Here is a 72,089-nt window from a genome sequence, read left to right on the forward strand (position 1 = left end):
GATGACAGACCCAGAGCCTTGAGTATCTGGGGATGGGGTGGGAGAGTAGCCAAGGAAGGAGCTACAAAGGAAGATGGGTTGAGTAGGGAAAGGAAATTCGAGGGAGAAGAGATGCAGTGGGAACAAAGGGATGGTAGCAGGAAGAGGGATCAGAGACAGATGAGGTTAGGAAGCCAGACTTGGTTTGGGTAGGAGCTGATCTTATGGGACTGATCACGATGTCACAGCATAATATTTATTCAGTCATTGTTTCCCCTCTTGTATATACAAACTGATGTAGTCTGAGTTCCACCCAGAATTCTCTCTGTTCACAAGGAAGTAGCAGTATTGGAAGATAACACACATTCATATCCAATAGTTGATAGGAAATTGATTAGTAACATAGCCATCCCCATCTCTTTTCTCAGTCCCAAATGACAAGCAACATTCCCAAAAGGGGACAATGCCAGTCTGGCTTAGGTGTACCTTGTGTTCTCTTTAATCCATTTGACAAAGCTGGAGACCTTCGTATAGATGCCATACTTGCCTTTGACAGCACATCTTTCTCCCCAGCTGATGATGCCAGTAAGGAAGTTGGTGCCCTCCACTTCTATGGTATGGGGCCCCCCACTGTCTCCCTGGCAGGAATCTTTTCCACCCTGGGGATAGCCGGCACAGAACATGTTGTTTTCGATGGTGACTGTGGTAGAGCGCAAGCACGTGGCTCTGTCCACGAAGGGAACTGTCAGGAACTGGAGGATCGAGGCTGACCGACCTTTGTGGAAGACCTTGCCCCAGCCACTCACAGTGCCCTTTCCAAACTTGAGGAATAAGTTGGTGTACTTTCTATCGGCAATGCAGATCGGGGTCACATACTCGTTCAGCTTCAAGGGCTCCTCGAGCTCCAGAAGGGCGATATCATTGCTGTACATGCTTTTGGAGGCATTGTAGGTGTGGTGAGGAATGACTCTTATTACACGGCGCATCTGCTCGGTACCTTCTATGGTTTCCGTGTCATGCTCACCTGGGAGAAGAAAACATGGCACCCTTTAGCACTTAGGATTTCACCTCATCATTTACATTTCTCAGAGTCCTGAATCTTCCACAACATCTTCCCACAATGACCCTATGAAGGAATGGGGAAAATAGTTATTCTCCTTTTGCAGGTGAAGAAATTGAGACTCAGGGCACATGAGTTATCTAAGGCCACCTACATCATAAGGGCTCAGAATTAAGGTCTCTCAACATACAGGCTCAAGATTTAAAGCTGAAAGGGCCCTCAGAGTCCATATAGTCCAATTCCCCCTCTCCTCTTATTTTATGGATGCAGAACTGAGATTGAAGAAGTCAAGACTTTCCCAAGATCATGTGGGCAGAAAATTAGACTCCAGGTTCTCTCTGACTTTAAAACCAGTATTTCTTCCTTGGTACCACTCCAGCACTCCTCCATATCAGGGCTTCGGAAACTTTCTCTCTCTATTTGCGACCCCTTTCCATCTGAGAAATTTTTATGTAACCCTGGGTATACAGATATATAAAATAGGTATGCAAATCAAACATTTACTGATAAAAAAAATCACAATTTCATGACCCACACATTGTTATGCAGTATATGGGGTGACCCACAGTTCAAGAAGCTTTGCTTGATATCACCTTCTCACTTAAAGAAACAATTCTTCCCCTCTGCTATCCTGTCTCCTAAAGAAAGAGCTCCCCTATCTCCTACAGAGCACCCAGTGCCATGCACCTCGTTATGGTCTCCAAAGATTCATATCCTATACCAATTGATCCCACAGGAAGAACAACCAGGAGCCAAGTCACATGATCTCCAAAGGACCTTCCAGCCCTAGCTATCTACAAGTTCTTAAGTTTCTTCTGCTGCAACTCTATGTTTCCATCTAATTGGCAAGTGGTGGGAGGAGTGGTCCCTATTTTTCAGGCTAAATGCTAATTTGAAGGTAGTGCTTCTTTCTCATTGAAGTCTTGGTGCTCTCACAGAGGAACAGCCCCTCTATGGTCATCTCAGTCCTTCTACAGCCATCTCAGTCCCTCTATGATGTCCTGACTGTGAGACCATTTAGCTTTCACTTGAATATATTCAGTGATGGCAAGGTTAATCCCTGTGGAAATAGCTTATTCACCTTTGGGACAACCATAAAATGCCACGTGATATTTTCCATAATCCCTTCTGTGAATATCAACATCTCTCTCAGTGGGTAATGGTTCAAAGCTCTATTTTGCTTACCTGCAACGACAGTGATTTCATTATCAGGTTCAATGCAATGGGCTGCAGTTATGACCCATTTCTCATTGATGATGGAGCCACCACAGAACCCTTTAACCTTTCCATTCAAAATGACCTGTGGAAGGAAAAGTACCAGGGTTTTCTGATGTCATTCTGCACTGAGGACAAGCTGGAAAACAGGAACAAAATTCAATTTTTCTCGGCTCCATTGAGAATTAAAGGGACAGTTTCCAGACAAAATGGAAAAGGATTTGGAGGTAAGGAGACAGGTGAAGGGCTGAATACCAGCCATGGTGAAGCAGAAAGATTGACATCCTTGATTGTTTGGGACCTTTTTCCTTAGGGAGTCTGAGTTGGTTGGGTCCTGAATCGTTCCATGGGGATAATGAGGCAGACAGTGGGAGAAACGATTTAAAAATCCTAGTCCAGCATCAAGCACGTTGGTTTAACAGACATTGGCATCTTCTTTGCTGGAAGAAAACACTGGGGAGCTCTATTCCTGTCTAGGAGGGCCCCTGGAGTCTCCTTTAACCTAGAGTGAATCAGAATAGTCTCAAAAGCTTAACCTAAGCAAGTCTTCTTTAGACCTGACCAGGCCGTGCCTCCAGGAAGCAACACAGGCCCTGGAGTTCCCCATGGAATGATGTGTCTTGACTTCAAGCTTACTCAAGCCAAGTAAGGTTCATGCTAAAAGGAAAGAGACACCTTGTCCCAGTTTGGCCCAGGAATCAAGCAGAAAAATCATCAAAGCCCTGGAGTGGGGTGAGGCGGGGGGCCTGAAACTTTCTTGTCTCCTCGACATCTCTGGCTGTCTAGTGAAGTTTAGGCACTGCTTCTCGAGAATAATGTTCTAAAATGTAGAAAAATAAGATATACTGACTTCCAGAGGAAACCAATGCTATTGAAATCCATTTATCAAAATGTTAAAAAAACAACAAGAAAAAGGGACAAGGTTGCAGACGCCGTGTTTAGAATCCCTGATCTGAAGTTTTTGGAAGGGAAGAGCCCTTCTGTGGAACAAGTGAGCGAGTCCACCACTTTGTAGAAATGGTGGATTTCTTTGGGGGGAGGTAAGAAGGGAAAATTTGCTTCTCTCCATTTTCTCGCGCAATTTCCCGCATTTCATCTATTTCACAAAGTGCCTCCCAACCAGGAGAGAAGTGGGAAGCTCTGAGCGCTAGAGGGCGCAATAAACATTTGTTTAAACAGACCCATGGATGCAAACACAGACTCACAGGAATCGGTAAGGTTTTGCTTTTTGCTTAAAGTAAAGATTTGCGGGTAACTGAAAAAGAATAGCCCATGATCTTTTTGGGTGGGTGGTCAGCAAAAGAGACAATGAGTATTTTCAATAAGAAAAGTACAGGTCCTCTTTTTTTCTGAATCATTGCCTCTTCTCTTTCCCTGGAGGAACCTTGCCTTTCCTAGGGAATCAAAGGGGCTAGAGCTGGCTGCAGGTAGAAAAGGGTGGCTCTCATTCTAGTCTCTTGCCCTTTCTGGGCAGAGGTCCCCAAAGGAGGATGGGGCTTGTGCTCGTTTAAGCTGTTTCCTTTACCTTCTGGGGCCCTGGATCTGCCCCGGCTGCCCCCAGAACCTTTTTCTTTGGATTGATGGTCACCAGTCATCCCCAGGGATCCGCCACCATTGGATCAGCTGTGAATGGTGAGCTTTCCCAGCTGCGTTATCAATTCCTCCTTTCCTCTTTCATGAGGCAAGCTCTGGCCCTTGTTTCCATTTTTTCACCCTTTGGCCTGACCTAAGTTTCTTCCAGGTACCTCAAGGTCATCCCTCCCAGAGAGATACTTACTAAGACCGTGGCCCTGGAGTAGAAAGCCAAGTTGCTAAACTGGATCCTGAGCCAGGAACTGGAGATCAAAAGGCCGGCTGTGCTGCAAGGTAGCTGGGGGCTCTAAGCTGAGTCCTTTTGTCCCTCAGCCATCAAACAAGGGGCTTGTGGGGATGTCATGGAAAGAGCACCAGATGGAAAATCACAGAACACAAGGCCAGGTCTCAAGGGTGTGATCTTGGGCAGGACCCTTCCCTGGATTTCCCTTTCCTCTCCTGGAAAGTGAGGGGCTTGGACCAGGTGATCCCCAAGGTCCTCCCAGCTGTAGGTCTATAATAGTGGGAGTATGTGCAGCAGCTTTTCGGCTGCTGTTGGGGGAAGAATTCTGGCGAGCTGGGCTTTGAGGGGACCCCCCCCCAAACGAGAACGGGCCTATTTCTGGAAAGGCATTTTGATTCATTTCTCCTTGAGACTATGACACTAGTTCAGAGATGCAATTCTTTGCTCAAAACATGGGCCTGATGAGCCAGAGAAAAGCAGTTTCTGCTTTTTCCTCCAGACCTTTTTTACCTTATACCGTTGCATAGCATTAGCATTTCAGGCAGACTTCTCCTGACCCAGGCAATCCCTTTGTTCTTTAAAGAAACACTTTTGGAAGGGAAGACTTTCTCTCTCTCTCTCTCTCTCTCTCTCTCTCTCTCTCTCTCTCTCTCTCTCTCTCTCTCTCTCTCTCTCTCTCTCTCTCTCCCTCTCTGTCTCTCTCCTCTCTCTCTCTCTCTCTCTCTCTCTCTGTCTCTGTCTGCCTCTCTCTCTCTCTGTCTCTCTGTCTCTGTCTCTGTCTCTCTCTCTCTCTCTCCCCCTCTCCCTCTCCCTCTCCCTCCCTCCCTCCCTTCTTCTTTCCCCCTCCTTTTTTTCCTTTTCCTCTCCAACAAGACTAAAATATCTCAGCATGATAGGCTGAAGGAAACTTGTTCCACACCTCCAGGTATTCACCACCTATTCATGGACCATGGATCATTTTCAGGGGCTTCTGGGGGAAATGCCAATATTTCAGGCTGTGTTATTCATTGTTCAGCTTGAACAATCACCAAAGGATATTTCATCAAACAGAAACAACTCTAAAAATAGGGACAAATATTCTTGTAAAAAATAACAGTGAAAGACATGAGAGTGGGGGGGAGATTGTAAGTACAGTATTTTCATTTCAAATAAAGGTGACCCATTTTCATCTGAGATAGGGAGTATAAGAACAATTATTCACATTTATGCAGGCCTTTATGGTTACAAAGCACTTTGCATACATTATCTCCTTGATCCTCCCAGGTCCTGGTGGGGGTAGGACTCAGAGACACAGCAGAGGCCTTATAGTCCAACCTATTCCTATGTGAACAGATATCCTGGCTAAAACTTACCTGATAAGTGGCTAGGCAGACCCTAAGGAAGGAGGACCCAGCACATCTCACAGCCAACTATTTTATCTGAAGACCACTTTCAACGTTTAAGAGTGGGGAAGAGCTCAGGCCCTCTCTTCTTTCATGACCTAATTTTTGAAAGAGTCATTAACATTTGATTACTGTCCTTCCAGAAATGTGTTGCTCAGAACTGAAGCCATCCCTGCAGATCTGGTCTAACCAGGGCAGGGGACAGTAACACCATCACCTCCCTCATTCTGGATGCTCAGTCTCTGTCATTATGCTAGGAGATTTCTGAGGCCTGAGGCAGCTCGGAACCTCTATTACACATAGTTTTTTTTTTTTTTTTTAAGTGTACAATACTTTGCAAACTTTATTAGTAATGGGTCTTCAACTAACTGCCTCTGAGGCTGAAGAGTAGAAGTAGATGTTAGAATTCTAGAAAATCTCATTCTGGGGAAAAGGTATTTTTTCTCCCTCCCCAGAACACAATTCTAAAATAATTTGTCATTCAGTCAACAAGTATTTATTAAGTACCTATTCTGTGACAGAGCACAAATACAATGAACAGTTCCTGTTTCATAAGGTGCCTAGCTGTGTGATCCTGAGCAAGCCACTTGACCTCTATTTGCTTTATTCTACATAAGAAGGAAATGACAAACTACCTCAAGGGGTTTGACAGGAAAACCCTGTGGGCAGTATGGTCTACAGGGTCACTAAGAATCGGATGTGACTGGATAACAACAATAAAATCTTTCAAAGAAATTTCCTCCTTAAATTATGAATTGACAAATCACCAAAGATGAACATGTTATCAATATATTACAAAAAAAGGATCTCCTCCAAAGCTGTGAAGCTTGGTTATGTATGTTTTTTTTAATGTTTATCTGGAATTTAACACTGTAGTAGCCAAACTGCCCTGCTTGTCTGTATCCCCAAGGAACTTCCTTCTGTTTAACAGTTTGACTTCCCCATTCTTTGTCACTGATGTCCCTCCAAGGTCACTGATGACCTCCTGACTTCTTAATCTAGTGATCTTTCCCCCCTCTCATGCTCCTCTATCACTGGGTAGCATTTGACATGGGTAAGATCACCTTCCTTTGGGATACATTGTCCTACCTTGGCTTCAGAACTACTCCACTTATCTGATCCTCCTCTCTCTCTAACCATTCCTTCTCTGCTTCCTTAACTGATTCATTGTTCTGTTCTTGACTCCCTAAAAGGAACCTTCCCTATGGATCTGCCCTCATCCCTTTCTCTTCTCTCTCCATACGCTCCTTTAGCAAGTTAATTCACTCCCATGACTTGAAGTCCCACCTCTGTGCCTTAACCTCTGTTTGGAGCCTTAGAAGCAGCTTCAGTTGTCTACATACAGGACACTTTTCCATCCCAGAGTTGGAAAAACTTTTGGAATGAGATTCTGAATACATTAATGAGGAATCAGGGTTAGCTGCTAATGACACATTCAAAAAAAGGAGAAAAGAAGGAAGAGCATCATTGAATGTTTAACAAATACATGGAAAGGACCACTTGACTTTGAGAAGAATCTTTGTCAGAAATTCTCCTTCAATTAGCTCTGAAAAATTTTTAATAAAAAGTTTAACAAACTCAAATAGGTCAGATGATTAAGGAAATCCAATGAAGTTAGTTTCTCAGGGATATGGACAAATGGGACAATTTTATTACTACTGTGTTAAGTTTCAATAGACTTAAAAAAACCCTGTGTAATTGAGCTTCATGGCTTTGTAGGAGATCCTCTTTTTTGTTATCTATTGATAACATGTTGATGTTTGGTGATTTGTGAATTCCTAATTAAATGTGACATTTCTTTTAGAGATTTTGTTGTTGTTATCCAGTCATGTCCAACTCTGGGGGACCCCATGGATCACAGTGCCCATTGGGTTTTCTTGAGAAAGATACTGGAATAGTTTGCCATTTCCTTTTCCAGTGGATTAAGGCAAACAGGGTGAAGTGACTTGCCCAGGGTAGCGTAGCTAGTAAGTGTCTGAAGTCAAATCTGAATTCAGATTTTCTTGACTTCAGGCCTGGTAGTCTATCCACAACAGTGCCACCTAGCTGTCCAAAGAGAAGCAAATACAATGAGGAGGAAATGGGGGAAGGGGGTCTTTAGAATGATGGCTCACTCACTTATCAACTCACATTTTTAAAAAGACATGCTTTGGAGGTGAGAGCAAGGGCAGGTCCTGGATGAGTGTAGATGAATATCATGATCCTATAAGAATTGTGACAGGAGTGCTCAAGATGGGTAGAAAATGAAGCTGGAGAGGAAAGCTGAGAACAACAGATAAGGATCTTTAAGTTTTATAAGGAAAACAAAAAGAATCCTACATCTAGTACTGGAAGGAAATTGGAGAGAAAATGGAGGCCCAGAGGAGGAAGTGATTTGACCAAAGTCATAGAGTCAGATTTTGAACTCAGGTCTCCCAATTCCAAAGCCAATGCTTTTTCAGCTGTACTGGATGCCTCTTTAGAGAAAAGATAGAGCCATTGCTCAAGGTGAATGACATGAAGGAATCTGGCAAGTAGATCTGCTACATTCTTCTTTTATTTAGCTTTTCTCTGACAAGAAGAATAGTATTTAGACTGAAAAAGACAGATTCAAAATGGCCAAGAGGGAGTAGATATCCATTGTAAGTAGAGAGATAGAACTATTCTTGCCAAAGTCCAGTCACCTGGCCCAAAAATTACATCCTGGAATATGAAAAGAAAAAATCAACCATTGTAAGATGATCATCTGTGAATGACATCACTATTCTCAGCAATACAATAATCCAAGATTACTCTGAAGGATTCAGGATGAAAAATGCTATCCATACCCAGAGAAAGAACTGATTGCCTTTCAGTACAGATTGAAGCAGGCTTTCTTTATTTTTCTTGAGAATTTTTTTTAGTATGTGTTTTCTTTCACAATATGACTATTATGGAAATGTTTCACATGACTCCACATGTATAACCTATATTGAATTGCTTGCATTCTCAATGGTGGTCAGGTGGGGAGGGAGGAAGGGAGAGAATCTAGAACTTGAAGCTTTAAAAATGAATATAAAATTATTTTTACATGTAACAGGGGGAAATGAAATACCAAATAAAGATAGAGATAAAAAGAAATGTAAAGGATAGGGGAAGTCACAAGTAGATAGCATTTAGTCTGAAAAATATTTTGAGTTTTTAGTAGGCTACAGTCTCATTATGAGTCAATTATTATTGTGAAGATCAAATGAGATAACATGTAAAGTGCTTTGCAAACCGTAAAGCATTCCATACATGCTAGTTATTCTTGTTATTAATCCTTATATGGCAGACAAAAATGGTAATGCCACCTTTAGACCAGATTGAGAACCACCAACTGTCACCTCCCTAGTTCGGGTCTAGGGAGATGATAAACAGATAGACCACGGAATAGTACTCTGTCCTATTCAAACAATGTCTGTAATATGTCTAGTTCTGATCGCCACATTTTAGGAACAATATTGGCAAGTTATAGCACATCCAAAGGAGGACAACCATATCGGTGGAAGGCACTGAGTCCTTAAGGACCAGTTAAAGGTATTGGGAGTATTTATACTAGAATATTACACTAGAAAGACTCAAGGGGAACATGATACCTGCCTTCAACTATCTAATGGAGGAAGAATTAGGCTTACTCTGCTAGGAACTAGAAGAGTGGATAGGAATTGCAGAGAGCAGATTGTGGTTTGATTTCTTGTCAACTAGAAACATCCACACCCGGAGGGGACTGCCTCGAGAGGTGATGGGTACCTCACTCGAGGTCTTCAAGGAAAGGCGTGATGGTCCTGATTGTCCATACTTAAGAGCAGATTGCTGTTCAGGTATGGGTTGGACTTGACAGGCCCCTTCAGACTCTGAATCACGATGCTTGGATCTCTTGAGAACATCTCACTCTCACCATATTTCAAGTCATAATTTCACGTGGATGCCCACATTCATGTCCTTACTGTTCTCCTTACTGACTCCATGCTTCTATAAACCCATTACGCTAGGAACAATCTCTTAGGAAGCACCTGCTGCATATCATGCCCTTTCCTAAGTCCTGGGGACACAAAAGCAAAAATGAAACAATCCCTGTCCTCTAGGGACTTTTCAGGGGAAATCATTTTTATATATTAAGTCAAAAATACATATGCAGGTGAATACAAAATAATTTTGTTGGGGCTGGAACAAGTAAGTCCTAACAATTGGAAAATCCAGGAAGTGCAGTGCCTCACCAGTAGGCACTTACTGTCAGCCTCTTAGATAAAGGCATCGAAAGTACCATTATTATATTTGCAGATGACACAGAGTAGGGAGGGCTCACCACTACGTTGAATGATGGACTCAACATTCCATGGGATTTGGATGGATTGGCCTGAAGGGTCAAAGTCCCATTTTGACAGATGTATAGCCTAGCACTTAGATTTAAAAAAAGAAAGAAAGCAATTCAACAGCACAAGTCTAGGATCTGAACGGTCCAGCTTAACAGAAGCCATTCGTAGGAGAAAAGATTTAGGGGTGTTAGCAGACTGCAGGCTCTGTGTGAGTCAACATTATGATGTGCTTGCCAAAAATGCTAATGAAATATTGGGCTGCAGTAGGAAGGGAAGAGCTTTGAGACTGAGGGAGATAATAGTCCCACTGGAGCCCTTTAGATGGATTGTGTTCGGCTCTGGGTCGGGCCACACCAGGGACAACCAGTAGGTTTCTGGCTCGGCTTCTGATACATTCTCTGGTAATCCTTTCTTTTTTAAAAATAATATTTTATTTCCCCGAATACATGCAAAGATAGTTCTCAACATTCACCTTTGCAAAACCCTGTATTCCATTTTTTCTCCCTCTTTCTCCAAGACAGCAAACAATATGATATAGGTTAAACATGTGCATTTCTTCTAAATATATTTCCACAATTATCATTGGCACAAGAAAAATCAGATCAAAAGGGGAACAAATGAGAAAGGAAAAAATAAGCAAGCACAAACAAAAAAGGTGAAAATCCTATGCTGTGATCCACATTCAATTCCCACAGTCCTCTCTCTGAGTGCAGAAGGCTCTCTCCATCCCAAGTCTATTGGAATTGCCTTGAATCACTTCATTTCTGAGAAGAGCCAGGTCCATCACAGTTGATGATCACATAATCTTGCGTTACTATATATAGTGTTCTCCTGGTTCTACTTACTTCATTTAGCATCAGTTCATGTACATCTTTCCAGACTTTTTCTCTCTGGTTTTTCTACTTGTTCTCTACCTATTCCCTTCTCTCTCTCCCTTCTTTTTCTTTCTTCTTCCTCTTTTTTTTCTTTTTTCCCCAACTAGGAGGCAAAGGAAAGGATGATAACTTCTTCTAAAAGTACTTTAAGGTTTGCCAACCACTCTCTCTCTCAGGAGCCTTATGATGTACAGTAGGCAATGCAAATATGATTATCTTAGTTTCCATAGTTGAGGAAACTGAGGCTCCAAGAGGGAAGCGGCTTGCTCAGTTTTACAACTAGTGTTACAGTGTAGAGTGTCAGATTTAGGATTGAAACCCCGGTCCTCTTGGCCCAAACCCTCTTTGTATTGTATCCTGATGTACCTCTAGAAGTGAGCTTGAGTGTACTTTGGACAGTTCCACTTTCTTCCTTCCCCATCTTCTTCCATGTCTGTCTGCCTGTCAGCAGGGAGGGATGGGAAACAATCTTTGGCTAGTAGCAGCAGTAGTGGTGAAGTCAGAATGTTTTGTCAAGGTTATTGAGGTTCCAGAGCAAAAGTGGGAAAGCATGGTGGTCAGGAGGAAGAAGAATTGTAGCTAGAATAAAATCCTGCTTTGGTTAAACTCAAAGCTGACCTCTGAGCAGTGTTAGCAGCCCAGGCTGTCTGCCCCTTGTAGGAAGGACAGGTTCTTGGCCAAGAGATCCACTGCTTTCTCAAGACATGAGAACGCCATCCTGGAAAAGTGTTTGGGAAAGAATTAGCTCCAGCCAGGTCTGAGTTACTCTGGGGCTCAGAACCACTGAGTTTAAGTCCTTTTGAGCCAGCAAATGGGAGCTACATTTCCTGGGCTGCTTGGTGCATACAGCAATGTAATTTTTTTTTCAAACTGAAGCCTAATAATCTTGCAGTGGGATTGGTTGGCCTCCTTCCCCCCTCTTCCTTTCTTTCCTTCTTTTCTCTTCTTCCCTGGCTTTTTTTTTTCTGGTGATGAATGAAACCCTACAAATCTCTAATGAGGTCCTACTATGTGTCAGGCTCTTCACTATATACCAGTATACAGAACCAAAATCGAAACAGTCCCTGATCTCAGAGAGCTTACATTCTACTGGGGGAAGCAGCAGGCATCCAAAGGATTAGACCATAAGCTGCTTGAGGCCAAAGACTGTCTCTAGCCTTTCTTTATATCCTCAGTGTTTAGCACTGTACCTGGCACATAGTAAGTGCTTCATAAATATTTCTCAACTGCCTGATGTAACAGCCAAGTAAAGTCAGTAGGAAGAGATGCCCTACTATAGCACAACTGGAAAGATTTTCTTTGAGGACCATCAAATGGTTGTTACCAGAAGAAAGGAGATATGCTCTACTCTTCCCTCTCTGTCAACCTCCATATCCAATGGATGACTACAATTTGTCAATAGGTGCAGTCAATAGAATAATGACTCAGAGTCAGGGAGATCTGAATTCTAATCTATCACAGATGCTTATAAGTTCTATGACACTGGGCAAGTCCCTTAACTTCTCTGGGGCTCAGTTTCATCATTTGGTAAATAAAGAAGTTAGACTCAATAACCTGTAATGTCTGTTCCTGCTCTCAAACTTTGTTCTCTGACTCAGGTTGGAAGAATAGCAAGGGCAGAGGCTAAGAAACGGGAAAATTTTCTTGGTAGCACAAAGAATAAACCTGGACCTGGTGGCACATGAAGGCATTCAGGAATGGGATCCTACCCCCGGAAAGCCTTGTGGATCTGTTCTTGGCTTCTCAAAGAATCCAAATGGGTGAGGACTTGCTGCTGGAAATGGTAAGAATCCTTCCAACTTTGCCCCTTTTCCTTTACTTGTAGAAGCACGCTTACCTCCCTTTACCTTCTTGATGTCCCTCTAACTCAACATGGACAGTAGCTGGCTCTACACATAGAAGATATGGAATAGTTATTTGGTGAATGAATGAATGAATTGTTGGATCAATGAATGAAAGATCTATTGGAGAATGTGAATACCCCTCCTGGTCAAAGGAGGTAATGGGAACAAACATATCTCAACTTGCTAAGGATTATTTTTCTAGATACAAGGCTGTATCCATGGTAAGACTGATATAAGAATCTAAAGGAAAAGGCCACTTTTTCCCCCTGGATAGCCAGTTAAGTCACAGAAAAGGAGAAAAAAGCAGATAGCAACACATGTACACTTCCATTTACCCTATGTACAGCATGATGTAGTGAAGAGCATTCTGTATTTGTAACCTGATCCTGAAGGGAAGATTAAAAGAAGGAAAAACCAAAGCCAAAGAATTAGAATCTTAGGTAACTGTCCTCAAGTGCCTCTTAGAAATTGGGGAAGGATTGAACAAATTGCAGCATATGAATGTGATAGAATATTAATATACCATAATATTTTATGGTATATTTTAATATTATTTGGTCAACCAAATAATAAATCCAAAGAATCCTGAACCTGAGTAAGAGAACGATTACCCAAGGACAACGACAAAGAAAAACAACTCTGAAACCCTTAAGATTTCTGCTCTCTAGAGGATCTTACTCACCTCCTGAAAGCCATCAACATCCAAAAGAACGGATTGTTTAAGATGGAACTCTGTACATCATTGGGGAAGATGTTTTGAAACAAGGAAACCATAAGTAACATCCCTCAAATTACCATCTCTTTCTAAGGTGTGTCCGCTAGGGTCTCTACTAGGGTCTCTTGTATTAGGTCAGACATACTTTGGGTACAGTACCTGCCAAGGAATCTGCCCCTTTCTGGCATCTTCTCCACCAACAACTCGAGTTTCTTTTTTATGGGAGGGAATGATTTGTGTGACTGCATCTGGAACCTCTTCCTCCTCAGTAGAGTTTGTAGTGTCCATATCCAGGAAGAAGTTTTCAGCACGGGTGAGTTTACTAACAGGAAGTGAAACTCTTCCACATGGATACGGTACTAGAAGAGGAAGAGATTGTCACTTTTGTGGTGTTTCTCTTTGGAAAACAGAAAGCAAACCATGAAAAAGTCCTGCTTGGCCTTCCAGGCACAAGGCAGCCTTAACAGCAGCTATGAACCAATGGGCAGATTTTAAAATTTAGCTAGCAGTTATGGGGGTTTTAAGATTTATAGAATTATTAACAAATCTTAACTCCTTTCATTGTCACAACCACCCTGGGAGGTAGATGCTATTATTATCCTCATTTTACAGATGAGGAAATTGAGGGGAACAGAGTTTGTTAAACGGCTTGCCCAAGGTCACACAGCTCCTAAGTATTTGAGTTCACATTTGAACTTGGGTTCTTCTGACTCCAGGCCTACAGTGCTTCCCAAGTAGATGAGAAGTCTGGTCAAACACTTGGTTTAAATGTCTTTATAAAACACCCTGAATGTTCTCTGAGGCTGGACAGCTATTTCCAATAGTTCCCTTGCTGAGGCAGGGAGAGAGAATGTCTTCCTGCTTTGAGACTGTACCATTATAAACCTGAACATCTCTGTCCCCTTACTGCCCAGGTGAGTCAGTGTCTCAGCTTCTGCACCTCCTAATCAGAGATACCAATGGCCAAGCAAAGATCAGACAATGAGTCACTTGAGTCAAATGTGTATTTTCACAGTGATTGAGTGAAGGCTTGGAAGCAGCTCCATCACGCGTAATTGTGGTTCAATTCACATCACTGAGTCATGGCTATAGAGCAAGAAGCAGCCTCATTTTACAGATGAGAAATTAGAAGTTTAGGGGAAGGCACACAGATAAAAGACCATCAGAATCAAGATGTCAATGCAGATCCACTGACTCTTGAGCCTGTGTCCTTTTTTTCATACTAGATATTCAATTTAATAAGCATTTGTTAAATACTGCATGTCTGGCACTGTTCTAGGAACAGACACAAAGCAGTCTTTATTTTCAAAGTTATGTTTTGCTGGGGGCAAAACATCATGTTCACAGTTGTGTAATTGAACTTGACCTGAGATGTTGCTGGTATAGGGAACTCCCCAGTGAGGAAATGCCTTTTACCAGTGCTGTTGGGCACCTTTTCTATAACATGGACTTTTAGGGAGTTGATGAGAGAAATGAGGTATTAAATGCCATGCTCAGGCTCAGGCTCACACAGCTAGAATGTGTCAGAGATGGTGCTGGAACTCAGGGCTTCCTGGCTTTGAGGCTAATTCTCTTTCTGTACCTCCACTACCTAACACTGCCCCTTGTTAATACAAAATGTCTATAAATTAATATACAGTAAATTCAAAGGCATTTACAATTAGGCAGAATCTAGTCAGACCTTTCATAAGAAGTGGCATCTAAGGTCGATACTGAAGGAAGCTCTGGAGACAAAATCTTCTAGTTACCAGGGACAGCCCATGGAAAGGTAGATAGAAAGAGATTGAATGTCACATACTGGGCGTACCAGGTACACCAGTATGGCAGAAGTTCAAAGTTTGTGAGCTGGAGTAATAGGCGACAGGAGGTCTAGAAAAGTCACTTGAGGTCAGGCTGGAAAAGGCTTGCATTAAGTCCCAGCTACAGAAGTTTTGATTTTATCCTCGACCGCTCAGGGGGCCTTTCTTGCACAAAGCAAATGAGCTCAGCTCAGTTCCTGGCACATAGTAGTTGTCTAATAAATATTTGTTCCCTTCTTCCTCCCCCAAGTAGAATGAATGGTAGATTAAGACTTAGAAAACCTGGTTGCCTTCCGGGTGTAACTCTTTTCCTTGGCTTTTGATCACCTGCGTTATAGGCCTCTTCCTCTGTCAAATCAATGGGTAGGATTCAATCATATCTAAGGATTCTGTAGGATTCTATTCTACATGATGTCAGTAGATCAACATTTTCCTCTACCTCCCATTCCAATAGCTACCAAACTTCCTGGGATAGAATCGGGCCACCTAGTTGTCCCACCATTATCCAATCGGTACGTCCAAACTGGAACATTGGAGCGGGTAATTTAGAAGTTGGAGAGGGGAATGTCTTGTCCTCAGTCACATGGTGATTTAGTGGCAGAGGCAAGGTAGAGCCCTATCTCTGCTACTCCGTACCTATGCAACATAAAGTAATCTTACCCTCTGTGCCTTGCTTTTCTGAGGTGTAAAATGAGCTTTGTAGTATACGAGGCAGTAAAGCAGGTATTTAATGTGGAGTCAGAGAGCCTTGTGAGCTTGGACAAATAAAGTAAACTCTTTGGACCTCAGTTTCCTTTTCTGTAAAATAAAGGAGTTCGACTATTCCTTGAAATTCATGAGTGAATCATCTTATGAGTCTGGGTCCTTTCTAGCATGATATCACTGCCTTAGATCAGGGATAGTCTTTCTCCTCTCTCCTATGCCCTCCCATCAGAATCAAATGTAAAAGCCTTGACCACCCTTTTCTTGGGGCTGGCTCAGTCCCCCAGCCTCAGTGAAAATCTAGAAATCCCCCCCCCCATCCACAGTCAGACTCAGTGGTCTCCAGATTCATTTCTGTCTCTTCCCAGGTGCCTGAATACAAAATGTCCCATTTTGCTTTTCTTCCTCTGCATCTTGTAACCGACATCTCTGTTAGCAACCAGCTGCAGTGAGGTAACAGCATGTGTTTGGCAAAACAGGAAATTAGGTTACAAAAGCTTCTGTATAAATATTAATCACTGGTAATAGCTAGGGAGAAGAGTAGAACGCTAGCGAATGATGGCTAAGCTTACTTCTCATTTAGTCTGTTTCATTTCCCCTCCAAAGCAAGGGAGGTTTAACGATTACTTGTTTAAAAGTTGGGGAATAGTTCTCATTTAGTCTTTTCTCACTTATGACACATGAGAATTTCCCCACTGCAGAGTTCCCACCCAGGCAGGCGATGGGTTTTCAGTCTTAAGCCATTAATCTGGGGAGGACTTGTTTTTCCTTCTCAAAGTTACCTGAGTTTTGGCAGAGGGAGAGTTAGAGCCTCCCACAGGTCCATGCAGGGAGGCATTTTGGACCAAGGGGATCTCAACCTGGGCAAGGCTTTTAGAAGCAATGGGGCTATGAAGGAAAGTTTTTCTCTGTTGTTTTTGGGGAGTGGGGAACAGCACTGAATTTGGAGCTGGAAACAACTGGGTTTAGATCTACTTTTTCCCCTTATTAGCTTAGTGACTCACTTTACTTCCTCTAGACTCAGTTTCTTCAGCTGTAAAATGGGTGTAATAATACATCCCTCACAGGACTGTCATAAAGGCTCAACTGGGAAGATATGTACAAAGCCCATTGCAAACTTGAAAGAACAATTGAACTCCCAATTATTATGTTTTTTATAATGCACTTCAAATAGAAAGTTCCCTAGGACAAATGCATACTGTCCTGCTATTTTTATTCTTCATCCTTCAATGAGCTTTTTCACAGATGGATGAAATGACATCTTTACAATTTATTATTTGGGCCAACACGATTGGCCAGCCCTGATGGCAGTGAGCACCGAACAGTTGTGGCTGGCTGCCGATTTCCAGTGAGGCAACACAGGACCCCCTGGGCCATCTTGGCTGTATCTTTGCCCTCATTTTGACTTCCCTAGGGCTCTTTAGCCTTTAAGGGTCACTTCAAAGTGCCATTTCCTCGGGGAAAGCCTTCCCTGACCCACCCAGCTGTCAATATTCACCCCTTGCTTCATAGAACTCCTACTCACTTATCTGTGTGCATCCTGTTTCCCTCCAGTAGAGTCTTTTGAGGGTGCAGGGAGTAGGATTTTTGTGTTCATATCCCTAGTTCCTAGGATATTCCTAACTAGAATTAAGTTTGAGGGAGTAGCTTAAGGTCACTCTGGATGAGTGACTTACCCAGGGTCTCATAGCTTCTAAGGATCAGAGGTGATATCTGAACACAGATCTTCCTGAAACCCATCCTCGGATTTGCCATTCACTCCCGCCTTTCTACCTTGCACATACATAGGAAGGCGGTAATATTTCTCAAGTTGAATCCAATTTACCTCCTGCTGAGACCGCTAGATATCAATGTAGAGGGAGAGCTAGGTTTCAAGGCAGGAGAGATCTGGATTCAAATCCTACTTCAAATACTTCTTAAGTAGGCAACCTAGGCTGGTCACAGCCTCTCTTGATCTGTTTGCTTCTTCCTTCCTCCCTCCTTTCTTTATTTTTTCTTTTCCTTCCTTCCTTCCTTCCTTCCTTCCTTCCTTCCTTCCTTCCTTCCTTCCTTCCTTCCGTCCGTCCGTCCTACAAAAGAAGGGGGTTGGACTTGAAGGCCTTAAAATCCCTCCCGGCTCTACATGTGTGGTTCTAGGATCTCTGATCCCATGATTCAACACAGAAAGGTCTGCAGGACTTGTTGGGCTGCCAAGTCAAGGACTACTTGTCCAGAAATGTTCAAGCAAAAGCGGCCAGCAGGCCTCACTCCTTGCTGCCCTGGCTCCATGTCTCTGTACCTATTTTTAGAAAAAGAGAGGAGGAGAATGGCTCCCTGGGGGGCCAAATAATCCCAAACAGCTATGGTGGGGTTAAAAACATCTAGCAGATGGCAAAGTTTGAAGGATCATTCACTTAAGTTGCTGCAGGGACACCTCCTGGTTCTTGGTAACATCTTCAATTTCCTCTGCTGAGATTTGTCTGGATGCTGAATAGGCGGCCCGCCTGAGTGTGCTGGTGAAGCTCAAATGGTGAACTACCAGACTAATAAGATTCTCCCCTTGAGACATCAAAAACAGCCCTCTCTGATACAAAATAGGCACAAAGGAGCCGCTCCTCAGAGGCAACTCCAGGACGCTTCCTTTGATTGATCACCAAGCACTTATTAGATGCCTACTGTGTACCAGATGCTGTGCTATGTGCCAAGGAGACAAAAACAAAACAGTCTCTGTCTTTGAGAAGCTGATGGCAGGGAGTGGGACTGGTGGGGGTGGAAACAAGTCTGCTTATACAAATAACACGTGTTTATAATATCGCATATAAAATAAACATAAGGCAGGTTTCTATGGAAGATGTTGGAACCTGGGGATATCAGGACAGGCTTCAGGTAGGAGATGGCACTTCAGCTAAGTCTGGAGTAAACCCAAGGGTTCTGAGAGGCAGAGGGTGAAGAACCATTCCAACCATGAAAGGACCACCTGGACAAAAACGTGGAGGTCAGAAGCTGTGTGTAAGGAATAGCCAGAAGGCCAGTTTGACCAATACCAAGGGAAGGAAAGGGAAGTCACATATGATGAGGTTAGAAAGGTAGGTTGGGACAAGGTCATGAGGTTATTTCTCTCTGACACAAGAGCTGACTTGATCTATTTGAGATTCCCCCCTACTTCATTTTCAAAGAAGAGGGCAATATGACCATATTTCTGCATGTAACAGCAGAACGGCTTTCCGACCTTTCTGAACACGAGTTGCCCAATCAACACAGGCCTACGGTGAAGAGGCACGGCCAGCAGAACTGTCTAGAAATGTTGGCCTAGAGAATCAACTCCCTGCTGCCCAGATGCATGGCACTGATCAATCTGACCAAAGGGTACAGCTGCAAGAGGGACTGAGAATGTGCCAGGTTCTTGGAACACAGCTTGAAACCCAGGGATTTTCAATGATCTCTGCAGTCTCCCAGTCAGGGGCTTACGGAATCATGCTTGGAACACTTGGTCTCTGAGTTTCTGGCTGTTACCACAGATTGAATTTGATTTACTAACTCACAAATATTTAAACTAGCCATGCCAAATGGTGTTGTCCCATGTCTCGAGAGTCTGAGAGAACACTACTAGGCTTTAAGAAGTTGTGGGAAATGGATAGATATGAAGACTTCAACTCTAAGAAAAGAAAGGAACAAAGAAAAAAGTAACAAAAGAAAAGAAAGAAGACAGGAAGAAAGGAGGAAGGAAGGAAGGAAGGAAGGAAGGAAGGAAGGAAGGAAGGAAGGAAGGAAGGAAGGAAGGAAGGAAGGAAGGAAGGAAGAAAAGGAAAAGAAAAAATAAAGAAAGGAGGGAGGAAGGAAGAGAGGGAGAGAGGGAGGAAGGAAGGAAGCAAGCAAACAAGGAAGGAAGGAAGGAAAGAAGAAAGAAAGAAAAAGAAAGAAAGAAAAGAAAGAAAGAAAGAAAGAAAGAAAGAAAGAAAGAAAGAAAGAAAGAAAGAAAGAAAGAAAGAAAGGAAGGAAGAAAGAAAGAAAGGAAGGAAGAAAGAAAGGAGGGAAGAAAGAAAGGAGGGAAAAAGGAAGAAAGGGAGGGAGGGAGGAAGGAAGCAAGGAACGAAGAAAAAAGAAAGGAATAAAGAAAGAAGAAAGAAGGAAGAAATAAAGGAAGGAAGGAAAAGACAGAGAGAGAGGAAGGAAGGGGAGGAAGGAAGGAAGGAGGAAGGAAGTTTAAGAGAGTTGAGAATTCCCACACTAGTAGAGTGAAGGTATTTGAGACCGAAGGGCATGGTTTGTCTTTTGTTTTGCTATGGTGTTCCAGTGCTCAATAAATAGTGCCCAGCATCCGCTAGGCACTTAATAAATGTTTTTTGTTTTTTGTTTTGGATTGAACTGTGGAATTAGGGAGGGACCATTAGAGATCTTCTAGTTTAGGGGTTCTTTCTCTTTTTGGTGTCCTAGGCCCTTTTACTGTCTAAAGAAGTCCATGTCCCTTTCTCAAAATAATACTTTAAAATATATCAAATAAAATACAGAAGATTACAAAGAATACCAATTTCCATGTAAATAAAGGTTCACAAACTCCAAGGCCTCTGGCTAGTCAAACATTGCTGAGAGGAAGGAATTTTATACTCCATTCTATGTCTGGGGTCCCACTTGCTACTATTCCCAGAACTCCCCATTCCATCTCAGGCTTTTGTCCCTTTGTACAAGCCACTCCTCATGCTTGGAGTGCTCTCCTTTCTCCATCTCTTAGGATCCCTGGTTTTCTTTAGGGTAAAACTCAGGTGCCACCTCCTGCAGAAAATCTTTATTTGATCCTCCCCACTTCTATTTGGTAGGATTCTCCTACCTCGAGAAATCCTGTGCAGACATAACCTGTATCCCCCAGTAAAATAGAAGTTTCTTGAGGTCAGGATTGATTTTTTTTGGTTTATGTGTGTATTGGGGGGGGGGGGCTAGCACTATGACTGGTACACAGTAGGTGCCTAATAAATTCTAGTTGAAACTTAATAAATCTTGGTGGTGAATTGATTTGGTATGGATTGGAAGGGAAACTAGACATTTTCAAATGATCAAGAATGTTGAAGGATTAATACAGGTTTGGTGAACTTATCTGTAGGACTTTAGAAAATATTTCAATTTGGACCTGCTGGTTCACAGGACTTCTGGTCTTCTGCCAGCTGATATCCCGAAACACAGGAACACACCACCTTGTTCAACTCATTCATCTTGCAGAATTGCTTACAGCCTCCATTTTTAATACTGCAGTCGGCATCTGGAAGGGAAGTCAGTTATTCAGTCAGTAAACATCTAATAAAGCATTTATCGTATAAAGATAAGCAAAAAGAAAGACAACTCCTGCCCTCAATGACTTATATTCTGAAGAGACAGCTGCAAAGCACAGGGGGAGTTGAGAGAAGAAAGTGTCTTCGATGGGCATGCCGGTTCTGTCTGGAGAAAGAAGCCCCTTCTTCCAAATAGAGCTCTGGGAAAGAAGTCACCAGCCAGAGACATGGAGATTCCTTTTGTTTATGGGATGGAGTAGATTATTGCTGAGACTCCCTTCTAATGATCATATTCTATGGTTCTGGTCCTAGTGAAGTTTTTTTGTTTTTTTTTTAACTGAAGTATAAGGACGTTCTATATTTCCCCACATTGCATTCAGTCTAGACGACAAATAGCTCCTCGGGGAAGACCTTGGAAGATTTAGTCTGGAGAAATCCGGGACTCAGAGGGGATAGCGTTAGATTATAGATTTGGAAATGGAATAGACCTTGGAGCTATCTAACCCAACATGATCATTTTACAGATCAGGAAACTGAGAGATGAACATAAGAACTGTCTTCAAGTATTTATGAAGGACCAGACTAGTTCTTCTTGGCTCCAGAGGGCAAAAAAAGCAGGAGGAATGGTGGAGGAAATAGAGAAAAGGAGATTTAGACTTCAAGACCACTCGGGCTCTCCCGAAGGGTTGTGGGCTGCCTTGGGAGGAAATGAATGAGCTCTTCTTCATTGGAGATCTTCAAGAGAGGGTGTTCTCGTTCACACATGGCTTCTGATAATCAAGAGCAGCCAGGGACTTTTGAGGCCATCTAGACAAATTCCTTCATTATTTTAGGGGAAAACTGAAGCCCAGAGATAATAAATGATTTGCCTGATGATATATGTCTAGTTAAGGGACAGAGCTGGGGTGTCAGACCCAGGTGTCCTGACTCCAAGTTCTGTGTTTTCCTCACTATGCAGCAGCACTGCTAAAAGGTAAATCAAAAAGTAAATCTTTTCTCAAGGGGGCACTACAGGGACTGAAACTACACCCAGTCTCAGAGATAATTCCCAAGAGGGATTGTAGCTGTTGTTAATGAATATGAATATGACTTTAGACTTCTCTTAAAAAAAAAAAAAAAGACCTTCCTCCCCCCTCCCCTCCCCACTCCAGTCCATGCTGATAACCTTGCCTATTTTCCCCTTCACTTGGTATCACTTTATTTCTACCCAGAAATGGGAAAGTGTACAGCCAAAGCAAACAAGCCCTGGAGAGAGTTTTCAGCCAATCTGCGGATGAGGAGAGAGGCTGACGATGGAAAGAGCCCTTTGGCCCTATCTGGGTCACCCCTCATCCCCCAGCTCGGTTTCTGTTATCATGTGACTGCTGTGGTCATTTCCCACCTTCATCCTTGCCCTGCACATTCAAGGGGGCCTGTGTTCAAAGTGAGTGATGGAGTCATGGGCAGAAAGGTCTAGGCTAGGAGCCAGAGTTGGGAAGGCATGTGCCCTTATGCCATAACTGCCTGTCTTCTCCAGAAAATGACAACATTGGTTGAATGTAGATCTAGATAGATCTGGAAGGGAACTCAGAGGTCATCTATTATTCCACCCCCCTCATTTGGCAGATAAAGAGACTGTAGGCCAAAGAGAGAGAAGGGATTTGCCACGTACACGATCATAGAGCTGGAAGGAATCATGGGTCAGTTAATATCTGCCTCCCCCAACCTCCTTCCCTTCTGCCATTTTACCTATAAATCGAAATCTAAAAAAGTCAAATGACTTGGCCAAGATCACACAGGCAGGAAGTAGCAGATCCAAGTTCCAAAGCCAGGTTAGAGCAACATATTGGATCTAGAAGGGTACTTTGAGACCAGCTTGTCCAACACATTTACATTACAAATGAGGAAACTGAGGTCTGGAAAGAGTCTTTAATTCCAATGGTAGGAGGCTTTCCGTGGGCCTCTGCTGTAGATTAGCTTTGGGTATGCTGTGGTATAAAATGGGAAGAAAGACACAATATTTGGTTCTGGAAGCACAAGACATCTGTTCTGATTCTCTTGTACCCCACCCTCCCCCCACACCTACCTCACAGGACAAACAGATGAGAGTCGCTAAGGCCCTGTGCTATTATCTCCTGTCTAGCAATGGTCCTTTGATGACCGTGAGCTTCACTGCTCCTCTAATGATTGCTAACTTCTCACCACCCTCTTCTCTCCCCATCTCTGTTTTAATCAGTTACTGGGCACACAGAAGTAACCAATACTACTCCTGGTTCCCATTCTCTCATCCCCAATCTCTGAAACACACCGTAGTGACATCCTACCCCAGCTCCAGCCCTTTCTCTGTATTCTCTGGAATGCCTTTTTCATGGTGGACAAAGTTCCCTTTGTCCTGGACCTCTTTCTCTCACCCTCCTTCCATCTCCTAGGCCTTATTGTGACCTGCCTCCCCTTTTGCCTATGACTCTCTACCACTGGGTAGACTTTGAGCCCACGGGCTCCAAACACTGGTCCTAGAAGGCAGGGTGTGGGTTGGGATATTATTCTCTTCCCAATTTCAACTCTAAACTCTCCCTTTCTCATCATCAATCAACAACATCTCCTCCTTTGAAGTTCAAAAAAACAAAACAAAACAAAACACTTCTTTCTACCCAGTTTCTGATGGCTGTATATGGGCTCCCAGATTATTCTCCTTCCTTTCTCATCCTGTACCTGGCTCACCATATTCCTTTCCTCATCTCTTGCCTGGAATTGCAATGGACTCCAACAAAGCTCCAAAGCTGTCCACACATGCTGCTTCACTTCCCCTCTTCTCCCTCATTCCTCAACCCTTTGTAATCTTCCCTGACATTGTACTCTCTTCAGTTACCAATGATCTCTTATATAGCAAATTTCCTGGTCTTTTTGGCAGGCCTCATCCTTCTTTGTTTATCCGACTGTAGCTTTTGGTCCTATTGCCCACTCTCTTCTAGTCTACTGTCTTTCTCCACTCTCATGATACTCCTTTCACCCATGTTTCATCACCCATGTGACACAACTGCACTGTGCAGCGTCTCCCAAGGTTCTGTCCCTAGACCCCAGTCCTTCTTTCTCTCCATCCTCTCTTTGGGTGATCTCCCTATCTTCTATCGGATGATTCCCAGATCTCTACATCCAGGTCTGGTCTCATTTTTTCCCTGGACTCCAGCTTCACATCAGCAATTACTTAGCAGATATTTCAAACTAGAGATCTCAGAGACTTCTTGAAGTCAACCTATCCACAACAGAGCTTGTTTCTCTCTTTCCCCTCAATCCATTCCTTTTCAGAACTTCTCTATTTCTCCTGAAGGTCCCATCACCTTTCTAGTCTTCTAGGTTCTTAACCTGTCTCTTCCTCAATTCTTCACTGACCCTTACCCCCTATATCCAATCTGTTACCAAACAACATTTCTACTCCCGAAACATTTCTGAAACCCTATCCTTGCTCTCCCAACATAGCTTTCCCCTTACTTCAAGCCCTCTGCAATTATTGTAACTCTTTTGTTTAGTCTCCCTGCTTCAAATCTTTCCCTACTCCAATCCATTCTCCATACTACTAACAAAGTGATTTTTAACTTTGGTATGGAACCAACTATATTACTCCCCTACTTATTCCCCTACTCTCTCAACTCCACTGCCTCCATATTGCCTCTAAAATCAACTGTACACTCCTCTAGCTTTTGAGTCCTTTCACTTCCTGAACTTCTACATTTACTCCTAGTCTCTTTGCATATTCCTCTGCTTCCCATAGCACTGTCCAATCTAGTGCCACTGGCCTTTCCATTCTTTGTTCCTAACCCTCCATCTTCCATTGTCATCCCCGGTCCGGGAATGCCCTCTCTCCTTTCCTCCATCTCACAGAATCCCTCTCTTCCTTCAAGACACAACCCCCAAATCACCTCCTGCATCAAGCCTTTCCTGATCTCTCCAGCTGCTACTCCCTTCTTTCCCAAACTACCATTAAAAACCTATGTTGTATTTAAATTTCTTTTGGATGATTAGAACACAAGCTCTTTGCAAGTAGACATTGTTTCTTTCACTGTAATTGTAGCCCCAGAATTTAGCACAGTGGCTGGCATATAGTAGATATTTATTCAATACTTTTTAGTTGGTTAATTGAGTTATATAACCTGGGGCCAGTCTCTTTATCAGCCCTAGATTTCCTTCTCTGTAAACTGAGGCACGTGGAGAGAAATTTGTGTCAGACCCTTATTCCTGACATTCTGTGATTCTTGAAGAGCTCTCCCTTTAAAATACTAACTCTCATGGAGCACCCTTCTCCTTTCCATCTCCCCCTTCCCTCCAAACACCCCATGTTAATACAAGATGCCTCTGCTCATTCCCAGTGACTTACAACCAACTTTATGATGGGAGAGTTTATGTTCCCAATTTCTCCTTTTCCTTTTATCTAGTCCTCTTTCCTCCCTGACAATAATAACAGACAGGCTTTCTGGGTAATGAGGTCACCTCAGAGTTCATTGCTGTTATCCATTTAGCAGAATTTGCCTAATTCCCAACTTTCATAGCAGCCAGCCCTAACACAGGGAAAAAGTAGCACTGTTTAGAAGAGTGGAAGTCTTCATATTTGAAGTAGAAATGCCAGAATACAGAAACTTGCCTGTTTTTTATGAATATCTCTCTCTCTCAGCTGGCGGAGGGATTATGAGCTCTGTACCCTTGAAAGGGTAGGCAGGTAGGTAGCACAGCAGAGAGAGCACCAGGCCTGGAGTCAGAAAGGCTCATCTTCCTGAGTTCCAATCTGGTCTCAGATCCTTACTATCTGTGTGACCCTAGGCAATCGCTTTACCATGTTTGCCTCAGTTTCCAAATCTGTAAAATGGGCTGGAGAAGGAAACAGCAAACCAGTCCGGTGCCTTTGCCAAAAAAAAAAAACAAAAAAAAAACAAAACCCAAATGGAGTCACCAAGAGTTGGACATATAATTGAGACGACTGAACAAATGGATATTTTTGAAAGGGAGGTGGCAGTAGGGGTGCAGGAAAAGCCATGTAACAGGAGCAGACACTAGACTGGTTGAATCCTGGCTCTGCTCCTGGCTAGCTGTGTAACCTTGGGGAGGTCCCTGAACTGAGTTGCATAATGAAGGGACTGGGCTAGAATCCACTCGTTAGGTGATTTCTAGGATCCCTTCCCAGCCTGAATCTATGACCCTCTGATGTGGGGGCAAGTCACTTCCCCACTAGAAGGACCTGAGAGCTGAGAAATCTGGATTTCCTCCATCAAGGGGTAAAAATAGTTTGTCTTATAGGTCCCTTCCAACTCTCAGTGATTGCTATTGAGTGGGTTTGCTGCCTAGGGCCATGGCAGTGATCTCAGTCCCTTCTCACATATTCTTCTGCAGAAGGGGAGAAGAGTCCCAAGGGGAAGGTGGGAAGGGGAACCTAAGGCAATTTTTTAAAAAAAAAAAAGGTCACTTTAGAATCATGTGTATCATCCATTGCCCTAGCCTAATCTCCTTTTTGTCTTAGTTAAGCGTGACAAAATATATATTTATTTCTATGCTTCTCTGATTCCAGGAGACATGTTTTTATTATTATTGTGTTAAAAGTACTATATAGACTGAGAAGATATTAGTGCTGGAAGAGGCCCTAGAGCCAACTTCTTCATTATACAGATGAGAAAATTGAGGCCCAAAGATAGTAAGTGATTTGCTCCTTTTTAGCTCCTTTATAAAACCTCCAATCAGAGGACTCAAGATGAAGAAAAAGATGGATGTTTTCAGATATGGCTGAAGTGGGAATTTGTTTTGCTTGACTGTTGTAAGAGTTCATTTATTTGTTTGTTTAGTTAAGATTGAGAATATGGGCTAGCCCCACCCTCTCCCTCTAGAAAGCAAAAGGAAAGCAGGTCATTAAAGCATTTTAAAAAATGCATAGAGGAGAACAGAAGGCCAGAGAGAATCCCAAACAAGTGGGACGGCTGTGGCTCTTGAAATTACATGTTGAATTTATTCTATATTAAAAAAAAAGCCAGCTGTATACCCCAGTGATTCATAGTTTCATGTACAATTCTCTTTTTTTCAGTTCAACTTTAGGTAAGAAAATAATTATATTTCACTTGCTATTTGCTAAAACTTCAGAACAAAAACATAACATTTCTAAGTAAAAAAAAAATGAAAATGAAAAAGAAAAACCTCCAGACTTGTAACTTACTGAGCTGAGAGGAACAGGCCCTTCCTCCATCCTGAGTCAACCTAGAGATCCATGTGCCACTGAGCCCAGACCAGCTACAGGCCCCAGGAGAGCCAGCAATTACACTGGTTTCCCTTGGGCCTCTAAAGTTTTTTTTTTTTGAGACAATAAAGTCATTTAGGAATATTTAATGCTAGGGACCAGTTTCAATTATGCTTTCTTTATTGAATGTGTAATTGGGTTATTCCCTCAGCTCCTAGGCTTTCATTATTTAAGCTGATAATAAGTAACTACTTCAAAGATTTCTTCTTCTTTCTACCTTAAGGGGAGCTGCATTAGGCTGGGCCATTCTAGAGCAGGGATGAGTGCATTTCAGGTGAATGCTGCTAGCTAGAACGGGAAATGATTGAGCACCCCCCTAAAAAAAAACACCAATAAATTAATAAATGAAAGACTAGAAGCTGTTTTCGACCACTGCAGAATCAGCAGCTCTTAATGCTGAAAGAATGGGCTCAAAGCTGGGATTCAGAGAATCATTCAGAGTCTGGCCTTCCTCCTTCCTCATCTCTTCTCCCTCCTTTTCCCTTTGTCTAATGTCTAATGTCTAATGTTGTCTAATGTAAAATGCCCTTTTAATGTGGGGCAAGGGAGGCCATGTTTTGAAGAGAGACAGTCTTCACATTATGCTTTTATCCCTGCATGGATTTCCTGGTACATTTATGGTTGACTGTGGCTCCTGGCTTGGTTCTGTTCTCCACACAAACAAGAGGCACCCATGTCTATGTCCCTTTGATTCTCTTCCTCTTTTTAGCTTGTGTGACTTCTCATGTTTGCTCATTGTATTCTTCTCTTGGAGGCATGAGATCTGTGAGCCCAAGTCCTCCCTCCTTGTCCTATCTGAGTTTTGGAGAAGAAAAAGAATCATTTATCATCACTGGATTCCTTCGCGAGTGGTTTCCCAGCTTCGTGTGCAGATGGTAAACATTGAGCTGAAGAAGTTACAGTTTTGCTTGGACTAGTCCATCACCCAGGCTCAGGAAGTAGCTTTTCAGCATGGAATTAACATTAGGTAGAGGGGTAGAAGGAAGTTGTTGATAATGGTCATAGGATTAAAGGATCTTGGGATCTAGCTATAGAATTGGAAGGGACTTCAGAAGTCAGAGAGATCAGTTTCTCATTTGACAGTTGAGAAAACTGAGGTTCATTTCAGAGAAGTGACTTGTCCAGGATCATACAGATATTAAGTATCTGATGTGGGCTAGGAAACTCAGTCTTATAAGACTCCCTATCCATAAATATGTTGGAGAAATGCAGATCACTAGATTGATTTTGTCCATGAAAAGACCATGTAAAAAGTTTTGATGAGGAAGACTTGGACTGTGGAGGGAAGTGAGCACCGGTCCACCTAACTGAAATTCAGATAGGCATTTCCCTCGTTCTATGTGACCATGAAATTTAGCAGAAAGAGCACTTCCATTTGACATTTTCTATGATTCCCGAGGGAGGGAATGATTAAAACTTGTTAAGAATCCATAAGATGCTTTGCTCTTGGTAGAGAGGGATCTATAGAAAAATCCAGTTTTGATTATTAGCTCTTTGAGGGCAGAAGTGCTCATCAGCGTTGTTTTGTATTGCTCTCTCACAGTGCCTGGCACAGAGTAAGCATATCATAAATTCTGGTAGAATTGAATTCTATATAAGCTTCTTAAGGACATGACTACATATCACTTTTCTCTTTGCAGCCTTAGCAGTGGGGAGAAGTACATGATGGTCAGCAACAAGCAGTGAGGATTACATGGGAAAACATCATCAAGGAAGTCTTCTGAGAAATGTATGAGAGAATAAGAAGTTGGACTAGTCACAAGGCAAGTATAAAGGCTAACCAGTAGCCTGCCTCAGGCTCCATCGATAACTTTATGATATGAAGAGAATATAGAGAAGGTCCCCTGGCAGCCTGAGTATATTCTTATCCTCTCTCCTGATGGTGAACTTCCAGGAAGACATGGAGAAGAATAAGGCATGATGGGCATGGGTGAGTCTCAATTTGCTTCTTTGGAGAAAATGCTTGCCTTGAAGAAATTGAAGCTCCATTGGAATATCATCATCTTCCCAGTGCCTTGCACACAGTAGGCATTTAATAGATGTTTAGAAGATTAAGTTGAGCTGAACTGACAAGGCCAGCTGCTCCAAGGCCATCTTCACAGCCAGCAATCAGCAGTACCCTGTAGTTTGGTGCTGGGAAGGTAGCCTGTAGACAAAGGTTAGGTTTTCTTTGTTACTTCCAAAGCTACCCCGCTGCTCTTGGTATAGCCTCTGAGCCATTGTGTATCCTCATAGGACAATGTAATGCTAGGCAGTTACCTCATAGAAAGCACAAATGTAGCTGATGTTTTAGAAAGAAGCAAGTAAACACTGTGAATTATATTGTTGTATTTGCCCATTTTGTGTGTCGAGCTGTTTCTTAACAGAAATCAATTCTGCATGGTATTGACTTACCTAATTCACAGTTCTTTCCTTCATATCCCCTTCTGCACCAGCACTCGTAGGAATTGATTTCGTCCTTGCACCTACCTCCATTTAAACAGGGATTAGACTCGCATTGATCTCCATCTTTGAAATGGAAAGAATAGCATACTGAATTAGCAGAGAAGCTACCCACAGAACCCACTTCCACCCCTCAGATTCCCAAGTACGGAGAGGAGACGAGCCTGGATTCAGTATCTATAGAACCGCTGATTTGAAATGTAAGCTAGTTGCTTTCAAACATTCATGATCTCAGTATTTGGGGGTTTCTAGGAGAATTCCCTGAGGAATGAAGGATAGCTTAGTGTGGTGAGAGGAGCACTGAATTTGGACTGTACATATCCTGAACATGAGGTAGGATACCTCAGTAACTGATACTCTCCCGAGGACAGCCACCAGATTTTCTTACAAGTCCTCTGGCTCTCAAGGCTTCAGTTATACTTTAAGGTACACAGAAAGGACTTACATTTGAGCCCATGGAGAATCAAGACTTCTTCTTCCATGTACATGCATACACACCTAGATCTCCCTCTGGTCTTCTGTGCCCAGTGCTGCTTCTTTTATACAATGCTGCTTGTGTCTTGTAGCGACTACTCATTCACTTAACAGTGCTTTTACCTAGACCTTCATGTGTCAGTCAGGTTACTGGAGACTTAGGGTACTGCCATTATTATAAAGCTCCAGGTAGTGGGAAAGCTTTTTTCATATTCTTCCACTCTTCCAATGCCTCCTCCTAGCGCGGAAGTGGTCAGTCCTGAGTCCTTGAAGACTATGCTAGGGGAGTACAATCTCTGGCAGCTGCTACCAAGCTAAGAAAGCTTTGGCTTGATTATATGTCTGTCTAACAAGGAACCGCCCTGGTTAGGGTTAGAGCAGCTCATCAGCATAGGGATAGCTACCTACTCTTCCACTCCTCAAAATGAAGAATCCTTAGCCCTTTCCCCCTTGCTTTTAGTCCCAGAATACGTATTCCCACTAATAGTCAGGCTGACTCCTTTATTTAATCTCTCAATCCCCTTCCCCCCTCCCCCGCTTTCTCTAAGATACTGTTCTAGACTGCGTCCCTCCGTCATGTACATTCAATCTTTCCCCTTCCACTGCCTCTTTCCTGTCAATTTATAAACGTACAATCATAAACAAAAATCTTCCTTTGGCCCTTCCTTGTCATCCAGCTACAGTCTCATCTCTTTTTTCCTATTTACTGCTAAATGTCTATACTCATTGCCTCCAACTCGTCAAATCAACATAAAGTGGCTGCTACCTTCGCTGGTTTTTTTTCTGAGTGCTCTCTTTAAGGTCACCAGTGATCTAATAGTCAGATCCTGTGGTCTTTGTCTGGCCCCATCTTCCTTACTCTGTTTAGCATTCCTCCCACTGAATACTCTCCTCCTTGGTTTCAGAGCCCTTTCATTTTCCTGGTTCTCCATTTGTTTCTCTAACTACTTTTTGGGTAGCTCCTTGTTTTCTATCTCAACTCCATAATATAGGTGATCCCCTACATTTTTCCCTTTGGCAATCTCATCTGCTTTTGTGGCCTTACCTACCACCCCTTGGTTGGGAATTTCCAAACTCGTCTCTAGCCCTGATGTTTCTTGTGTACTCCAAACCCAAACTTCCAAATGACGACGGCACTTCTTCATGAAGATTTCTCGGCAGCATCTCAAACTACCTATGTCCCAAACTAAGCTCATTATCTTTCCACCCTCAACCCATTCTTCCTTAAGGCTCTACTATTTTTGCCTTTAGCACTCTTGTATGTGTAGTTTTCCGTGGCCAAATCTGTGGGTTATCTTTGAGTTTTCCTTCACCATCATTTACTTTTTATCATCAATTACTGGCTGCTATCGATTTCCTCCCCCTGTTCCCCATCACTACCACCAAACACCTCTCTCCTCTGCCTCCTCTTCCCTATTCCCATTGCTGTCACCTAGTACACAGCCTCATCATGGTCTGCAGTCCTTTACAAGTCATAGGACTTTATATCTTGTCCAATCTCCTCATTTTATGGATTAGGAAGCTGATTTAGATCTAGAGCTGGAAAGGACCTAAGGACTCATCTCATCTAAGTTCCTTCACCGGAAGGGAAGGTGAAGGGACTTTCCCAGAATTTGTCACACACAGGATCAGAGGTCTAGAGCCGAAAGGGACCTCAGACATCATCTAGTCCAGTCTTGCCATTTTACTGATAAGGACCAGAATGTTGAAATGATTTGCTCAGGATCCTCTCCTTCTAATCTCCCTTTTATATCACTGCCAGAAGAGTCGTTCTTTTGCATCAATTTGTTCACATTACTCTGCTGAAAAATTTTCACTGGCTCCCTCTTTCCTGCTAACTTGTGGCTAGTGTTTGAGGACTTCTCTAGATTGAGGCCACCCTACCTTTCCCAACCTGTCTTTGTCATCTTGTGCTCTTAACCCATATTTGACTTTTTCTCTCTATGCCATTTGTCCCATGGGGCTCTCAGTGCTGTGCCGGCTCTATCATTTCCCTATCCCTGCCACAAATCCTTGCCCCAGATCTGTGGGCCCAGTGCAGGGACTATCATTCCTTCCTCGGGGGAAAACCACTCACCCCAATTAGGGGATCACATTCCCCTATGCTGCTTGTCCCAGCACGTTTGTCCAAATGCTCTAATTTCTTTTGATTTCATGAGAGCAGTGACAAAAGAATGGTAGCACCGGTTTATGTTCTCAGCAACGACGGGAACTTGTTTCCAAACAAACTCTGCTAGCACTTCCCATTAAGGGCTGACTCCTCTGAATTATTGAGGATGTTGCAGCGAAGGGCCTGGGCTTCCAGCCAGCTCTGCAGCCACTCGGTGGCTGAAGCAGGGCCTGGCAGCCAGCCTTACTTCATCTCGCCTTCACTCTTCCCTTAGGGGCTTATTGGGGTTTGATCCCCCAGATCAGGCAGAGTGAAAGGTTAAGAGGGGTTGGAGAAGAGAGGTTGATAGCTCCCACCAAGTGAGATAATCATCTGTAGAGCTGCTAAGTCACTCTTTACTGCAAAACTAGGTTTGGATAAACAGTCAGGGAGTCATCGATGGACAGAGCCAGAAGGAACCTTAGGGTTCAGCTTGCCCAGTCATCTCATTTTACAGAGAAGCTACAAAGTAGGTGAGTGAATATGAAATGGGAATAGGTGTTAGATTTGCTTTTATATTGCTAAAGGGAACTCCCAGGTAAGGAAACTCCCTCTACAACCTGTCCTGTAACTTAGAGTCTTGGCAAGTTGATTGAGGGCACTAAGAAATTGGACAATTTGCTTAGGATTGGTAGCCAGAGGGGATTCTTAAACCCAATTCTTTCTGGCTCTGAGTGCATGTCTCTCTATCCACCATACTATGCGGTCTCTGTAATAGGAATAAGGATAGGGGCTGAATCTGTGTTTCCATTGGCTTAGGGAACTGAAGATAAATAACTGTAATTTAAAGTTATCAGGTAACTTCAAGTTAAAGGTAACTTAGTTAGCATAGAGAGATAACCAGTATGGCCAACAGCCAAGACAGAGTTTGAACCCAATCTTCCTTCAGGTTGCTAAGCACCTTGGATGTATTCTCTCCTCACATAACTCTGGGAGGTGATTCAGAAAGGATGTTGGGGCGGGGCACGTGGTGATTAGAGCGCTAGGCTTGGAGATGGCATCTGAGTTCCAATTTAATGTCTGGTACACAGAACTTGTATGAGCACGGAAAACTCATTTTAGCTTCTCTGCTCCTCTGTGTCTTCATCTGTCAAGTGGAGCTAATGCCTGTGGTTATCTGCCTCACAGGATGGAGCACCAGCAGCATATGTCTTAGGCTTATTCGGCAAGCTACAAAGCTAGGCAAATGGTGGTTTGGGTTAAGTTCCAGCCCAATTTTACAAGATCAGACTGAGGCTACAAAAGGTTCACTGACTTCCCCCAAGGTCACACAGCTGGTAAGTATCTGAGGTGGGACTCAAGGTCCCTGCCCGCCAAGGGTTGTACAAGATGACACTGCTAATTAGTTAGTAGCTGAAGTGGAACTAGAATCCTGCCCTCTTATGTCCTTACTGGGGACTTACTGGGGATCACTCCATGAAGTGGTGATGTACCTGAAGAAAAAAGACCTTAAGTATCAGGCTCCAAGTTCCACAGTTCTAGGTTTGGGCCTAAGGTGGGACTGAGGCCAGAATTCTGGGACTTGGAGGCTTTGCATTTGAATGAAGGCCTTGGCTTCCCTTGGTGATAGTAAAAGAAAAGGGAAAGACTATACCCCTAGAAGAGTAATAGCAATAGTAACAATAACCACTGCCATGCAAAGCACTGTCTAACTTAAACTTTTGGTGCTATATTTTATTTTCATTTTCCAGCTGAATTTGTGAATGATTAAGTGATTTACTCAGGTTATACAGCTAATAAGCATCAGAGGCAACTTTTGAATTCAGATCCCAACAACTCCTAAGTCTAACTTCTTATTCTTGACTCCACCAAGCCTCTATGCCAGTCATATGCGGAGTTTAACCTGCTCCTCCAATGAAAACTTCTCACCATTCAGAATCAAGACCTCCCCTTCTTCTATAGTTGCTCTTCCATCCAGCCATACCGGCCTCCTTTCTGTTCTATGTCTCAATTCTAGGCATTTTCTTTGGCTGCTTCCCATGTCTGGAATGCTCTCTCTCTTCAACTCAGCCTGGTGGTTTCCTTTAAATCCCAGCTAAAGCCCTACCTTCTAGAGTCTTCCCTGTATTGATTATTTTCTGTTTATTAAATAATAGAGCTAAATAGAATAAATAGAAACAATATGGTAATCACTATTCTTATTATATGCTCTTTGTTTCTCCCATTGGATTGTGAGATCTTGGAGGGTGGGGGGTAGCCTTTTGCCTTTGTATCTTCAGGAGTTAGGACAGTGCCTGGCACATAGTTGAGTTCTTGTTTAGTTGTTTTACAGTTGTGTCCTACTCTTTGTGACCTCATTTAGGGTTTTCTTGGAAAAGATACTGGAGGGGTTTGCCATTGCCATCTCCAGATCATTTGACAGATGAGGAAACTGAGGCAAACAGGATAAAGTGATTTGCCCAGGGTCCCCAGCTGGATTTGAACTCAGGTCTTCTTGATTCCAGGCTTGGAGCTCTATCTGTTGAGGCTTTAGGTGCTCACATAGAAGGCATTTAATTAAAAAAAAACCTTATTGATGGATTGCAGTATTGGCCAGTGAGACAAAGGATTAGAATATCTAGCTTGTGATTTACATCTCCTTCTCTGTCCCTTGCTCTTTAGCCAATGCCTATGAGAGGAAGCGGCAAGGCTAGAGTTAAAAAAGAATGGAACTTGATACTAAAAGTTCTGGGTGTCTAGCTCCCTCACTTTCTAACTGTGTGACCCCACCTCTCATCTGTAAAAGGGGATGATAATATTTGCACTCCTGACCAGGATCAGCTGAGTATGTAAAATGATCTTGCCAGATGCCTCTATCCCAGTTCTCAGAAAACCTCCAGTGGAAATAAGACCTCCCAGAAGGGCCTCAACCTCAAAAGCTGGGTCAGAGCATGAATGAGGCCGATGGGTCGGCATCCCTTTTGACAGCATTTATATATGTCTCATCTGTTTCACAGTGAGAGGAAATCAATACTTACCCACATACTGCTTCCAAAATTCAGTCTATGAAGAAAAGAGAAAGTAATAGAAGAAAATAAATGGTGATGTCACTTATCTCTTTATAGATTTAAACCAACTTTCATTGATGCTTTTTGTTTTTAAATTGCATTCATTTTGGGATATATTCCTCAAATGGAATGGATACCTCTCTTGTGATAAAGAAAATCACTTGAACAAAATGATTCCTGATCTGGCGACCACGTCTGATAATGTATCTAATTCTAACATCTGGACTGAAGGTGAGGAAGATAAGCTGGAGCCCAATTATATCAGATCTTGAGAACAGATTCTTAAAATCTATACCCTGGAAATCATCAAACACTATAAATGTGGGCTTGATTTGTTCTTTTGTTGATTTTTTTAAGTTCACAAAATGATGGAGAAAATATTTCCAATGAGGTTAAATATAAAAGTATGCCGAGCATGTATATATATATTTTAGAAATCTGGTTGTTAAACTCTTATTAGCATACCCTTGGCAAAGTAAATATCATTGTCTGTTCTTTGAGATCATGAATGGTGGATTTTAAAAAAAATGCTTTAAAACCTATTGCATTCAAAATCTGTCATATTCCATCATCTATATTGTCCAGGAAATTGTTAAACTGTTATTTTATCCCTCACTTGTACAGATTTGTGCTTTCACCAACAGGATGTTCCTTTCTCCAACATAGATTTGGAACCCCTTCCGTTAACTTGTTCTTGTGAGTTGTCGTGGTCCTACTCTTCCCCTCCAATACTTCATTTGTGGCCATCTATACAGCAAGGAAACTCTTTCTCCATTAGGCTGCTTCTTCTGAAGCCTAATAAAGCCCAATTTGCTGAGACCCACCAGGGCTGGAGTTCTACTGGCAAAGCCTTTGAGAACTTTGGAACAACTACATAACATAATGAAAAATGGGAAGGGAATGGGAAATACTTACTGTCTTTTCCGTGTTTTCAAAAACTTCTCGAGCCTCTTCAAAACTACATTTTTCTTCATTGCATTCTCTTTCAAGGTTTCCTCGAACAAATTCTTCCAGTTTACCTGAATTGTATCTCTTCGGCCGATTAAGAATCTTGGAGGCATTTTCATGGTCCAGAAAAACTGAAATGAAAGTCAATAAATATATTATAGGCATAAGAGAATTGAGGTCAGGAAAGAGTACTCCCAAGAAAAAGTTTATTTTCAGTCCAGATGAGCCGCAAGGCAAACAATTTGCCACCAGGACCCAGAATGCTGGTATTCCCATGGGAAACTTAGAGAACCCATCTTTGGGAATTAAAACTTTTCTTTTAACCAGGGCCTTTAGTACTAAAAAAAATACTAGACTTCCTTTTTTTGGTCTGATGTTCAAAAGAAATCATTAAATTAGAACTCATCAGATCCTTTCTAATCACCTTGAGGCAATCCAGCAAGTTGCTACAGTCAGTCAATGTGCCAACATTGAGGATGCAAAGAAAGGCAAAAGGTGATACTTTTACTCAAGGATCTTATCAGCTAATGGGGGGGGAATGATGAGCAAACAACTCTATACATAGAGGCTATATGCAGCCAAAATAGGAAACATTCAACAGAGGGAAGGCATTAGAATTAAGAGGGGTTGGGGAAGATTTCCAATAGGAAGTGGGAGTTTAGCTGAGACTTGAAGGAAGCCAGAAGCCAGAGATGAGGACAGAGTGGTTTAGGCCTGTCTAGTGAAAATCCTGAGTCTAAAGATGGAGTATATTATTTGAGCATTATCAAGGAGGTTATTGTCACTAGATGGAAGTTTATATGCGGGGGGGGGGGAGTCAAGAGTATCAGAACTCTGGAAAGACAAGGGGAGGTTAGATTGCAAAGAACTTTGGATGACAGATTTTTTATATTTTGTTCTGGAGGTGATAGGGAGCCCCTGGAGTTTGAGAAGTGGGAGGAATATGGTCAGACCTGGAAGTAAGATTTATTATCTACCACTTGGTCCTCTGGGGATGAGCCTCAGTAAAGGCAGATTGGGCCTCTTCCCAATTCATACTCCATGCAGCTACCCAATTGCTCTTTCACTAACACAGGTTTGACCATTCCATTTCCACAACAAATATCAATAGCTCCCTATTGCTGCTAGGATAAACTACAAATTCCTCCGACTGGTGTTGAAAGCCCTTCACAATCTAGCTCCAGTCCATCTTTCTAGAACCTTACTCCAGAATCTTACGCTTGTTCATGTTATGTATGTTCTAACCTAGCTGGATTATTCGTTGTTACTCAAGTCCATTGCATCGGCCACCTCCCTGCCTTTGCACAAGCTTTATCCCTTGCCTGAAATGATCCCCCTTTTCATCTCTACCTCTTGGAATCTTTTCTCTCATAATCACTTTGTTTTATTTTGCATTATCGTATGATGGCTTATGTGTGGATGTCTTGATTTCTTCCTAGGAGAATGTAAGCTTCTCATTTTTTCTTTTAAATATTTTATTTACTTGTATCAGTCTCCCTAAAATATTATGAAGTTTACTTCTTTTTTTCATTTAATAATATTCTTTCCCAACCATATGTAGATAGTTTTCAACATTCATTTTGGTAAGGTTTTGAGTTCCAATTTTTTCCTTCCTCCTCTCTTTCCTCCCCCTCTCCAATACAGCAAGCACTCTGATATAGAGTATACATTAGAATGATTTTAAACATATTTCCATATTAGTCATGCCATGAAAGAAAAATCAGGACAAATGGGAAAAACCATTAGAAAGGAAAAAAAGTTAAAATAGTATGCTTCAACCCGTATTAAGTCTCCTTAGTTTTTTCTCTGTATTGGATGGCATTTTCCATCCCAAGTCTATTGGAATTGTCTTGGATCGTTGCATTGCCGAGAAGAGCTAAGTCTATCATAGGTGAACGTCCCATAATGTTGCTATTACTGTGTGTAATGTTCTCTTGGTTCTGGTTATTTCACTCAGCATCAGTTCATGTCTATCATTCCAGGTTTTTCTGAAATCTGCCTGTTCATCATTTCTTATAGAACAATAGCATTCTTTTACCTTCAAATACTACAACTTATTGAGCCATTCCTCAATTGATGGGCATCCACTCAATTTCCAATTCCTTGATACTACAAAAAAGAGATACTACAAACATTTGTGTTTGTTCTTTTTCCTCTTTTATAATCTATCTCTTTGGGCATATAGACCAAGTAATGGAACTCCTGCAGTTTTATAGTCCTTTGGGCATAGCTCTAAATTGCTCTCCAGAATGGCTGGATCATTTCACAACTCTACTAAATGTGCATCAATGTCCCAGTTTTCCTATATCTCCTCCCACATTTATCATCTTTTCCTGTCATTTTAGCAAATGTGATAGGTATGAGGTAATACCTCAGAGTTATTTTAATTTGCATTTCTCTAATCAATAGAGATTTGGAGCATTTTTTCCATGACTATAGATGGCTTTACTATTTTCATCTGAAAAAAATTGTTTATATTTTTGATGGTTTACCAATTGGGGAATGACTTGTGTTCTTATAAATTTGACTTAGTTCTCTATATGTTTTAGAGATGAGACTTTTATCAGAAACACTGGCTGTAAAAATTAATTATTTCCCAGCTTTCTGTGCAAAAACCATTCAATTTAATGTAATCACAATTATCTACTTTGGATTTCATAATGTTCTCTATTTCTTGTTTGGTCAGAAATTCCTTCCTTCTCCAAGAACCTGACAGGTGAACTATACTTTGCTTCCTAAATTGCTTAGAGTATTACCCTTTCTGTCTAAATCATGAACCCATTTTAACCTTATCTTGGTGTGAGATGTTGATTTCATAATTTCTGCCATACTATTTTCAGTTTTCTTAGAAATTTTTGTCAAATAGTGAATTCTTATCTCAGAATCTGGAGTCTTTGAGTGAGATTTTCCCTTTTTTTTTCTTTGTCCCCCAGTATCTTTCAATATGGCTGGTAAATATTAACTGCTTAATAAATGCTTGTTAAATTGTTTTCTCCCCAGATGAAAGACATATAGTCCACTGGCATCTGTGGGATCATAGTAGAATCATTTTCAGGTTGGCACGTGCAAACAGAGCTTATTCTCTGCTTTGAGAAGCCAGCCCCTCTCTCCAACACATCCCAGTAAAACAGCAGAGAAGGATGGTACTTTCATTTCTGGAATTCGTAAAGATGCCTGAAAGTAAGACCCTAGTTCTTCCCAAGAATAAAACATCTGAAAAGGCTAGAAGATCATCAGGTGAAATTTCCAAGGGATTTTGGGTTGGAAACCCCATGGGCATCTCACACTGAATCCAACTAAAATGTGACTTATTTCCTCCTTTAAGAATTTTATCTGTTAAAGGTACTACAGTCCTTCCTGTCACTGTCCTCAAGTCTTGGTTCTCTCCCATCCATTTTCAATTAGTTGCAAAATTTTGTCAGTTCTATCTTCACAACATCTTTCTGATTCATTCATCTTCTTTTATCCACTTAGATTTGGTTCTGTTCACCCAGAGTAATGCATTATTAGCCTTCCTTGTGGCCTTTCATTTTCACCCTTTCCTTTCGCCAATCCATCTTCCACATAACTACTAAAATCATCTTTATAAGACACAAGTCTGAATATGCTGCTCCCCTGCTCAAACATCTTTGGTGGCTCCCTCCTTTCTCTAGGGTAAAATACAACCTCTTCAGCAAAATACTTAAAACCCTCCATAGAGACTCCAGTCTCCTGTTCCAGACTTCCCATATTTTCTTCTTGAACTCTATGTTCCAGCCTCATTTGCTAACAAGAGTAAGCCACAGAGTTGACATTTTATCTTCATCTCCAAACTAAACCCCACAACCTATTAAGTAAAAGTGCACATAAAAACAAAAGATATGCATAAGAATAAAAAAGAGGCTGGAGAAAAAGAGCACACATTATGTAAGTCTATCCCCAACCTTCACATCCTGGCAATGGCTAGCAGCCAATAAGCCTGGAAGACATTTATTCCTCATCTCTTTAGAATATCTAAGTTCCGTCAATCCTCCACTTGGCTGTCCTCTCCTACAAGAAGCCTTCCTTCTTGGTAGTACTCTTTCTCTTCTCAAACTCTATTGCACTTACTAATCGTCTCCAAGTCCTGAACCCTTTCCATCAAGTCCTTGAATAATATGGCCTCCATTCTCCACCTTATAGCCTTAGTCATCCTCCTCTGGATATTCACCAGCTTGTCAGTATCCTGGTGAAAATATGCTCCATGGGTAGACTTCCGAAAAACCTGGGAAACTTAGAGGAACTGATGCTGAGTGAAGTGAGCAGAATCAGGAAAACATTGTATACAGTAGTAACGGAAAGATTATGTGATGATCAACTGCGATGGACGTGGCTCTTCTGAGCAATACAGTGATCCAAGACAATTCCAAAAGGCTGTGATGAAAAATGCCATTCGCATTCAGAAAAAGAACTATGAAGTCTGAATGCAGATCAAAGCAGATGATTTTCATTTTTTATTATTACTTTTTTCTTTCTCATGTTTTCCCCCTTTCATTCTGATTCTTCTTCCACATCATAACTAGTATAGAAATATGTTTAACATATGTGTATAGACTATATCAGATTGCTTGCTGGGTTGGGGAGGGGGGAAGGAAGGGAAGAAGGAAGAAAAATTTGGAACTGAAAATCTTACAAAAATGAGTGTTGAAAACTATCTTTCCATATGAATGGAAAAAATAAAATATTATTAAATGCAAAAAAAACCCCAAATATGCTCCAACTCCTAAGCAAGTTCTCAGTCTTGCTTCCTTCCCCTAGAGATCTGTATTGAGTACAAAGACTCCTAAAATCTCAACTCCAAGAGCTTAGAGACAGATGAAAGTCCTTCCTTTTGAGCTGTGACAGTGGCTATAGGGTTTGCTGAGAAATCCCAGTGTTCTAATAAAAAGTTAAATGGCTGCACTGCAACCTGCAAACTTAAAGTGAAAAAGATTCTTAAAATAGTAGCAGGCAATTAGACCTTGCAGAGCTGTTTACCTTTCAAGTACCTTGGATAACTTTGAAAGGTGAAGAAGTTTGTCTGTAAACACTAGACAGCAAGTTGGCATGATGGCTCTAGCTTCATCCGGCTCTTTGGAAAGGGCTCTTTGGAAAGGACAGTGTAGGAAAAGTATCAAATCTAGTAGTAGATGGCTTATTGGCTTGGAGTCAGGAAAAACTGGGTTTCAGTCTCATTTCTTAGACGAATTGAGAGGACTTGAGCAAGTCTTTTTACCTCTGACCCTTGGTTTCCTCATCTGTAAGGTTCAATTCAACAAACATTTGTCAAACTACTTTCGGTATACCAGGTGCTTGGTTGGCACTGGGGATGTGAAGACAAAAACAGTGGTTCTGACCTCTGGATGCTTAAAGTCTACTCGGGGAAACGGAGGTATTAGATAAGAAAGCAAAGTAAGTGCACAGTAGGGGGAATTGGAGTAGGAAGTGGCAAACCACTCCAATATCTTTGGAAGAAGAAACAAACTTCAAATGTGGTCATAGTCAGACAAGAATGAAAAATGACCCAACAACAAAACCGTTTTCGATTTAGGGGATGGTGGATAATTCATTGTATTGTAAGACTCCTTGAATGTGGGGACTATCTTTTGCCTTTTTTGTATTTGGACAGTACCTGGCACATAGTAGGTGATTAATACTCATTCATTGAATTGCATTATTGAGAGTAAAGGGGGTCTTATTTCCACGGCTCCAACCTGATCCCAAAAGAGAGTCTGTGTGGGCCTAGTGGAAAGAGTAGTAGATCTCAAACCTGGACTCCAAAGGCAAATGTCAGAATCCTGGAATGTTTGAACTGGAAAAAGGCTTAGAGATCACTTACTCTAACCCCCTAATTTGACAAAGATGGAAACAGAGACCCAAAGAGGGAACAGGAGTTATCTAAGACCATATAAGAAGGCAGGATTTAACTTCATGAATTCTGACTCCCAATCCAACACTCTTACTACACCCTGATCTCCCCTTCCCTGGGCCTAAGTTTCTACTTCTGTCATTTAAGAAAACTTGGCTAGATGTTTAAGATCTACTGTAGTCTAAACAATCCGTAATACATGTCACAGCTAAGAGAACCACGAAATGTTCTAGATGATCAGAACTGATATAAATGAATGAATAACAGAGCCCTGACAACAGGAGAAGCCAGAACCTCTTAAGTCACATACACCTTGCTACATTTTTTGATCTCATTGGCTGACACTGACATCCTGACCAAACAGAAGAAAGTCCCCCTAGCCATTTGTTTATACCTATGGTCAAAAGAAATTGAACAAGACACTAACCTGTGCCTTCAGCACCAAAAAGATATCCTGAACAGCAAATGATCAGGAGCAGCAGTAAGTCAGTCATGTTCAGACAGCAGCACCCAACTTTTGCTTGTTGATTGTGCAAGTAGGGAAGCTGAAAGATGGTTCCAAAGTGCAGATGAAGATTTATTTGCTTCTGGTAAATAGTTAAAATGCTGGATCCTGGGATTTGGCCCCTAGCCTGTTAAGACAGAGGGGGAAGGATGGCCAGTAGCCATCTTGGATTTACCGGCTTTGCCGCTATTTTCTGGGGAACAGCAAGGGAACATGGAGATTGTAGTGACGAGAGGGGAGCCTCCGTGCTTCTACAGTTTTCCCCTCTGATCTCTCCTACAGCCTGACACCAACTTCTAGCATAATCATTGGGCCAGATGTATGACCTGGGGTATTCTGGAAGCCACATTGCAGTGTCTGGGATTTCACCATTAGCCTCTCCTTATTTGTACTCAGAATCATCCACTATTTGGAAGGGCTCCCATGCTTAACATGATTTTTCTTTGCTGAGTATTTCCCTATCCCTTACTTCCCCAGATCTCAACACTCTCTTGTGAGATGAGTTAGGCCATCCATACCTTATTTGGTCTAACCTCCTCTCTTTCCTTAAGGTGGAACAGAAGGCCAGAAACAGCAAAGGACAGAGCCAGGTTTCTGACTCCCAGGCAAGTGCTATTCTACAGCAATCCAAAATGTCTCAAGAAAGAGATGACTATCCCCATCTGACAGGTGAGGAAACTGGGGCTCAGGGAATATGAAGTTGCCTGGGATCAAATAGGTGGTAGATGCCACTCTGATGGGGCAGTGTGATGAAAGCCTCCATTCCACTCTTCCTTCTCCATTCCCCCCTCAACCATTTTCTTTATAATCCATCACATGTCATCTTGGACAACTCCCTTCTAGTTTTAAATGACTGTGAAATTTGGATTTGGAGGCTGAGGACCTGGGTTCAGATCTCACTTCAAGTCAGTCTGTCTAGAATTACTAGGTGCTTTTAGTGGGTCAGTGGTCTCCTCAGTGAGGGGACACGGTTTCTACTGGTGCCAGTCCCCTGGACTACCATGACCGAACTGAGATCTGAGGTCAGCTCCTGTGGCCAGATCCAGGGCTCCCTCTATGGCAGCCATGCTCAGGGGGACAGGAGGGGAAATGTCTGGCTTGTGGCTGGCATTGGCCCCGTCACTAGGTGAGTGGGCAAACCTCCCTGTTGGTCCAGAGCTGTATTTGCTCACTGTTTAAGGCCGGGCCAGCTGAGCTGTTTTTCAAGGGCACTGAGAAATACCCAATGTTCCCCTGCCTCTAAGTCAAGCAGGAGAGTTTGCTGCTAAAGGCCAATGTACCTGAAGAGGTGGAAGAGTGCAGAGAGGTTGCCAACACAAACAGCACAAAGAAGATACGCATTGAGTTTGTTAAATAGCACTTTGAAACTGACAGAATGTTTCCTGGCTTCCTGTGGAGGACTGACTACTCTGTCTGCCCCCCATACACATCAAGTGGCCAGAAGTTATTAAACCACTCCCATGTGCCAGGCATGGCCGTATGTGCTGGGAATACAAAATTAAAATAGTCCTTGCCCTTAGGGATCTTGTCCAGCCAGGGGAGACAATATGTGTATATATATATATATATATATATATATATATATATATATATATATACAGGTATGGATGCAACTCCCTCCAAACACACAAGTTGCATAGTGGATAGAGTGCCAGGCCTGGAGTCAGTCAGTCTCTTCCTAAATTCAAATTAAGTCTCAGACACTTGCTAGCTGTGTGACCCTGAGAAAGTCATTTTACTTGGTTTGCCTCACTTTCCTTATCTGTAAAGTGGACTGGAAAAGGAAATGGCAAACTGCTCCAGTGTCTTTGCCAAGAAATCCTGAAACAGAGTCATGAAGAGTAGATGACTGAAAAATGACTAAACAACAACATTACACACATGTACACACACATGTGTGTGTGTATGTGTGTGTGTGTGCGTGCACAATCTACAAAATAGATGAAAGGTAATTTGGTAGGGAGAGGCATTAGCAATTGTGGGGACCAAGAAGACCTCATCTGGAAAATGAGAATTTTAAGAGGTCAAAGGAGAGAAACACATTCCAGGCATGGACTATGGTCCTTGCAAAGGCAGGGAGATGGGAAGTGTGTCATGTGGAAGGAATGGCAAGAAAACTAGTCTTGCCGGAGCACCATATATGTAGAGGGGACTATAGGGCAATAATTCCGGGAAGGTAGCTTAGGGTTGAGTTGTTAAGGGATTTAAATGCCTAACAGAGGAGAGTGTATTTGATCCTGGAGGCAATTGGGAGCCACTGACATTTCTTTAGGAGACTTATATGATTAGATTTGAGCTTTAGGTGAATCAGTTTGAAGGAGAGCTTAGAAAGGGGAGATTCGAAGAAGGAAGACCAATAATATTAGGGTCATCATCTTTTACTCCATGTGTCAGACATTTTCCCTAGAAGTAGTGTTAATGAGAACTCCTTGGTGCTGTATATGGTCGCAGCAAAGTATAATAGAAATAACATTGACTAGAAGATTCTAGTCTGGTTCTGACTGTCACCCTGGTCAAGTTATTTCCTCATCAACAAAATTAAAAAAACAAACAAACCCAAGATGAACCATCTCTCATAATATTTAGTGCTGGCAGGGGGGCTTGGGAGTCCATCTAATATAACTGCTTCATTTTACAAATCATAGTCATAAAATGCTACAGCCTGGCACATAATAAGGATGTAATAAAGGATCATTTCATTGAATTGAAATGAATTGAATGACAACAGAAAATGAAAAGAAGGCAGAGATATTCAGCTCAATTTACGTTTTCGTCTTTGAACCAGAAGGAGAAACTAAGAGTTTCGGGGACCTTAGAGTTGTCAGAGACATCAGAGGTCATTTAGTTCAACCACAGCCAATAGAAGGTCATCCAGACTCTACTTGAAGACCTCTAGTGAAAGAGAACCCATTTACCTCCTGAGGTAGCTCTGGGGCAACCCTAATAGCTCAGAAATTTTTTCTTCCCACTGAGCATCAAGCCTAAATCTGCCTTTCTTCACCTTCCAATTATTCTGCCCTCTGGGTCAAATGAAATGAATCTATTCCCTTTTCCTCTGGAAAGCTCTTCAAATACTACAATGCCCTTCCCAAGTCATCTGAACCAAAAGCTATAGAATTAGGCTTGATGTCTGCAGAGATCCCACCATTACAGCTGTCTCCAAGTGAATGGGCTCATTTGAGAAGTAGTGAGCAATCCGTTGTTGAAGATGGTTACAGAAAGGTTGGGTGGATGCTCATGTAAGATGTTATAGAGGGGATTCTTGCTCAGGGGTTAGAATACATGCCTTTTAATAGATCTTTTGGATTGTGTGGTTTTTATGAACTCCCAAAATATAAATTATATTTTTGCATATTATAGTTATATCTTTTCTTGACTCAAAGAGTGGTGTTCTTTTTTTTTTTTTTTTTTTTTGGAGTGTCTTATATCTTTTTTTTTTATTATATATATATATATATTTTATAATATTATCCCTTGTATTCATTTTTCCAAATTACTCCCCTCCCTCTATTCCCTCCCCCCGACGACAGGCAATACCATACATTTTACATGTGTTACAATATAGTCTAGGTACAATACATGTGTGCGAATATCATTTAAAGAGTGGTGTTCTTGGTGAAATCATTTTCTTTGTTCTTAGTTCAACCTGCTGAGGAAGTTCCCATGTGGAGCTGCCCCTCAGGAAACTTGTATTTTAGTGTTATTCCTTACCAGCACAGAATCCACAGGTCAAGATGGAATTCCCTGGGAGGTAAGGTCTTTAAGATGTCCCTATTTATGGATGACATGTTATTGCTCACATAAGACTCCACAATCTCACAGAGCCATCTCAAAGAGATTTGTAACTAACTGCCCAAGTTCAGTCCATCCATCCACAAAGGAAATTTTGAATAGGGGTCCAGAGGCTTTGGCAGACTGCCAAAGGAATCTGGGTCATACAAAAAAAACAAGAACTCTTGTTCTAGAGTTTACCCAGCAATATTTATATATGGGACAGAAAGTTCAGAAGGCCAGTGACAGCAAAGTACCAAGATTACTGAAGTGATTCAATTAAAGCATGTTTTACTGGTGTTGTGTGGCATAGGGACCTCCAACACCATCGCCGCTGAAGAACTAAAGATGAGCATCATCTAGAGAGCAATGGAAATATACATGGTAGATATGCACAAGTCAGAACCAATGAGGAGCTCCAAAGAACTAGGAGTAAAGGATGTGAGAGAGAGGGGATGGCTTGGCCACTTGGTAAGAGTGAGGGATGACAGGACAGCCAGAACTAATGATGCAGTCAGCAGTAAGTGGCAAAGCCCTCCAACCCATTGGGTAGGCCCCTGGGTAGATATGGACAAGTGTTACCTAGGAAGAGCAGATATGGGAAGACTGTGATCTCAATTATTGGAGGGGACTCCTGAATTAAGGAGATCACAGATCCATCTGAATTGGGGGTGAGTATTTGTCAGAGTTTTTTTTAACAATAAAACATACCTTGACTCTTGGCCTGGTGGGCCAGTTCTGAGCCAGTGCTTGAGAAAAAGTATGAAGAAGGAGCTGACACCTGGGAGCAAGTATAGAAAAAATAATGCAGAGAAGTAGCAAAGGTATAGTCGGTGGGAATCATCCATGCCCCAAATGCTGACTCTCCAGGTAAGCTTCCCAGGCTGCATTACTTCTAACTCATTGGACAACTAATTATTTGAACATTTATAGTCTAAATCTGCCTCTCTGTAACTTCAGCCCATTGCTTTCAGTTCCGAAGAGTATGTCTTTCTCCCTGTGGTCCCCTGGTACGCAGGAAATACCTTCATTCCTGTAGCCTTCCCCTCTGATGGATGAGTTCTTTTCTGGAATCTCCATTACAGGGAGTACCCCCACTGCTACCATGCTTATTTCCTGACTGGTTCATTTTCTGAATTTCTTCTCATCCCTCTGCTTTCAGCTCCCTTTTGTATATATTATCTTCTTCCTTAGATTGTAAGTTCCTTGACAGCAGAAACTGTCTAGTCTAGCTCCGGGCCTGGCAAATAGTAGGTGTCTAATAATTGTTTCTTGATCATCTGCTTGTATTCATAGACCTTTCCACAGCACTTAGTAAAGGCTTAAAACAGGCTTTATCTTTTTTTTTTTTTTTTTTATATGGAGATTTTTACCTTGGTGAAGAGAAGATGCAGAAGGGGGTATGATAGCTGTCATCAAGGGTTTGAAAGCCTGAAACATGGTAGAAAGATTATTTCTGCTTGACCCATAAGAGAGGCAGATTCAGGCTTGCTACAGAAAAAACTTCTCACCATTAGAGCTGTCCCAAAGAGGGGCTAGCTGCTTCGGGAAGTGGGACGGCTTTGGGCAAGCGCTCACAAGATCTCCATTGGAAAGGGGATTTTTGCTTAGACACAAGTTAGAGCGTACGTCCTCTGAGGTCCCTTCCGACTCAGATTCTGTGAGCTGGGGAAAGTCCCAAAGTATTTCAACACGGCATTATTGCTAAATCTTGTATCCTCCTCACAGCATAACAGCCAGGAACCCCCTTTGATGAAACAGCAATTTTAGCAATATCAAGGTTCTTTGGGGCCTAAAACTGGGAAAGATGCTTGTCTGCCAGTGTCATGAAAAAAAGTATTGGCTATCTAGCTTATCTTTGGCTCTCTGCCTATTGGGGGAAGGCAAGGGGAAGGTTTGCCTAGTATGGGTGAGGTACTGTGAGAAGTTCTTTTACAAATATTATCTCATTTGATCCTTATCACTCTGGGGGAGTAGATGTCATTATCTCCATTTATAGTTGAGGAACTGAAGGTAAATAGGAGTTAAGGGCCTTGTCCAGAATCACATCGCTGGATATGAAGACCATATTGAACTTATTCCAGGCCTGATGCTTTATACACCATACCACTAACTATCTGTGCATCTTTCCGATTGTCTAGATTTGGAGAAAACAAGATCTGTAACTAGGGTGGAGCAACTGGGGCACTGCTCCCACCTAAAGCGTTCTGTATCCTCTATGGTACTGGTCTCCTGGGGTCTCTCCCACCCCCCTAATCCCTCTGAAACTGAATTTATCTTAAAAAGATGATTTGAGGGCACATTTTATGTCATTTTCTCTGGGTACCTTTTATGCTCCATGCCCTGGGCAAAAAACTCTCAAGGTACTGCTCTGTTCAAATTGGTCTATTTCAATATCATGATGCATTTTCCTCCAGTAGACATTGCCTCAATGAAGATTTATTGAAACAGTTGTCAGGTGAACAAAATAGAGACCCGGCTCCTATAAAAGCAGCCCTTTGTTTTCTCCAGTACCACAGGGCAAGCTGCCACCGAATCTTGAATCTGCCTTTTTACTCTGCCAGTCCTGCCAAGAGAGCTTGAACCTTTGCCTTGCTGCCTCCTGCAGATTTTTATTCGATGCCAAGATTGCAGAATGGCTGCTATGCACCCGGGCCCTGGCCCTGTCTTTGCAAAGTTCTCAGACATTTGTGACCTTGTTTGGTCAGAGCTTTAGAGCTAGAAGGCATCTTAGCAGTCATCAGGTCCAAACCTTTCATTTTACAGAGGAGGAAACTGAGGACTAGAGAAGAGGAAAAGGGACTTGTTTGAGATCAGCCATTTTTATTGTTGTTTTTCAGTCATGTCTGACTCTTTGCGACCTCATTTAGGGTTTTTTTGGAAAAGGAACAATGGCAGACGAGCATGTGGAGCAGTTTGCCATTTCCTTCTCCAGCTCATGTTACAGATGAGGAAACTGAGGCAAACAGGGTGAAATGACTTGTCCAGGGTCACGCAGCCCATCAGTGTCTGAGGCAGGATTTGAACTCAGAAAGACCAGTGTTCCTCACTCTAGGCCTGTCAGTCTATCCACTGTACCATGCAGAGGTAGTAAACAGAAGGGCATCCATTTGAACCCAGGTCTTTTTGGCTTTTTGGATTCAGGAGCTAGTGTTTCTCTGCTACTCCCACCCCCGACTATACCCCGCTGTCATTCCCGACAAGTTGCTTTTAGAATTACGTGGCAGCCGTACAGCTCTGAGTATCACTATGTTATATAATGCCAAAATCATATTGCGCTTGCAATCCACTAAAACCCGCAGATCTTTTAACACGAACTGCTGACTAGCCACATGCCCTATGGCTTTTACTTAGGTGATTGATTTTTTTATTCCAAGTATAGAATTTATCCTAATTAAATTCCACCTTATCAGACTGAGCGCACATACTCTGTTCTCCATCCAGACTGGTCTGTTATTGGTTCCCTTTATCTGTCTCAGTGCCTTTGTTTACAGAGTCCCTGGCGCTTAGACCTAGCCATCACTCAGGATGTAGAAGGAGACGCAGCTCTTGGACTTGGTTCATGTGCTTGGTTCACTGCTTGGCCATTCTTATTTGTTACAGGGGTTGGTTTTGTTTTTCTTTTTGCTTTTCCCAATCAGAGGTGAATGGAAGGGGAGATGCATAGGGAAAGAGGAGTCATTAAAAAGGAAAGAAAGAAAAGGGAGCCATTGAAGCATATTTAAAGAGAACAAAAGGGAACAGAAGGAAGGCCAGAGAGAAGCACGGACAGGACAGTTTCCAAAGTCCTATGCCGCATATATAGCTAAAAGGAAAAGCAAGCTTATATATGACACATTCTGCTTCATACAGCATCTCCTTTTTGTGTTCTATTAGATATGCGGAACAACTCATTTTCTTTAGTGTTTGTAAAGTTCAGGAGAAAAAACTAATAAACGTGCAAAAAAAGAAAAAAAAAGAAAGAAACTGTCACTGTCTCTTAAGACCCAATTCAAATACTACCTATTCCACAAGCCTTCTCTGAAGTCATCAGTCTCTTCACACAGACTTTTACTAGTACCACTTTCATGTACTTAATCACAATTGCTGTGTAGCTGAGAATCAGATACTTTCCTTTTTTTTATTGTTAAAGCAGTTTATTTAACCATTAGACACATACTTTGTTTCTATGTTTTTGTTACAATATAGGATACCATGAATATCTTTCTACAAATAAATCTTCTCTAGTTGTCAATAATCCTCTTGGGGAAGAGTCTGCCTTTCTTTTGCCTTGTTTCCTTTATCCCTTCCTTTCTTCCTTCCGTTCTTCCCTTCTTTCCTTCTTCCTTTTTTCTTTCCTTCCTTCATTCCCTTCTTCTCTGCCTTCCTTCTTTCCCTCTTTTCTTTCCTCCTTTATTCCTTTCCTCATTTCTTTCTTCTTTCTTCTTCTGTCTCATTCCTTCCCTCTTCCCTTATACCTTTCCTTCCCTCCTTCTATCCTTCCTAACATTTTTTCTTTTCTTTTTTTTAATAATATATTTTTATTTTATAATTATAACTTTTTTTGATAGTACATATGCATGAGTAATTTTTTACATTTAATTTTATAATTATAACATTTTTTGACAGTATATATGCATGGGCAATTTTTTACAACATTATCCCTTGCACTCACTTCTGTTCTGAATTTTTCCCCTCCTTCCCTCCACCCCCTCCCCTAGATGGCAGGCATTCCCATACATATTAAATATCTTATAGTATATCCTAGATACAATATATGTGTGCAGAAACGAATTTCTTGTTGTACAGGAAGAATTGGAGAATCAGGTACATTCAAAGCCTCTGAAGAAGAAAAACTGTGGCTTACCCAAAATACAGTGGAAAGATGCATGCTGACTATAAGGAAGAAGGTCACAGCATAGCTCATGTATAGCTCATTCTAAGTGATTTGTGTAGAAGAAGTGATATAGAGGAGATAATTCAGGAAATGAACAATTGGAGGAGATGGAGGCTGTGGAGGTAAAATAAGAGGCAATTGATGGATCAGTCTGAGTGTTGCACCGATGGCCACCTAATGTTAAGTGTTAGACTTTTTTCAAACCTCTTATGCTTTTATTAATGGAATCTGGGATCCTCAAGGGAACTGGAGCTCTGTGGTCTTGTAGGTAATGGAGAATTTGCTCAGGCCTAACTCAATTTTTTTTGGCAAGGCAGTTGGGATTGAATGACATGCCTAGGGTCACACAGCTAATAAGTGTTAAGTGTCTGAGGCCAGAATTGAATTTGGGTCCTCCTGACTCCAGGGTCGAGGCTGTACTTCCTGCAGCACCACCTTGCTGCCCCTTTGGCCTTACTATCTACACAGCTACATAGCTACAGGTTCTTTTCCCCTGGAAAAATGATTCTGTCCAGAAGGGGCTCTTCATCCTTTTGAGTTTCTCTGTGGATGTTTTCTTCATGACTTTGCTCAGGTTCAACATTATTGCTGTTAACTTCTACCAGCCACAGGAGCTGCTCCTAGGAGCCACCCAGTGATCGATCCATATAACAAGATAGCAAATGAATTTCCTGAAGGCCCTCTCTGGAGGACTTAAGGGAAATCACAGACCAGAGTCATACCAGGCAGGGACAGGTGCACCCATAGAATACTTAACATAGTGCCTGGCACATAGTAGGTACTTAATAAATGTTTGATTGGTTGGGAGGAATCCCCAAGCCAACATGACATCTGAACTCCATCAGTGCCTTGAAGTTATCTCTATATATGCCCTAGTACTCTATTAGACTTTGAGCTCCATAAGTATAGGGACTTATCTAATATAAATTTGGACCACCTTCTCTTGACTCCTTAGCAAGGAGGCAGTGTAGCAGAGTGTGAGGAATTGGGCTCAAATTTTGCATCTGATGCTTACTATCTGGCAAGTGACTTGACTTTCCTGAGTATGTTTCCACAGCTGCAAAATGGGGATGTTGCAATTAATGGTCTCTGAGGTCTATTCCAGCTCCTCTAATCCTCAATCACTTATCTTCCCTGGGCCTCAGTTTCTCCATCAAATGAGGAGATTAGACTGAAAGGTCTCAGTTCTCTCCTGGCTCTAGATCTGTGAGGCTATGAAATCAGAACAGGACCCTCTATACACTAGGCACTTACTTAATAAGTGCTTGTGAAATTTAATTTAATTCAATTCACAAAAGTCTATGTCTTGGAAAGTGGATGAAATGTTCCCTAGCACAGGTTCTCTGTAGCCCCTGCCAGTTCTCACGTTCTATGGTTTCATTACAGGAGTGAACAAACCTCTTGGATTTTGCAGGTTGAGAAAACAATCATCAAAAAGGAAATTGGGCCAGCCAAGTTGTTAAGGAAGAAATGGCGCTAAGCTTGTCTTCATACAGTCAACTCAACCAGGCACAAAATGAAACAAGCACTCGTGACACCCATTGGGGAAAAACAATTAGGATTGTCAGGCAGCATTCTTGTTAGCAGGAGAAACTTGTGCCCAAAGTACAAAAATGTAGAGAAGTCCTTGTTTATTCCTGGCACTAACCAACACCAGTGTGCCTCCCTTCTTCCGGGTGGTTGCTCAGAAACTTCTCCTGCCTGACCCAGATAGGAGGAAATGTCACCCTCGATTCCAGGGGAATGGTCTGGGGCTGCTTCCCCTCCACTGCCCAGAGCCTTTTAAAGTTTTAGGCTTCCTGAATGGAAGACCTGGCAAGAACAGAATAGGTGAAGCAGAGTTGCTTCATCCCTGGCCTAGAGCCAAGAAACCTATTCTCTTCCTCCTCAAAAGCTATGAGAGAAGCAGAATGACCCAGTGGAGAGAAGCTGGAAAGACCTATTTTACATCTTGTAAATGACATATTAACTTTGTGACTCTGAGAAAGCCTCGGTATCCTAAATCATTCTCTGGGACTAGAAGTTAGAGATTAGTTGCTGGTCTTCTTTTGATGGAAAGGGGGATGTTCACAAAGGAAGTTACCAACAGTGGTGAAATCAGAGGTCCAGATTCTGACTCCTGTCCCCCACACTCTTTCCTAAAAGAAGGAATTGTGGAAGGTAACGCAACACAACTGTTGCCCTCTTCTGCTGGTAGATGACAGAAAAACAACATGAGCAAGGCAAGATAAAGAATCAGAAGTATAGCTTGTAGATAATCTGTCTTTTCATTCGCCTAGGTTTGTAACTTCAGTACCATCCCTAATCCGTTCTTACTCATATTTGTGTATCCAAGTACTTGTCATTTCTATCTCCATGACATCATCTGAATTCTAGCCCCTTTGCCCTATCACTTACTTTGATCCCAGCCTTCTCTTCATTAAAAAACAAAAACAAAAACAAAAACAAAACAACAACAACAAAAAACAAGCAAACAAACAAACAAAAACCCTTTTGATATCCCTTAGATGATTGGTGAAGAGAATGTATGGCCAAGGGCAAACTGCTTGAGGTAATCCTGAGCGATAAATTGAGCAAGGGATGTAAAAGGGCTCCAGTGCTACCCACTGAGGGCACCTGATTGTGAAGATGAAGGCTGAAGTTGGAGCCATACCACAGAATATGACACTGGAGTGAAACTGATGCCACACAATAGCACCAGGAAGCAGTTGGGGCTGATAACTGTATTATCATGAAGGCTTTACATGATAACTTTGGGTGTAGGAGTCAAGAAAGGATCATACATTTAGTAAGAAACAAGTTTTATTGGTTGAAGATGATTACAGCTGTCGCCAGGAAGCCCGAGACTTGCATCCAATGAGTGCAAAGAAAAGCACCATTGACTTGTGCCTTATATTGGGTAGCATTAGAACTTCAAAAGAAATGCACATTGATAACAATCTTTGAATTAGTTGTTAAGACTGGCACTAAAGGAATCTTGCTGTTCCTGGGACTTGCACTAAAGGAATCTTGCTGTTCCTGGGACACAAGCATTAGCAAACTGATGGAAAGCCATTGTATATTTAGTAGTGGAGAGACTGGTAATATGCCTATTTACAAAGTAGTCCTGGAGACAGGTGGAGGCTTTGCACAACCAGTCCACTGTGATCACGACTGCCAGTAGGTGAATCAGTTGGACTGGAAGATGAACAAATGGAGGCTGATAGACACTGAGACCGAGGCCATCTGGAAGTCATACAAAGTCAGCCCGACCAGAGACAGTGCCTCAGAAAGAGATATTTCAGATGTAAGAGATTTTCTGTGCTGGACCTCAGGAGCGAATAGCACTGATAAGCAGCCTAGGCCCTATGCAAGCCCAGGATAAGGAAGGGAAAGCTCCAGTGGGCTTTACAGTGGGTAGATAGCTCGGCAAAGCAAAGAATGCAAAGGCTAGCCAAAAAGGTGACTCGACTTGTATGTCATGGCAGCACGTCCCTGAGGTCTTGGTCCTTTTCAAGAATGAAGGACACATAACAACAGACTGACATGATTTGTTAGGTAAGATTGGGGAAAGTTACACATGTAGCTAGATAATTATGCCAGTGTTTACTCATATAATGTGCTCTTTTCCCGTAATTGCTTGTTAATTAACCAACATGTTAATTGCTTTTTAATCGTGTTATTTTTCTTTCATATGTATATTTGTAGGCTGCTAGATGCTGCTGAGGTGGATAGAACACTGGGCCTGGAATCCAGACAACTCCTCTTTCCTGATTTCAAATGTGATCTCAGACACTTCCTAGCTGTGTGACCCTGGGCAGGTCACTTCACCCTGATTGCCTCAGTTTCTTTATCTGGAAAATGAACTGGAGGAAGAAATGACAAACCACTCTGGGATCTTTGCCAAGAAAACCGTAAATGAGGTCACAAAGAATCAGACATAATTTAAATGACCAAACAACGACATCATACATATATTATGTAGTTTTAAAAACTGTGCTTAGTTTGTTATTAGCTATATTCAGTTATATAACTGAATATCTCTTTGAATCTGGCTGCTTTGCATTTCCTACTGATGTTATTAAGTGACTGTAACAGTCATTCCATTAAGACTTGGACTAGCTACCTTGGGGGGTGGGGCAGGATATAAATCACTAAAGGCTGGAGATTGATTTTCTTCCCAGTTCAGGAAGAGAGGAAGCAATCTTGAGACATGACTGAAGATTGGAGGGTTTTTTTTCCTATTACAGTAGGAATTTACGTTTTCTGGAGAAGGAAGAGTGTTAATTATGAGATATGATCATAAACTGCAGCAAACTTTTCTTGAGACTCTAATACAAAGCACTCAAGGATGTGTTCAAAAAGGAAATTGTAGAAGCTTTCCATTTCAGTTAAGAGTTTTCCAAGATTTAGGACTCTGAGTTTTGCCAAATACATCCGAGTAGATTTTTTTTTTTGAGGACAACAGATATTAAAGCTGAGGACAGAGTAAGGAGATTCATTAATTATACCACCCACTTAAAATGATTACTTTTGCTAAATCAGACCACTTCTTCTTGGATAAGGTCACTTCTTGTTGGACTTGCTCAATCAGAAATGAGTGTCAACAGGACCCATATACCTGCTTGAATCATTCCAAGTCATTGGTTGAGGGGGAAGGTTCTGGAAAGAGGGTGGAGGAGGTGAGGACATTTCAAGCTCTCCAGATCTGCCCCACAAACAGAACCAATGTGTGCCTCCCGTATGAAAGCAGGCTAGTGAAAACTAGGGAAGATTTGGGGCAGAACAGGGATCATCTCCACAAGATCCAAGAAGATCTGAAGAAAGCCCCCAGCCCCCAGTGTGAAGTGCAAACACCTCCCAGCTAGCTCCACACAAACACCAAATGGGGAGCCCTGGGGCTAGCTGGCTTTGGCTGGAGCCTCTGCAGGAACCAGAGAAACTGTCACCTCTCGGACCCCATGTGGAGTCTGGGATCTGAGTCCTGGCAGACTGAGGGGGCTCTGGACAAGAAGGAACACTGGGAGTACACAGGCAGCGGGTCTGGGACACTGCTGGCTGCAGGCACTTGTGGGATGGGGGAGCTCTTGATTTGGGGTTCTAGGTCAGAGGGGAGAGCTGAAATGAAGCTAAAGGCACCCATCCCCTACCACATGATTAAAGATACTTACATTAATACTTCTCATTAAAAAATAATGAATTGGCAAAGAAGAAAGATCCCAACCGTAGAAACTTACTAGGGGAAGAGTGAAGACCAGGGTTTATCTTCAGTGAACACCCTGAAGAATAATGTTAAATGGTTCCTTGGCTAGAGAGAATTTATAGAAGAACTCAAAAAAATTAAAAATCAACTGAAATCCAATGAAGAAAAACTAAAACACACACACACACACATACACACACGAAAATATCCAAGAAAAACAAGGCGATTATAAAAAAAAAATTAACCAAATAGAAATGGAGATAGAGGTGAATTAGAAACATATATAAATGGAAATTTTGGACAATCTCTACCTAAATATTAGGAATCTTCATAATAATTCTGGGGGCTCAGCATTTATAATTGAACTCATAACTTTTCTCCTAAAATAAACTCCCTAAAGCCACAAAGGAAGGAACTACATGGATCTGGGTGCCATCATATTGTTACTAAGCTTCAGACAAGCTAATTATAATGGTGTATTGTTGATGTACCTGTTTTCTCTCTCCTTCCCTCCCGCCAAGCAGAATGTGAGCTCCGTGATGACAAGCGTCAGTTTTGGTTTTTGCTTTTGTTTAGCAGGATGCTTGGCACATAGTAGGCACTTAAGAAATGTTTTTGTTGTCGTCCAGTCCTGCGATCTGTGAGTCTGAAATTACTTATTTTTCTGTGCCAGAAAGCACCTGGAGGATTTAGTTCAATCCTGCTACTTTATAGATAGGAAACTGAGGCTCAGAAAAATGAAATGATTCGCCCAAGCTCATCTAGTGATTTAATGGCAGAGCCAGAATGAAAATCCAAGTCTCCTGACTTCCAATGCTTCCCTTGATACTGTGTGGCTGATATTTGTCTTCTAAGTGTAGAAAACTTTCCAGGGTAGCACTTTCACATTTCTGCTGGAGAGATATGTTAAGATATACTCACCATATTTATGAATACAGTCTGGTAGATGTAATGACCATCATTCATCCTTATGATCTTCTTGTATTAGAACCTGTAGACAGGCAAAGCAACAAGGGGAAAATCACACGAATAGCATTATGGGGTGTGCCTGGCTCCCAGGCCATCCTTCTCAGCAACCTAGATAATTAGATCTTTGATGCATGGTTCCACAGAGAAGGTCTGTGTCTCAGCATACATTTCAGGCTTTTGCAGGAGCAGCCCAGGCCCATCTCTGCTTCATTCTAGAAATATCCACCTGGGGAGTGGGATCTGGTCAATTGTGATGACCCGACCATCCGATGTCCTGACACAAAATAGACATATCGGATTTATACTTGGGTGAGTTTCAGAGGGCACATTTGAAGACAAATACTTTGGTGAGTCTGAGCCTCTTGAATTATGATCCTTGGAATAAGCTCCTTATTGCCTCCAAAGGGAGTAAGCACAACCGTAGCAACTTGCCGGGAAAAAGAAACTTGGAGTGATATGATGTGGAAATTAATAGTTCATTTTCTTCAGGGGCCAGACTTGCTATATGTCAACAGTACTGGCTGTCATAGGAGATAGAGGATCGAAGCACTTTTCTCACAGGGTTCTTGGGAGGAAAGTGCTTTAGAGGGAGGACTTCTTCATGACTTATGGAAATGTTTCACATAAATTCACATATGCCTTCTCAGTGAGGAGGAGTATGTGGAGAAAGGGAGAGAACCCGGAACTCAAAGTTTTAAAAACCAATGTAAAATTGTTTTACATATAACTGGGGAAAATAAAAATATTAAATTAAACAACAAAAGAAACTTTAACATTCAAAAAAGAAATATGAGTTCTTTTTAATCTCTCCAATAAAGTTTTCCTTTTGTATTTGATCATAGTGTAGAGATGACCCTGGGCTTTCAAAGGCTCCAATAGTGGGCACTAAGTGGAAAAGCTTTGCATATGAACCACTCAGGTGGGAAAAAAAAGTTTTTGATATCTGGGAACCAGCCAGGGGAGCTTTGGGAATACCCAGCTCCAATTTGACCAAAGGTGATTTAAAAGAAGAAAATCCAATAGAATGCCTCTGAAGGCAAGGGCTGTTTCATTTTGTCTCTGCATCGTCAGGTTCTAGCTCAGAGCCTAGAATGGAGTTATATGCTTAATAAATGTTTATTGAATGAATGAATCCCAAAGGCCTAAGTCTATTATTATTATCCAAAGGGAAGTGAATTTCCCTCCAGCATAACAGGTGATGTGTTATAAAAAGATTAATTCTAGGGGCAGCTAGATGATGCAGTGGATAGAGCACTGGCCCTAGGGTGAGAAGAACCTGAGTTCAAATGCAGCTTCAGAACTACGTGATCCTGGGCAAATCACTTAACAATTGCCTCACCAAAAACAAATAAAAAAACTATAGTATCAATGGAGTGAGTCAGGAGACCTGGGTTCAAATAGAGATTTTATTCTTTAGCTCTGTGACCCTGAGTGTGACTCATTTCACATCTGTGAACCTTGATTTCCTTCTCTGTAAAGTGGGGATAATATCAATTGAAGTACATACATGTGTCTTCCTAGCACTATCTTCTTGCCTTTCTTGGAGCCCAGATTCCTTTTACTCTCACAAGCTCTTTTTGTCCTCCTCACTGGCATATTCCTTCCCTCAAAACCAGTTCTTGCTAGTAAATCGTTTAAATTTTCCTATAACATTGCCAACCAAACCAGTTGAATCAGAGAAAGTCTGATAGTATCCTTCAAGAAAATCTATCTATTTTACAACTATAGATGTAACTTTTTTTTGTTTTCTTTAGATCAGAGTGTCACAATCAGTATTCATCTCCTCACTTCATATTTATCATTATCTTTAGGCCCCACCCTTCAGCTTTTCAATTTGCCCTAAAGAAAATTCTTTCTTGATGTCCTGGTGTTATGCCACAGTCTCCTTGAGCTGTTCTACCTCAGTTTCCTTGCACTAGTTTTCCCTTATTGGGCTGAATGAGTTTCCCTGAATTGTTCTCAGTTTCCTTAACTGTTGTGCCTCAATCCCCTTAAGTTATAAAACTCCCCCTCTGGTTCATTAAGACTGAGGACCATTTGCTCTAACAATGAGAGATGAGGAGCAGATCAGACATCCTGGCTCCTAGCACCTTCTGCCTTCAAAGAATTTTTGACATTGTCCCTCTAAGAGATAAGATCATCCCGGATACTTCAATTGATAGCCTTACTTCTGTTTATTCAAACATCCTGACTCTGGCTTTTCAGTAAGGCTTTTATTGCTCTCCCCATCCTGATAGAACCAAAAGGTTCTGTAAGAACTTTTCCCGCTCTTGTTCTTTTCTTTGTTTGAAAGCTATAAAAGGGTTTGTCATTCCCCCATTCGTCACTGGATACTTTGAGACAAGAGTCCTGTCCGTCAATTAAACTCCCCAATTAATAAAATATTAAAAACTCTCTAATCTCTATCTTGCCTCAGTTTCTCCAGCATTACACTGGTGAGTCATAATCCCTATTTTCTCAAAATTTTAATTAGACATGTCCATGGATACCTCCATCAAGCTCCACTTTTCATCTGAGAAAAGCTGTCACTGCCAAAGATTTCGAAGAAGACAAAAAGCAAAAAAAGAAAACACATGACAGGTTCTACCTCTTTGAAAAATCTCGCCAAGATTAGTTCCTTTCTCAGATGACAGAAAAGGATGTCAAAGATAGCTAAAGATCCAGGGATAAGGATAAACATGATTATTAATTCATTAGTGGGCCATCATCTTCTTCTCCACCCTTATCATTTTCCTTTATTAAGTCCTTTTCTCTTGACGCTGAATAGCCTGAGCTTATTTTCACAAGCCAACTTGTTAATTCTATTTATCTCTGTAAGGGATCACAACAGCATTTGTGAACTAAAATGAAAAAAGCTCTCTGCTGGAGGTTGGATGAACTGCATTAAAAATAGACAATTGAATTGTCAATAAAGACTCATCATAACTATGGTCTGTATCAATGTAGCTTCCCCAGAAATTTTCTGTATAATTAGGACTGCAGAATTATGGCCTTATCATCTTTTCCCTCCCTGTTCTTCAAAAACTCCCTCAATATACATTTTCAGGTGCCTACTGTGTGCCAAGTACTCCGAAAAACTCTGGGGATACAAAAAGAGGCCAAAGGCAGTCCCTTCTTCAAGCAGCTCACAATACAGTGGCAGAGACAACACAAGAAAAAGTCTGTGTCAACAAGCTTTATACAGGATCAATAGGAAGAAAGTAACAGGGAAGGCACTACAATTAAGAAGAAAGGCTTCCTGGAGAAGATGAATTATTAGCTGGGCCTTAAAGGAAGCTAGGGAAGCCAGTAGGTGGAGATGAGGAACAAGGGCATTGCAGACCTGGGGACAGTCAGAGAAAATGTCAGCAGCTCAGAGCGTCTAGTTTGCTGGGTACCAAGGACACCAATTTCACCGGACCAACATGTACATGGTGAGGAGTGAGGTGTGACAAGCCTGGATGGGGGGGAGGGGCTAAGCTGCCAAGGTTGATCTTGGAGGTCAGGATCCTGGTCCTGGGAGTCAGGATAGGAGAGAATGGCACAGTCAGGCCTGCCATCTTGAGGAAAATCACTCTGCCGGCCGCAGGGAGGAAGGACTGGAGCGGGGAGAGTGGAGGCAGGTAGTCCTCAATAGTCCAAATGGGAGGCGACGAGGGCCTGCGCCAGCCCTGGCGGGGTCCCAGAAGAGGAGGGGGATACTGGAGAGATGCTGCAGAGATGTGCTGGACAAGTGCTGGCAACACCTGGGGTGGGGATGGGTGGGGATGGGTGAGAGATAGTGAGCAGGGCAAGGTGACTTCTAGACTGTGAGCCTGAGAAACTGGGAGAGTGTGTGGCTCTCTACAGTCATGAGGAAGGGAGGAGGGGGGGAAGGACTCAAGGGAAAGATAATCAGTTCTCTCTTAGACAACTTGAGTTTAAGATGCCTACTGCATATCCAGTTTAAGATGCTTGGAAGGGAATTGGAGATGAAAGATTGGAAGTCAGCAGAAAAGTTGGGAGGGGGGGAATAGGTCAGTCTGAGAATGATTAACAAAGAGATGATAATTAAATCCAAGAGAGCTGATGAGATCATGGAGTGAAGTAGTATAAAAGGAAAAGAGGATCCCAGGCAGAAACTTGAGGGACACCTGGAGTTACGGTGCAGGCTATCAGTGAGGATGCAGTAAAGAAAAAAGAGTAAGAGTGATCAGAGAGCTAGGAGAACTAGGGGAGAATATTGTCCTCAAAACCTAGAGACGAGATAGTATTGAGGAGGAGAGAGTGACCAACAGTTCAAAGGCTGCAGAGAAGTTAGGGAGAATGAGGGCTGAGGAAAAGCCATTGGGTTTGGCATTTAAGGGGTCAAGAGAGAAGTTTCAGTGGAATGGGAAGGATGAGAGCTGGATGGTAAGTGGTTAAGAAAAGATTGAAAGTGGAAAAACCTGTTGTAAATGGTCTTTTCCTTGACTTTAGCCACAGAGCTCAAAGGAGCTATAGGCCTCTACGGAGCAGGGATGGAAGGATAGGGCAGACATGGGTATGTTTGTATGCAGTAGGGAAGGAGCCAGTAGACAGAGAGCCTAAAGATAAGTAACGGAGTGGTAGAAAGCAAACCCTCTAGCTTATCTTCAAGTATTCTGAAATGGAAAGCTTAAATTTCTGCTCTGATGGCCCATGCTCTGGTACTCCAAGGAGAGGAATCATTCTGAGTGCTCTTACCCAGCTGGAAGAGTTTCAGTCAGCCGTGATTACCACCTCTCTGGACTTCACCCCCTCCCCAGCTGTCTTCTCCTGAAGAAAGCTCTACCATGAAGTCCACTTCGCTGACTGGTGAGTCCTTCGTTCACCAGAGGCCTCAGCAACACCTGCTTTTCATTCCAGTTTGATTCTCCGGACTTCTCCGTCTCCTCACCAGCGCCCTCAGCCTGTCCAGCTGCCCTTCTTTCCAACGCCCCACTTTCTAGATTCCCTAGGAACCAGTGGATAATCTGAGGTTCTGTCATCTAAGGACTAGCCTGGCTAAGTTTGGAGGGCTCCAGACCATTCAAAAAGTAGAGTGAAGAGTTCTTTTGGGCCCAGCAACTCAGGAAATGGTCTCTTACGGCACGAAAGACTGCAAGCTGCATTTGTAGAAAGAACATCGATGTCAGTGGCACTTGGCTTTGGAAGCACTGACAGGCTGTGTTCTTCTTAGCCCCCGAGAACAGAGCAAGGACCAGAACAAGGTCAGAACTGCAATGAATCACAGCTGGATTTGACGTAAGGAAAAATTTCATTTTCCTAGTTTTTTTTTTTAATCTACAGGATGTAGCCCCCTAAATAGAGTGTAAATTCTTAATGGGAAGGGACTTTCTTCTGCTTTCTGTTTATGCATCCCTAGCACCTAATTCTGTACTTCACAGAGTAGGTACTTTACGAATTCTTGTCCAAATGGATTGTATTTACCTATTTGGTCTTCAGGCCGGTGATGCCATCTGAATGGGCAATTTCTAATCTAGATGGGGACCTTTCTCTAACTTATAGTCTTAGGGAGCTGTGTAACAGAGATGTTAAATGACTTGTCCAGGATCACAAACCAATGTGTGTCAAAGGTGAGACTTGAACTGGTCTTTCAGTGTCCATGGCCAGCTTTCTATGGACTATGGTCATCACCCAAAATCCAAATAGGCTGCCTTACAGGCCCTCACCAGAGGCTTGGAGGCTTATTCAGGTAGAGGTCCTACTAGTCCCTTAGTCCCCTATTAATGCTAAGTGATATTCAAACTGTCCTCAACTCCATGATCATCTTACTTTCAAATTGGAGTAAGAAGAAAGATGTGATCAAAACAAGGCTTAGCCACATATTTTCTATTCTGTTCTCCCTTTTCTCCTCCTCCTCCTCCTCCTCCTCCTCCTCCTCCTCCTCCTCCTCCTCCTCCTCCTCCTCCTCCTCCTCTTCCTCCTCCTCCTCCTCCTCCTCCTCCTCCTCCTCCTCCTTTCTCTTCTCTGTCTTACTCTTTCTGCCTCTCTCTCACAGATTGCTACTGTCTCTAGATTATTTGTTTAACTATGGAAGAACTCTGTTTCAAAGCCTACTCAAGTTGTCTAAGAGAGAACTGATTATCTTTCCCTTGAGTCCTTCCCTCCTCCTCCCTTCCTCATGACTGTAGAGAGCCACACACTCTCCCAGTTTCTCAGGCTCACAGTCTAGAAGTCACCTTGCCCTGCTCACTATCTCTCACCCATCCCCACCCATCCCCACCCCAGGTGTTGCCAGCACTTGTCCAGCACATCTCTGCAGCATCTCTCCAGTATCCCCCTCCTCTTCTGGGACCCCGCCAGGGCTGGCGCAGGCCCTCGTCGCCTCCCATTTGGACTATTGAGGACTACCTGCCTCCACTCTCCCCGCTCCAATCCTTCCTCCCTGCAGCCGGCAGAGTGATTTTCCTCAAGATGGCAGGCCTGACTGTGCCATTCTCTCCTATCCTGACTCCCAGGACCAGGATCCTGACCTCCAAGATCAACCTTGGCAGCTTAGCCCCTCCCCCCCATCCAGGCTTGTCACACCTCACTCCTCACCATGTACATGTTGGTCCGGTGAAATTGGCGTCCTTGGTGCCCAGCAAACTAGACGCTCTGAGCTGCTGACATTTTCTCTGACTGTCCCCAGGTCTGCAATGCCCTTGTTCCTCATCTCCACCTACTGGCTTCCCTTAAGGCCCAACTAAAATCTCATCTTCTCCAGGAAACCTTAATTGTAGTGCCTTCCCTCTGTTACTTTTTTTCCTACTGATCTTATATAAAGCTTGTTGACACAGGCTTATTCCCATGTTGTCTCTGCCACTGTATTGTGAGCTGCTTGAAGAAGGGACTGCCTTTGGCCTCTTTTTGTATCCCCAGAGCTTATTGTAGTATCTGAAAATATCATAGGTGCTTAATAAATGTTCATTGATTAACTGAGTCCAGATGAAACATCATATACAGGTTCCTGCTCACTGAAGACAGCAAATGCCTTGTTTTTATTTCTTTATCTCCCAGGCACTTCATAAATATCTGATGCCTCGATTGCTTGGTTCCTTCAACTAAAGCTCCCTCTTAGGCCATGATCTTGAGGTCCAACCTTCTATCCTGCACCCTTGCCTCTGGCCTCTCTCTGATTTACCAACATCTTTCCTAAGATGAGAGAGCTAGAATCTGATGGTCTCCCCAATTGGGGTTTGCCCAGGATAGGGTACAAGGGACTTTCCAACTCCCCTGGAGACCTGGACATTTGTCTCTTAATGATTCCTGTGGTTACACTGTCTTTCTTCTTCAACTCTCAGCTCTTTCTCACATGAACCCTTTTCCAACCCAGTCTGTCCTTTCTTAAACTTGGGCCATTTATTTTTCAGAAGCCACTGTAGACCTTGGCATTCATCCTCATGACATTTCATGTTTTTAGAACTGGTCTGCTGTGCCAGCTCGCAGAGATGATAACCAGCATTTGTTGAGCCCTTTAAGGCTTGCAAAACGCCTCACATTTCATCTTATTTGATCTTCGCCACAAATCTCAGAGATTTTCTAGATGACAAAATGATGGCAGAAATAGATGAAGTGACTTACCCTGAGTCATACAGCTAGTAAGTTGTTTTAGGCTGGATTTGAACTCAGGCTTTCCCGACTCCACATCCTGTGCTCTATCAATGGTACCACTCATCTGCTTTTTTTTAGAAGCATTCTAGGATATCAGCTTCAACATCTCCACTCTGTTTGACCACCACAGGTGTTATATCTGCATGCAAATGAGTTGACCTTCCTGGGAGAGCAGCCCCCTGGTAAATCCTCTTTGTTTTCTAATTCTGGCATTTTCCCATTGGACTACATGTGTGTGTATATATCCCATGTTGCCCCTGCTGCTGTAAATATTATATTAGCTTGGTTACAAGATTGGAGGGGGGAGCACATCTTGATGTGATTGAAGGGAGCTTCTCCGGGCGCACTTTTTATTTCCAAAGCAACATGTCCAATTAGGGGAAGGATAGAGTCTGGAGCATGTACTCGGCATTAAAAGCTGTCACATTTTTATGGCATGAGTCATGCTTTAGGCAGGTAAGCTATATATAAACTCTCTCCATAAATATATACGTATAAACCTCAGAGAAATTGTGACCAAATTGAGAACGATAGGAATAGTTCTGTCCCACTTCCTGGCTGTTAAACTTAATATGTTTGAGCCCTCCAAAGTTATAACTAGGGATGTGGGGTTGCTGTGGCTGCCACCATCTTGGGGGAATGTCCTTCTCTCTGATCGTCTGGAGTTTTCCAGATGTTGCCTCAGAGCCCTTTGTTGGCCCAACCCTTTAGAGATTGCCAGAGAGAAGATGGGGACTAGGAAAAAGCAAGGGAGTAGGATGGGGGAGGGGTGACAGATAGTCAAAGAAAAAGAGAGAGGAGAAAGGCTTATGACTCTGCCTCTGGTCCCCTCGTACCATTTTCCTTAAACTCTACCTTGTGCCAATGTGCACTTCTCAGTGAATTGGTTCAAAGGTTAGGAACAAGTTTCAGAACCTAAAGGGTTTTATGGGCCTCTTTGTTTTGGCCCATTTTACTAAAAGATCTTGGGAAGAGACTTCCTTTCCTTAGTTTTTTTTTTCCTTTTTAAGAGACAGTGAACTAGAGCCTTCCCATGTATGGCAAAGGTTATTCTGTCCAGGCCTTGGGCTCCACTCCGGTCCCCCCATTCACGGCTGGATGCTTGTCTTGGCCTTTAAATGCAACAGCCACATACAAGTGACTGTAAGGGCCACTTGTTTGTTTATGCACTACTTCTCTACTAACTTTCTGCATTCAGGGCTACAATTGCCACTCAACATGGGCCCAGAAGAATACAAAGAATGCCCTGTAGAGTCCTATAACTATGGTACTTTGACCTATTTGTCTAACCAAAGCTACTAGTTAGAGGCAAGAGCCCCTAGGAGAATAAGCATATCTGGAGGCAGTAACTGGGCATTTCCAGTCATGGTTAAACTCCAGACCACCCTTGAATGCCTGACTCCACATTTGCTTCTAAGTCCTGGTGGGTGGAGCCAGGTCCCGAAAGGAGCGAACCCCACCCTGAACAGAGGGATGGCTTCTATGAGATCACCCAGACACTATGTCTCCAGTTCTGGGCAGTGGCAACATGGAGCTGACTTTCCCATAGGGACAGGGTTAGGTTGAGTAATTACCAAGCTTCCAGTTGTCACCAGGACCTTGGGGGTAAGTCCATCTTTAAGGCAGCAGGGCCTCCACCCTTCCTTCACATTGGGATTTGAGTGTCTCTGCTGTTGAGGCACCCACTAGCAGAGATATGAGGATACCTCCCCCCCCATAAAGACATTCAAGGGCTGTTGTGAGGAGCAAAAGAAATAATAGTGAAAGTGCTCTAAAAGCCTTTCATTATTCAGTCATGTCCAATTCTTTGTGACCCCATTTGGGGTTTTCTTGGCAAAGATGCCTGAAATGGTTTGCCATTTCCTTCTCCATTTGCAAGCCTTAATGCACTACAAAATGCTAGCCATGCTGATGACAATGATGGCTATGATGCTGATGGTGCCCAAAATGGCATCTTTCAAACACAGATGACGCTAAGGATTTGCTTTCTGGGGTACAGGTCACAAGGTTTGGGACAGTAAATGAGCAACTAATGACCCCAGCCGTCAGCAAAGCAAGAAATTAGGCAAAGTAGGTGCTCGACTATCATCGCATGGGCTCCATCTCAGCAATATGTATTAGGTGATGATTCAGTGGCTGGCATTGTGCTGGGCACTGGGGGTACAAAAACAGAAATGAGAGTCTCTGCTCTCAAGGTGCAGACTTCTAGTGAGAAAACAAGCTTGGAGGAGAGACAGAGAAATGCAGGTAACTACCGGATTGGGAAGCAGTAGAGCCAGATCACAGATCTAGAGACACAAAGGGCTTCAAAGCTTATCTGGTAGAATATCTTACAGTTGAGAAAATTGAGGCCCATAGAGATTATGTGAATTGCCCAAGCTGACGCAGATAATAAGTTCTCCTTTAAACTGTGTTTTGTAGGTTTAATAAGCAGGGCATGAGAGAAGAAGAAAACAATTTCAAAATGTGGGCCTCTCACACCCAGAGCAAGTTGAGCTTTCTGCAGACTTTCTCCTTATTGGGCCACTATAGAGAATCCAGTGAAGATCGAAATCAGCCACCTGCCATTTTAATGTTTATTTTCATGGACACAATACCTGAAGTCCTCTCACCTTTCTTCCAAGCTCCTCCAGCCCTCATGTCTGTTTGTCCCAAGATGGATTTCTCTTCTTCTCCCTATTCAGCTCCGCCTCTTGACCACCTCAGTTCTGTCATCCAGATGCTCCTCTCCCTCGCCTCTTGCCGGTCATCCGTGATTCCTTCTCTTCTCCTTCCAAGTTCTGCCAAGTTTTATTCTCTCAAGGTTTTAATATACATCTCCTCCTTTAAATCCCCATTGCTACCACACTAGGCCATACCTCCATAACCTGGCACTTAGGCTACTCTTATAATCTCCTCCTTGGTCTTCCTACCTCTAGTTTCCCCCTTTCTCCAATCCAGTCTCCACAAAGATAGCAGACTAAGCTTCTAATGATGCTGATTCCTTTGTTCAAGACCTCCAGTGACTTCCCAATGCCTTCTGGATAAAGTCTTAGACTCTTGACTGATGTTCGAGGTCCTTCCCATTCTGGCTCCAACCTAGCTTTCTCGCCTTATTTCTTCTACGTTGTTTGGGTACTCTGTGTACCCTGGTCACTATTCCTGAAACGTGTCCTTTGCTTTCCTAGCTTTAGGCCTTTCTTTATGCCATTGCCTCTGCCTGGGATACCTCCCCACCACCGTTCTTGCCTGTGGTATCCTGCCCACTTTTTAAAGATGGGATCAAGAATACCTAATATTTATGTTGCACTCACTATGCTTTAGGCACCATGCTAAGCCCCTTTAGGAACCTCCCACGGGATGCTTTTTCTAGTCTTCCCTCTCTCCCCACCCAGAGGCTCCCCTCTGAATTACCTTCCCTCTCACATCCTTGAATCTCCCTAGTTGATTTGCATGCTATCTCCCTTATATTTGCTAGCTCCTTGAGACCAGGGACTGTGCTTTTGCCTTTTATTGTCACCCCCCTCCCCACATTTAGCACAGTGCCTGGCACACAGTAACATTTAAATAAATGTATTGACTAACTGACTGCTTCTCCTCAGCTGAATGCTTCTCCCTCTTCTAGCCCTTGGGATACGCATTTCGTATTCTGTAATGAAGAAGTGACTGATAGACAGACAGAGACACCCAGCTGTGGCTCACGGATCACCCTGAGCTTAAGGGTGACTGCCTCTGGATTTAATCCTGAGGGCCAGAAATTTGATTTTTAGCAGGTTATCCAGGATTGATTAGCCCCCCAGAGACTGATTCCTGCTAAGCAGCGTCTGCAGGGACTGGGGAGCTGATGAAGCAGAGCTCCAGTTTCTTTGTTGATAGTGAGAGAACTATCCAGTAAGGCAAATAGTCACTCCCGGGCCCTGGAAAGAATTTCTTTCCTGGGGGAAGAAATTTTCAGGGTACCGAATTCCTGCTTGGAAAGGGGTCGGGCAGGTCCGTCCTTAACCCTGGTAGAGTGGTCCTCCCGCAGTGATGGCCCCATGGCTGATGATAGCTGCTTAAGCTTATGTGCCATATACCTTCATAATTCCTGTGCGAATCGTGCGCAGTTATCTAGTGATCCGGATGCTTAGGAAGGTCCTTCCTTATCGGAAGTCTTGAAGGAAAGGGCAGATTATTGCTTGTAGAGCACGGGATTAAAAAATGCATGGACTGAACTAGGTGGTCACTGAGGTTCCTTCCGACTCTGAAGTTCTATGGGTCTGTGATCACCCAACTCTTGAAGTAAGAAAACTAAGGCTTACGTAGGCTGAATCATGTGACCAGAGATTTTGTTAGAGGCAAACCTGGAGTCTAGATCTTCTCATCCTGAATCTCGTGAGCCTTCCCCCATACTGACTGATCAAAAGTTAAATAGGTCACAGTCCGTCACATCACGTCATTTGGAAAATTCTAAGTGGAGACAATGACAATGACAAGGATGCTAATTCATATTTCTATAGCATTTCAGGCTTCCCCAGTGCTTTCCCTTCTACCATCTTGTGAGGCTGGCAGCACAAACAGCATTACTCTTTTTTTCCGAGGGGGTAATGGAGGCACAGAAAGATCACATTACTTGCCAGAAAAAAGGTCACATGACTTGCCCAAGGTTATATGCCTAACAAGTGGCAGAGAATACGTTGCATTCTTCTGCAAATATTCATTTTCTGCTTTCAAAAAGGTTTTGCTGTTCCTCTGCCGAATGAGATTTTAAAATAAATTACATTTAAACATAAGTTCTTCATATCAGCCAGGCTTTTATCTGTTTTCATTATTCAGGGCTCTGGCAGTTGCAGTCTGTCACCTCTCTCAGAGATTTCCCATGGCTCCATAGAATGGTTTCTGAATAGAAATAGCTCCATCACAAGAGATTCTTCCAAGGGAGTATGTATGGGGGGGCAGCTCTGGGCTTTCCAAATGAGACCCCCCTCATTCAGACGCCCCTGACTGAGGAGACTCCAGGGACCAGATAAGGAGAGAGGTATTAGTCAAATATTCATCCCTTCCTTGGTGGTGAAGACACTATACCTCACCAACCAAAAGGCAGCTTTTCAATCAGGAAAGATCCTGAACAGATTTGTCTTTAGAAGACCTTTTGTTCTAAGCAAGAGAATTACATGCCAAGTATGTGAGATGGATCTTCCTGTATGCCCTTGCTCTCCCTTTGGAATTTCTCTCCCTCTCCCCACCCCCACCAAAAAAAAAAAAAAAAAGTTCACTTGCTCTGTACAGAGTCTTGGTTTCCAATCTGGGATCTTTGTGAATCTAGACAAGTTGCTTAACCCCCCTGGGTCTCAGTTTCCTCATCTGAAAAAGGAGGAGTGGATCCTTCCAGGCCCAGATCCTGGAGACTGTGTGACAGAATGCAGGCTGAGTCTACTGAAGAAAGCAAGTGATTAAACGAGGAAAAGGGGCTTAGACGCCAAAGGATTGGGACCTCAGACTGCAGCTGATGCTCAGCCGTATATACAAGATCACCCATTAATTTCTCCCATCATCCTCAAGGCACACAGCTCCAACTCTGACTTGAGGGCAACACCCAGGTAAGCTACTTTCTCCTAAACCATTATCCCACCTACTTCCCTTCCCTTTCCACTTCTGAATGTATTGTATTTAGCCATTAGATTGTAAATGTTTTGAGGGCAGGGATTGAGTTGTTTGCTTGTGTTGTGCATGACTAGATTTAGCACAGTTCCTGGAATTTAGATTCTTAATAAATATGTTCTCTGTCTGTCTGTCTTTCTATCAATCTATTCGTTCTTTTTATGTCTCCATCCATTCCTTCCTTCCTTCCTTCCTTCCTTCCTTCCTTCCTTCCTTCTTTCCTTCCTTCCTTCCTTCCTTCCTTCCTTCCTTCCTTCCTCCCTCCCTCCCTCCCTCCCTCCCTCCCTCCCTCCCTCCCTCCCTCCCTCTCTCTCTCTCTCTCTCTCTCTCTCTCTCTCTCTCTCTCTCTCTCTCTCTCTTTCTCTCTTTCTCTCTTTCTCTCTTTCTCTCTTTCTTTCTTTCTTTCCTTCTTTCCTTCTTTCCTTCTTTCCTTCTTTCCTTCTTTCCTTCTTTCTTTCCTTCTTTCTTTCCTTCTTTCTTTCTTTCTTTCTTTCTCTCTCTCTCTCTCTCTCTCTCTTTCTTTCTTTCTTTCTTTCTTTCTTTCTTTCTTTCTTTCTTTCTTTCTTTCTTTCTTTCTTTCTTTCTTTCTTTCTTTCTTTCTTTCTTTCTTTCTTTCTTTCTTTCTTTCTTTCTTTCTTTCTTTCTTTCTTTCTTTCTTTCTTCACTCTATCTCTTTATTCTATATATCTCCCCATTCTAATCATCTCTCCATTCTTTCTTTCTTTCCATCTCTCTCCATTCTTTCAATTTCTTTCTCCATTTTCATATGTATCTATTTCTCCACTCTATGTATCTATGTTTTGGTTTTGAGTACTTTTCAGTCTTGTCTGATTCTACATGAACCATTTTTGGTTAGTTTTTTTGGCAAGATATTGAAGTGGTTTTGTCAATTCCTTTTCCAGCTCATTTTATAGATGAGAAAACTGAGGCAAATAGGGTTAAGTGACCTGTCCAAGGTCACACAACTAGTAAGTGACTGAGGCCAGACTTGAACTCAAGAAGATGAGCTTCCTGACTCCAGGCCCAGTACTTGATCTACTGTAATGCTACCTACCTGCCTGTTTATTACCTATCTGTCTGTCTATGTATCTGTCTGTCTGTCTATCTTGGACCCTTCAATGGGCCCTTTTGATTACCACTCAGTTTCAGCAATCTCTGTGGCTGTTTGGCCTAGTTTCTCAGAGACCTGTGTGAGGAAGCCAGGATCTTGAGTATAGGCCATTTATTCTGATTCTTGACTCCTTCTCTCTAGCTCACTCTCTCACAGATTTATCCTCAGCCCAATTCGGCCAGGTAAAAGACACTGCGCATATCCTTACTCTCCATCTCTGCTCAGTGCACAAGCCACAGTGATGGAGAGGTCGTAGCTTCATTTACACAGGTGAAGAAGACAAGGTGGTCCAGTGCAGTTTGCCCTAGACTGGGGGACAGAAGACCTTGGTTTGAATTATGGTCCTGCCACTTGAATCTGTGACTTTGGCCAAAGACAGTCAACACGATATGTTTCAGTTGTAAATTCCCAACTCTAAGCTT

The 72,089-nt window shown here is 42.5% G+C and overlaps 1 protein-coding gene across 1 annotated transcript; it reads right to left on the bottom strand.

The window, feature by feature from the left end:
• Positions 1–224: 224 nt before the first annotated feature.
• F9 (coagulation factor IX) lies at positions 225–42,592 on the bottom strand. The gene is made up of 8 exons (XM_074277058.1): positions 42,487–42,592; positions 36,161–36,324; positions 35,216–35,240; positions 29,588–29,701; positions 20,805–20,933; positions 13,362–13,561; positions 2,225–2,339; positions 225–1,003 (listed from the first exon to the last, which is right to left on the bottom strand). Exons 1-8 carry the CDS (start codon positions 42,551–42,553, stop codon positions 456–458), a joined length of 1,362 nt encoding a protein of 453 aa, XP_074133159.1. The 5' UTR covers positions 42,554–42,592; the 3' UTR covers positions 225–455.
• Positions 42,593–72,089: the final 29,497 nt, after the last annotated feature.

This window comes from Sminthopsis crassicaudata, chromosome X, assembly GCF_048593235.1.
Source record: "Sminthopsis crassicaudata isolate SCR6 chromosome X, ASM4859323v1, whole genome shotgun sequence".
Classification (NCBI taxonomy): Eukaryota; Metazoa; Chordata; class Mammalia; order Dasyuromorphia; family Dasyuridae; genus Sminthopsis; species Sminthopsis crassicaudata.

Excerpts from the sequence above, each read along its gene's own strand:
- F9 (XM_074277058.1), bottom strand. The coding sequence starts at position 42,553 with ATGACTGACTTACTGCTGCTCCTGATCATTTGCTGTTCAGGATATCTT. Across the intron at positions 29,702-35,215 it reads ATTTTGGAAGCAGTATGTGG|ATGGAGATCAATGCGAGTCT; the intron begins GTAAGTATTGAT and ends TCCATTTCAAAG. Across the intron at positions 2,340-13,361 it reads AGGGGCAGATTCCTTGGCAG|GTCATTTTGAATGGAAAGGT; the intron begins GTACTGTACCCA and ends TTCCTTCCACAG.